The sequence below is a fragment of the Manacus vitellinus genome, unplaced genomic scaffold (genome assembly GCF_001715985.3).
Source record: "Manacus vitellinus isolate BGI_N305 unplaced genomic scaffold, ASM171598v3 scaffold_29_pilon, whole genome shotgun sequence".
Lineage (NCBI taxonomy): Eukaryota > Metazoa > Chordata > Aves > Passeriformes > Pipridae > Manacus > Manacus vitellinus.
Genome location: NW_021940207.1, coordinates 5,138,719 through 5,208,660, shown reverse-complemented (window position 1 = coordinate 5,208,660; position 69,942 = coordinate 5,138,719). Strand labels below are relative to the sequence as shown.

General features: G+C 42.3%; 2 protein-coding genes across 3 annotated transcripts; one reads left to right on the top strand and one right to left on the bottom strand.

The window, feature by feature from the left end:
• Positions 1 to 9,269: 9,269 nt before the first annotated feature.
• On the top strand, positions 9,270 to 20,117 carry UTS2B (urotensin 2B). The gene is made up of 6 exons (XM_008924523.2): positions 9,270 to 9,375; positions 11,055 to 11,272; positions 13,489 to 13,590; positions 16,576 to 16,613; positions 17,802 to 17,895; positions 19,630 to 20,117. Exons 2-6 carry the CDS (start codon positions 11,149 to 11,151, stop codon positions 19,653 to 19,655), a joined length of 384 nt encoding a protein of 127 aa, XP_008922771.1. The 5' UTR covers positions 9,270 to 9,375; positions 11,055 to 11,148; the 3' UTR covers positions 19,656 to 20,117.
• A 2,457-nt stretch (positions 20,118 to 22,574) lies between these two features.
• OSTN (osteocrin) lies at positions 22,575 to 37,334 on the bottom strand. 2 transcript variants are annotated; one of them, XM_018074867.1, is made up of 5 exons: positions 37,282 to 37,334; positions 30,159 to 30,257; positions 27,258 to 27,475; positions 23,636 to 23,732; positions 22,575 to 23,355 (listed from the first exon to the last, which is right to left on the bottom strand). In XM_018074867.1, exons 2-4 carry the CDS (start codon positions 30,255 to 30,257, stop codon positions 23,648 to 23,650), a joined length of 402 nt encoding a protein of 133 aa, XP_017930356.1. In that variant the 5' UTR covers positions 37,282 to 37,334; the 3' UTR covers positions 22,575 to 23,355; positions 23,636 to 23,647. The 2 variants fall into 2 exon arrangements, with proteins under 2 accessions (XP_017930356.1, XP_017930355.1); XM_018074866.1 differs by having other exon boundaries at positions 23,653 to 23,732.
• Positions 37,335 to 69,942: the final 32,608 nt, after the last annotated feature.

Genomic DNA, 69,942 nt, shown 5'->3' with positions numbered 1-69,942 from the left:
AGTATTGCCACATTTGAAATGAGTGGCCTCCAGCTCCTATTCTAATGGCCCATGGCCCCTGTGCCACTGGGGAATAGGGGGATACACGGGCTGATCCCATTTCCTGCTCCCCCTCTCCAGCAGGCTCCAGGAAACTGTACCTTGGGCAACTGCAACAGGAGCTGAGTGTGAGACAGAGTGGGATGTCAGATCTCAGAAAAAGACATCAAAGGCAATAATATTTCAATTTTATTAAAAAGCATAACCATTAAAGAAACTGACTTTAAAAAAAAAATAAATATTTCCGGAGGATTAGCCTTGTGCTACTCCAGAATTTTCCAGTCCTGTTTTCTGAAACTCAGGAACTGTCTGTCCTTAATTCTGTTCCTTTCAAATGGTGCTTCAAAATCAGGTATGCATAGACTGTCTTTAATCTGACTACCTTTATCTTCCTTTCAACCACTCAGCCTTCTCCAGAGAGAGAGTCACTGAACTATAGAATCACAGAATATGCCGAGTTGGAAGGGACACACAAGGATCATCAAGTCCAACTCCTGGCCCTGCACAGGACAATCCCCAAGAGTCACACCATGTGCCCAAGAGTATCATTCAGACGCTTCTTGAACTCTGTCAGGCTTGGTGCTGTGACCATGGCACTGGTGAGCCTGTTCCAGGGCCCAACCACCCTCTGAGTGAAGAACCTTTTTCTAATATCCCACCTAAACCTCCCCTGATGTAACTTCAGGCCATTTCCTTGGGTCCTGTCACTGGTCAACAGAGAGAAGAGATCAGTGCCTGCCCCTCCTCTTCCCCTCACGAGGAAGTTGTAACTACAATGAGGTCTCCCCTGAGTCTCACCCACCGCATGATGTGTTTATCCAGCTGTGTGCTGGACAGTTTGTCCAGAAGGATATGATGAGAGACAGTATCGAAAGCTTTACTAAAATCCAAAAAGATTACATCAACTGGCTTCCCTTGATCAACTAGGTGGGTTACCCTGTCATAAAAGGAAAGCAGGTTTGATAAGCAGGACTTTCCTCTCATGAAGTGTCCCTTCTCACATACACACACCTAGCACACCTCTCCTGTGTGCTGACACACTGAGAGCTGATGAGCCTTCTGCCTAGAAGGCCACAGTACTCACTTACTGGGAGGTGAATGGTGCAGGGATGACCCACACTACACAGATGGGGATTAGTCTCAGGGTCTTGCCCCTCCAAGGGGCAGCTCACACAGATTATCTCCTGTCACAGTCCTAGCTCTGCCCTGTTCCTCCCTCTAATCCCTCTGCTATTCACACAAGGACTTCTTGCAAATAATCCTCGTGGTTACAGCCAGCTCTGTGCTAAGGAAAGGTCTGAAAGTCCATTTCTAGCTTCCTAAATTAGAGTTTTTCTGAATTCAGTGTATTCCTCTGGACATCCTTCACATTTTACTAATCCAGCTTTTTGATCACTGAATAAGATTTATTATTGGACAAAAATAAGGACATAAGAAAAGGCCAAGAAACCAGGAATATACAGGAGAATTGGCACAGAATGTACTGACCTGACACAAGTCACAGCTTTCCAAATTGGGAATATAGTTTTCTCCTGCCTTTCTCTCCTGAATATGTCTCTCTGAAAATGTTCAAATCAGACCAATAGAAGATGAAATCCATGAGCATTCACATTTATACAACAGCTTTAATGCAACAGAGCCACCTTTATGACCCTACATTTATGAACAAAGCTTTAAAGCTGTCCATTCCAGTGATCATGCACTTTACTCCACACACACAGCTCTTTGCTTTAGTCTTCAGTAATGAATTTGTATCATATTAAGTTGCCTGTCTAGAGACAAAACCAGCAACATGAATTAGTTATAATTTGCACTGCATTCAAGAAATGCCATGTTGGACTGATGTGACTTTAGCTGCTGTTATGGGGCACACTGTTTTCCTGGCTGTGTGTAGCTACACTAAAGCAAGATCTGGTACCTGATGCACAGTCACAGCAGAGTAGTTCCTGAGATCAGGTTTTTACTACACAAATTATGGGCTCCTCATACCTTCCTATAGTTCCCTTAGTAATGCAAATGTATTTGTTCTTGCACAATGTGCTGAAGCTCACTCGTAGCTGTTGGATAGTGAGCTCTGCAAGGACCTAAGGAAACTACAGGGAGTCAATGTAAGTGACATTAAGTTCTTGGTGCTGGAAATGAGGGAAACATCTCTAGCTGTCAGAGCATAGAAGGGATGGAACAGGCTTCTGGGGAGGGGTAACACAAGTTCAACTGTCAACACTGTTCCCTAAGGCAGTGTGCTACACACCAAAGTATTTTCTCTGCCTTCTTGACATCAGACTTCCCTCTCGTCTTAGCTTGTTTTTTGAGAGATGTACTCAGATGAAATCTCTGAGACTGGAAGAAGGCATGAATCACATGAGGATTATAGAAGATCCAAAAATGACCACAGCAGGATGTGGATGAGATGGAATCAAACAGAAACCAGGGAACAAGTTATTGGTGTAATGCTAGTACTGCAGCAGCATCACATCTTGTGCTTCCAAAGGCCTCCTCAGTGTGGCTGATCTCAAATCACCCTCCCAACTCTCAATTGTGTCTACAAGCTGCTGCTTCTAGGCAAAAAACATGGAAGGTGTTTGTTCTGCTGGATTGACATCAACTTTTCCTGTGCAAATTGTACAGCTTGACAAATGGTACATGTTGCTGTGGGTAGATGAATCTCAATAAAGCTGGGAAGACCATCCACTTTCTTTTATTTAAGGTAATAAGACAATGACCCTTCAATCTTTTATAAAAGCAGGTATTAATTCTCACAGGAGCTTCTGTTAGAAGGTAAGTCCATATCATTTCCCATGACAAATGCAGAGTTTGAGCTGAAGTGCACAGCACACATCCTTAACTCTTCTCTCATGAAGTAACTTCACTTAGAAGACAATTTTCAGGGCTCTAATCCAACCCCCTATTCAAAGCATGACTGGCTTCAAAATCTGATGAGGGTACTCAATGCCTTGCCCAGGTGAGTTTTGAAAATCTCCAAGGCTAGAAATCACACCACCTCTCATTGTAATTTTTCTCTTTGTATCCAGATGGACTTGTCCTTGCTGCATCCTGTGACCGTGGACCCTTGTCCTTGCACTGTGTGCCTTGTTTGGCTCTGTGCTTTCCAGCAACTATTCTCCATGACAGACCCCATATACCAGGCACACCATGATCTGTGAGGAGTGTGCTCCACCAGACAGCTGTGGGCAGGGGCTCAGAGATGGCACTGCAGCTGGGACTGTGCCACCACACAGGTGTTAAACACCAGGGAACTCCAGGACTGGGCACTTTCCCTACCTGCATCCAGGCATCTGATTCTGCCCCCAAACTGGAGTAAACCCAGATTGTAATGCTGGTGCATGACAGCACACTTTCCCAGCTTTCACAGCACTGAAAACACTCCTGAAAGAATGTGCAAAGTAGAGGCTGGAACTGTTAAAAACAGACAAAAGTAACACAGTCTGGATTGGCCCTCAGAAAAGCCACAGTGAGCTTTGAGGAGCAGGGGCTGCCAGGCAGAGCATTGGGACTAGGAGCTAGGAGTGCTTTCTGCTGCTAAGCACTTTCTCCAGGCAGGGAGAGACAGTTTTGTTCTTGCTTCTTAAATAAACTGGGCACCTCTCCAAGTCTCCTGCTGTCATCTTAGGTCAACAGGATAACAACAACTGTGAAATAAATTAAGCCTCATCAAGATGTTCACTTTCAACAGAACAGTCTTTGTTAAAATTTCCTTAATGATGGCAGAGCTGACTTCCAGCTGATGAGGCTGCTGTCGGAATAGACAGAGAGGATAATGATCGTGTGCATCCATTAATCCCAGGCGGGAGCGTGTACATCCATTAATGGTCAGTGCAAAAGGATGGGAAAAAATGGTTCTAAGTGTCTCTTGTCATCGGGTGCCACAAAAGTCCATGTCCAAAACTCTGGATCAGCAGTGACTGACCTTCCTGGGGATATGGGCTTTTGTTTTTCTCTCCAAAATCAAATTCCTTGTATAAAACCCAGCACAGGACTCCATTCTATCTTCAGGAAGCCTAAAGGATGCAAGCAAATTATTCTCCCTTGTGATAAATAAAAATCAAGGTTTAGGGGCTCAAATAGGAATTGCCCTCACCCTGGGGCAGGGATGCTGCAGGGCCTCCCGGGGAGGGAGGCAGGTGATGTAGGGATGCAGGGGAAAACCAGACAGGGGAAAAAGAATAACACTTCAGACATTAACCTCCCTGCATTTCTAAGGTAAGACACTTCAAGAGAGGTTTGAAGTCCTGTGCCAGAAGGGATGGATGAGAGGAAGCAAACATTACAGCATTGGCAAAGAGCACCAAGAAGCAGGTGTGTAATTTCCATAGGTAGCTGAATGGTGCCTGTGGGAATCCAGGCTTTCTGAAGAACAAGGGGAGCAGAAACCTGCAAGGATTAAAGTATTATAAAGCTCACTAGGGGTAGTGAATGGGGTGATTGCAAAGAATAAGCAAAGAGGAAATTCAGCTTGTGCTTACATGTAACATAACGAGGGGCACTAAAAAATCATAAGCCATGCCTTTACAGAGCAAGGGCTTTTGCTGACTGTCAAGTTGGAGAGTAAACCTCTGCAACCTGAAGTCAGGTATGCATTCCAAAAGTCTCCTTTAGAGAGAAGTAAGACTAAAAGTGGTACATTTGCTGCTTTTTTCTTCCTCATCCTCTCCTTACTCTTATGTCAGAAGAACAGAACCCACCTGAATAATGTTAGTCACTTGGTGCTCCACAGGGAGCTGCCTGCAGGCCCACAAGAATCCTAACAAATGTGGCAGGTAGTGGTGAAGCACCTTGGCCATTCTCAGCTAGTCAGTCACTACCAGCTGGATGAAACCACAACACACTGATTTTGTAAGAGGGAGTTTGATGAGGCCTGAAGTGACTGTAGTTTTTGCCTAGCAGTGACTTTGCTATATTCCACTTGGAAAAATTTCTAGCTCTACCTAAACAAATCACCTCGTATGATTGCACCTGCCCATCCTTTTCTAGATAAAAAAAAAAAAAAAAGGAATAAAAAATTCCTGTGTTATCACATGTTTCACCATTGTTTCCCAAGCTGCAGGGTGGTAAGCAAGCCAAAAGGTGAGGGATGGATATGGCCTACAGCCTCAGCTGGAGCCCTTGTTTCAAGTGATGATTTTGTATATGCAAGTCTGCACTCAAAGTAGTGACATTCACTCAACAGAGCATTCTTTTGCACATGCAGAAGTCTTACGGTTTCTCAGCAGCTCAGGGTGCAAATAAAAATCTAGGTAAAAAGACAGGCTCTCCAAAAGGTAAGATTTGTGATTGTCTGCACAAGTTTCACCAAAACACAACAGATCTGTATATCCTCCAAGCCTCCCTGTAGTGATAGTTTTCCAGAAAAAATGGGCAACATTTCTCAATAAGCCAAAAAAACAGATGGTAACTGAGAACAGGAAGAGTGAGAAAGGGGAACAACAGTGTGAAAGTTGGCACTATTAGCAGATAGAATTGACATCTACAACCTTAAAAGTGCCCCAACCAGCATTTTTAGCAGGCAATTACCCAGCCTTGTCTTTTTGGCCATGTTACTTAAAGTAATACAAGCACAAGCCACATTCATCATCCCAGATGAACTCAAGCCTTGCAGAAAGTGAGTCAGAACAGAGGGGGGTCGAGCTCAGGGTAAATCTGATGGTATAACCAGGTCATTCCAGATCACACCTCTTCAGGCCACTGTCCTGGCATGGGGGTCAGGTTAGTCCTTACACACCCACACCAATATTTACCATTCAGGAGCATCACTGGAAATGTGTTTGAGACCAGCAGGTCATGGCACATTTCAGAGCAGAAAAGGTTTCTATATTGCCTTCCTCTCCTCACCGGGAACCTCAGCCAAGTAACCCCACTCAGTAGGGACAGGATGCTGAATCTGGAGGAGGTGCTTTAGCTCAGGATTAAGAGGCAGAGATGAGAATGGTACCATAACTTCCTCTGCTCCCTACTTTTTATCCACAGGCTGCCTCTTCCCACATCCAACGCCTTTATGTTCCTGAATTACTCTTTCAGTCTCTCTCTCCAGGAAGATATTTTGGAATTGACTTGCTCTCTGAGAAGTTGGATGGTTTCCTGACAGACCTCAATGTGGGTTTGAAAGCCAGACAAGGCAGCCCAGCTGCACTTCTTATCCTCCACTGCCTTAACCTTGAGGAACTGGTTCTCTGTGGTACAATGCCCATTCGATGGAAGCTGGTGATGCTTCCCTTTTTGTGGTCCTTGTTTGCCTGAAGTGAGGTGGCAGCTTGAGCTGCTCTACACTCTGCCTTGGACCTTTCCCTTCTCTTTCTCTAAGCAAAGACACAGTTAAACCACAGCATATAATTTTATGTCAGTAATAGGCCAAGCAGCAGCTGAGTCCCAAAGACAAGCACGTAGAAGGGGGAACAAATCGTATGAGTCAGACTAAAAGCTTCATAAATATTGACTGGTTTTAACAGTCCCCTAAGGAACAGAGAATCTCATTTTATAACAACATCTCCCTCCCTGTTATGCACTCCCTCCTTTCAGGGAGCTGTGAGGGGGACTACTTTCCTGGCTTATGAGCACAATATTTTAATTCCTTTCTGCAGTCAAGTTACCCTGTCAGGGACTTCTCACCCCACATCAGCAGAGTATCTGAGCACCTTCCAGTGGTGCTTTAAATAACAGACTGGAGTGGGCTTTGTTCTCTGAAGTTTGCCCCAGGGTAGAGGTGACTCAGGCAGAGGAGAAATCAGACATTAAATATGTAAGGGATGAAAGCTGAAGAGGACAGGCATTTCAATACCTTCTTCTCTGGTTCCTACCAGGTGAAGCACAATTGGAGGGTCAGAGGAGCAATAGATGCAATAGAAATACAGATAGAAGAGACAAATGGGGAGAAGTCTACAATGGTGATACAAGCAAGGAAGGCAGACATGAAAGAGAGAAAGGACTTGACTACAGAAGATGGAAACAGCTTGTTGCATATGTAAATAGATAGAGGTGATAGAGGCATGTGGTGGGACAGGAGGGTACACGAAGTCACTACCCAGGATAGGGAGCAAGATGACTCCTGCCTTTCTGACATTGTGTAGGAAGATCACCCCTGCTGTGCATGCCACTCCCTTTTCTTGGCAGCTAAAAAGCTCACCGACTTCTTGCTGATTTGATGGCACTTGCAAGCCCTCATTCGGTCTTTCCCTCTACAGGGCATGTCCACTCCCCATTTCCAAATCTCTTTCTAATTCCCCACTCTCATCTTATTATTAGGAACATTCTAGGCAAGAAAACAGTGATGCATGAAATCTCCCCATATGTACCACACAGTATGAAACCCTGTCTCTACCACCTGAGACTAGTTACAACCAAGTCCCATCTTCAGCGCAAAGGTTGAGTAACAGTTCATATGTGCTTTCTCCTAATTTTAAGTAAAGACATTTCCCTGACAGGTCCTCCCTCAGCAGGTTGTTTGCTTTGGGACAAAACAAGCTGTGGTTAAGCAGAGACCATAAGATAATGATAAAGCCTGTGGATGCTGATGAGGCTCACCTGGAATACATGATGCATGTAGGTTTTTTATGTGCCCTCAGGAGGCTCTGAAAAAGAAAAGAATATTCTCTCTCTCTCTCCAAACCCCAAATGCACAGCATACAAAGTGGTCTGGAAACCTGCCACTCCAAGCTGGCTCTGCAAAATAGCCTTTTTATGTTCTGTTTTCAGCAGCTCAACACTGCCTCCTACATCTTACAAGTCACTCAAAACCCACACTGAATTCCACCTGTCTGAGGCTTGCTCTGAAACAGTGGGGTTAAACTCAGGTTAGGTTAATTGGGGACTGCATCTCTTCTAGAGACAGCCCTAGTTTCATTAGAGCTAGTGGCAAAGCTCAGAGTAACTTCAGAGAAACTGGGATTTTATGTAACATACCTGAAAGCCTTCATCGCTCCAAGATCCACCTGGCAGAGGAGTCTGTACACAGAGGGAAGCTGAACATTTCGAGGAAGATGATGTCAGAGGGCCAGGTGTTCCCTAGGGAACAGGGAGCCAAGTGCAATGGTGCTGACAGCAGGACAGGGACCCATCCCAAAAGGGGCAAGCAGGGTGGGATCAGAGACTGCAGCCAGATTCAGTCAAGAGCCCCAGGGGTCAGGGAAGCCCATGGTGATGACCCAGATCCTGGGTCAAGATGGAAGTCGATACACTGGCCAGCATCAGGCCTGATAACAGCAGTCAGGGACAAACACAGCTCACTGAACACCAGGCAGTCCACAGAGATGGGACATATCTGAGGTCAAGCAGGGTCTGGGTCCAGATCAGCAGGGACCATGTGCAGGCAAAGACAGCTGAGCCCCAGACCAGAATTTCTCCAGCACAGCTCAGGGAAAAACAAAGTGGACCAGGGCTGAGCTTAAATGGGCCTCCTGAGCTGATGGGCAGAGACGGTAGTGAGGCCCCAGCTGAGGATGCTCAGGACTATAACACCCTCTGGGCCCTGACAAACTTATTCATCTCTCTCATGCTCAGAGCTGGTGCAGCTGAATTTGGTGGCCTCTGATTGGGCCAAGCTTTCTCCATTCCTGCCATCTGAACTGGTTGGCTTTGTCTGCATAGCTCTATTGAAAGAGAAACTTCTACATGAAGAGGCTAAAACAGACTAGGACCTTGGGAGGTAGAGATGGAGCTCACATGTTCATGTTCTCATTGTCCTTGAACTCTAGACAAAAGTACTCAGTGGAGCATGTAGAAGACATTATCACTGAGTGAAGTAATAGGAAGAATATGGAGACTATGTTGTTTTCCTGTTGAGAATAAAATACATAAGAACAAAACGTAATAGTATTTCCAGAACCTGGACAAATGTGCAGCAGAATTTTCCAGGTAGAAATCTTAGAGAAGCCCAATGCTGCAAATCAACCATCTCATAACTTCAAAAAATGCAAAAATTCCACCAGTGCTTGGCAGCAGCTGCCAGATGTCTATCCACCAACCCATCGGATGAGAGCATCCACTCCTCACAGCATCCAGTAATCTTCCTTCTCATATTTTAATGTAGCATGGCAGTTCCTCACCTTCACCAGAGCCTTCATTTGAAAGGTCTGGCACACTCTATACGTGAGTTGCTTTTGGGGCTGAACATTGCAATGATCCAGAACTGAAGTTTCTCTGCAGCGAAAGAGGAAATCCCAGGAATAACTCATCTTCCTGAAAGAGCCTGCCAATAGCCTATGAGATCTTATAGCCAAGGGTAGGAAAAAACAGTCAGAGATCTGTGGATTCTGCATAAACTGGAAAAACCCACTGTCTGTATCAAGGCAAAGTCGATTTCACAGCACATCTCTAGACAAGCTGGTAAGGACCTGGAAAGCCGCTTATCGCCAAGTTCAAACGGACCTGACCTTCCCTTAAGAATTTAGTTTTGAGTCACAGCTACTATTGTCCACACTGGACTCCTGTGCAAGGTGGTGCTCATTAAGTTATGGCCTCTGCTTTGTGGGGGCTACTTAACTCTGACCACTTTGAAATGGCAGCTTAGGGAGACAGAGGTGACTGGAAAAGTGCTCTTAGTGGGACACAGGCGTCCTTGAGTCCAAATAGAACTTTGTGAAGAAGAGAAGTACTTCAGCTAGCTGATCACTGTCTCACACAAGTCTGAGGGAAAACACAAGTTTGGTTTATTTGTACATATTATAAATGCAGGGAAAATTTTGGAATATTTTCTCAGTAGAGAAGTATTCATTAATACAAACATCACATTCATTTGTCTTGCAAAAAAATCTAAGCCTCTCCCCCTATATTTTTATTGATAATATATCAGATAATAAAATATTACAAGGGTTATTAAAAGGCTAGTCATTCAATACCTATTCAAGGCACAGAGCAAGTTGTAGGGAGAGCAGGGGACCAGAAGCCAAAAGCCCAAACATGGAAATGATACTAAGATGAAGTGCAGGTACCATAAGATGAAGCTATGTTGGGTAATCTGGCATGATGTGGTGTCAAAAAAGCACACACAGTGAGTCACTAGGAGTGTATGTACAAGTCAGAGCTTGGCCTGATCCTCTCCCCCATCCCACCACGGGGGGAGTGAGCCGGCAGCTCTGTTGTGCTTAGTTGCTGGCTGGGGTTAAACCATGGCAAGTACAGATGATTCAGTTCTGCATGAAAAGCAGAAGTGAAGAACAAAATTTAGTACTGTTACTATTACAACATTTTCTTGGTAAGGTGGTTATAGAAAAGTAGTAGCAGTCCCTGATCAATAGTGATGGATAAGCAACAAACGGAAGTCAAACTAAAATGTAGTCATGACCTGAGAAGACTTGGAATACGTACAATGTGCCTCTATACTTTGTTCTAAAATTATAAAATAAGGCTGTGTAGCCAGAACCAGCATCTGACCTTCCACTTCTTTTTTTTTTCCCCAAGAAAAAACTGAAGACACTTGCCCATCCTTGACGTATTCCATATCACTGCCAAATCTGCACTCCCCCACTCAAAATAATCCCAAAATAGGGTGTGATGCCTTTCCCGTTGACAAAGCCATAAGTCACAGTGAGCAAGACACACTCGACATCCTCCAATCAGTTAAATGAAAAGAGCTCTATCCCTCTGTTTCCCACCACTTCAGCACTCATTATATCTCACATTAATTAATATAGGAGCTAGGAAGTGAGATGATAAATTACAAAACCCCATTAGCCTGATTCTGTCCAAACTGGGAAAATACGGCAACTTGTACATTAGACAAATCTTCCTTGCTAACGTGGGAGTCCTCATGTCTGAACTTCATTAAAGCAGCAGCCCTGAAAAAATATTTGTAATGTACGTATGTATGGAATGTATATCAACGTGCGTGAACAGTGCACGCCTGTGGGAACATCAGAATTCATTAGATCAGTCTGATATGAGATATATTGAACAGGTTCCATCTGACATATGTTACTGGGTTGTTCTGTCCACTCCCAAAGGAGTGAATCATATTGACAGGTTGAATTATATCTCAAGAGATATTTTTCTCCCCTCCTCCAAAGGCCATTTGCAATCACGGCACATCCACTGCCTCTTAAAAGTGAGCTCATCTGGCGCTGGGTTTCATTGAAGTCCTCCACTGTGCCTGAAGGAAGAATGCTTCTGGGCAGTGGGAACGTGGAGAAGATGTGGTCTGTCCAGCTGTGTCTTGGAGTGCTAACCATCCTGACCATGACTGTGTGTGTCCCATCCACACATGGAGAACCTTTTTTACTACAAGGTAAGCTGGAATACAGGCTACGTGACACAGGTAGGTAGTTATGCTTTTGCTTTGCTGCTTGCCATGGCCAATGCAACACTCGCTTATCTGGGAAAGGAAACAAAATGAACCTCGGGCTACACTAAACAATCAATTAACATGGGTGCTACCGAGAGACTTGTTCATATCAGCATGAGCTAAAGCTGTTCCTCTAATCTGCAGCTGGTTGCATGACACATTCTGCTAATGAGTGAAAATATCAGATCTGGTAAAATCTGGTAAGGGTAGCTCTTTCTCTCTCATAAGAAAATCTCCAAAGAAAAACATTAAAATATCAGAGAGTAGCAATTCCAGTATGTACCATATGAGATTTGACAGCTCATAAATGTCAGTAGTAGAGTGCTGCTGAACTTTTTTTTTCTTCACAGAACTTCTTTTTATATGTTCTTCTCCCATAATTTAAATTAGTCTTAGCTTGAACTTACACTGCAAGGAAATGTCAATCATTAATGTTCTTTCTTAAAGAGACTTGGCAGTGGAAAAAAGAATGAGCAGCTAAATATAGCCTTGAAAATAACGTTGCTTTTCAAATGTTTTTTCATCTTATATCACCTATTTATTTTTGTAATGACAACCAAAATATTCCCAAGGCCAAGCTATCTAAATATTGCTTGTGTTTATCTTGTACTAGAGTGTTTATAGGGTGGATTTTTTCCTGTAGCAAATCCCCTGAGCAAGTAAAAGTAGGTATTTTAAAATTATAACTGTCTTTCAGACTTAGGAACGAGGTTTATAGCACTCCATGTTAATTGCAAGTTTTACACAGCATGTAGCTTTTCTTGCTCCCTTGGGTTTATTTCTAGAGATCACAATCAGGACCAGAGGCTTCAGCTGCAGCATGAGGCAGGTTTGAATCTGGCCAAATACTTGGAGCATTGCTTTGTCCAGCAGCCCTCTGCTTCTGCAGATTTATGTGACTTTAGCTAACAGAGCTGATTCCCATATACTCTTGAGCATCCTTCAGGCTCACCTGGTGTAATGTTTTGCCTCATGTTTATCAAAAATAATTGCATTCATCCCCTCAGAGCTCTGTAGGGCTGATGGCTATTTGAGACTGTTTTCTCCTTTCTTACCTCCCTGAAGATATTGAGGTGAAGTCCTAAAGATCCTGGAAGGAGAGAAAATAAGTCTTTCTGTATAATTTCTTAGTATTTTCCATGGATTCTGTAGGCATCTTCCAAGGCTTTGTAGGGTCTGGGTGTGGAGCAGGGGTGTTCAGACCAAAGATTTTGTGGAATGGCCACTCTGCCTAGAAAGTCTGGCTCTTATTATCAAAAATGAGTGCAACATTCTAGTCATATAAGACTCTGGAAATCTGTTGAGCAGAGCTGAGAGGGTCTCTTCAGGGCACTGATTAGTCCCATCCTGTGTCTGTTGGTTTCTGCCAAACCCTTGACCTTCACAACCATTCATTTGAGGGCATAGCCACAACCACTAAAGTAAAACCACTGAGAAAGCTCCCTAAAGGGGCCTCCTACAGAGGTCCAAATTGCTTTAGAACAGCAGCTTGGGGAAGCTTTTCCTGGAAAACAGAAAAATTCTGCTTGGTTTTGCTTCAAGCTCCTCCACACTTGGTTCAGGAAGAATCCTGCAGTACTGTTGGCAGTCAGAGAGAGCAGCCCCCAGGCTGAGTGAGCGCAAGAATGGGCTGTGGGGCTTCAGGGCATTTCAGCTGTGGTACCCACACATCAGCCTCCTGAGGAGTGAGTTCCTACCTCTGTCAGCCCTGGGAAGGTGCATGGTGTGAGTGGGGGTAACACCTGCAGTTTTGAGAAGAGAGGATCCTGTGGGTTGTTTGTCTGGCTTTGCAGAGGCATCCGCTACACCCGCCTTCCAGAAGAGGTTGGGACTGTCTAAATGAAGGTGATGTCTCCAGCTCTCTGCAGCCAGCCATGCTGATGAGGCTGCAGAGAAACTGGCCGGCAGCCCGGGGCTGGCAGGGAGGGCTCCCCATCCCACACCCTTTCACTGCGCAGCCCTCACTGCCTGGACATTTTATTCCGTGCTCACACACCTTCCTTTTCCCCCGAGCTCCTTCTACCCTCATGAGTGCTGACAGGAGACATTTTCCTTCCACTTCTTGGCCTTCTTAATGTGATTAAGAGATTAATTGAATCAATTGATTAATTGATTCTTAATTTGATGAGATTGAGAAAGATGTATTTTATGTCCTGCAGAGAACCGAGTGCTTCCAGAGAGAGAAGACACAAATCACGAGGACACACTGCTGAATCTGCTTCTTAATAAGAAATTTGCATGGCGGAGGCCAGAAAATGTTGGTAAGCGAAGGGGATGGGAGATCTCCACTTTTTGAATCTGTGTGTGCATGAATGCAAGGAACCTGATTCTCAGGTTCCTCAGAAATACCAGCTGCTCGGAAAGCAGAAGCACCCGGTATGGTGCCTACATGTGATTAATGTCAGATGTTCTCCGTCATGGGACTCCTGGACCTGCTTTTGCAATGCCAAAAAGCACGTACCCTAGATCCTCAGACACTCAACATTGTGCTGGCAAGGGAGCATGTGTGTGTACATAAGTAATAACAAGAAGAGATTCTGCTGAGTCCCTGTGCACCTGATATCCTCGAGACATTGTGTTCAATGCCTGGGCTACAGGCCAGCTTTGGGAGTCACCTCTCCACCCACACCCCACACAGCCCCATGGGCTTTTGAGAGACAGCTCTGTATCTTGCTGAAACCAGCAGCATCTTGTGAGCACATGGGGCAGTGGGGTGGCACCAAAATTTTGCAGAGATTGTGCAGGTGAGATCCCTTGGGGTCAAGTGTAGGCTGGGACAAGGGCAGTGGGAGCTCCTGCCCAGGCCTAAGCCCCTGTTACTGCTGGAGGCGGTTGAGACAACAGGCTTTTCCCACACAGTGTAGACACCAAAGACAGGCCATGGGGATGTTTTCCTGTTTGTGCTCTGTGAACAGATACCAAATTTAAAGCCACCATGCGGCTAAACTCAAACCTGCTGAAGAGAAACTTGGGCTTTCCCTGACATTGGGCACCAAATGGATTACAGGGGTCAGCTATTCCCACGGCCACTGCACCCAGGGGAGGGTTGGAGCTGTATGTGGTGGTCTCAGAGCAGGAAGCTGCCCTTCCCTATGAAAACAGCTGAGAGCAGGGCCCAGCAAAAATTTTGTTATGAAAATCCATTCATCAAATTCACTCAGTGCTCTTCCCCAGATGCTTGTTAATGCAGCAAGGCAGTGGTTAAACAAACCTGGGACAAATAAATAAACACAAATAAATCAAGTCCTTATACTAACAAAGGCATCTTCTTGCAAAAAGGATGCATTCAAGAAATAACGTTTTTATGATAGGTTTATGGATTATTGCACTTATTACTCCTGGAGGAAAGGCTGCATTTTATGCCAGACAATTGAATATAATGAATCTCTGAGCAGAGCAGAGACAGAGGATTTACAGCAGGCAGTTTCTCAAGGCTTCATCCATAAATTAACTTCCTTCTCCCTGCCTGAGATAATCTGTTCCAAATTTCGACCACTGTTCATTTTCTATTCATAGCAGTCATTGGCCAAACTTAGTTTGCAGAAAGTCAAGACAAAATTTTACCTCTTTCAGAGTTTCAAGTGCCTATTTTGGCACTTGAAACTCTGAAAGAGGTAAAAATGTCTGTAATAATAATGACAACAACACCTCTTAAGTGGCACTTTTGACTTATAGATATGCCAGCATCTGTCTCTCTACCTTACGGATATGTAAAGACATACTTAGGAGGAATCTGACTGAGGTCATTGCTGACAGTGCCAGGAACAGAGCCCACACCTCCTGACTCTCATCCCCATCACACCTCTCAAACTGAGTCCTGATGTAATGGATTTGCTTAGAAACTGTTGCTTTTACTTGCAGTTAAATATCTGTCAGAAAATATTCTGGATTTTTCAACAGAATGGTTTCCTTTTTGAAGGAAAAACTGAAAAAGCAGTCAATACTTTCTTGGAACCCTCCTGCTCAGTTTCAAACATTAAAAAAAAAAAAAAAAAAAAAAAAAAAAAACCACAAAAAACCAAAACAAACAAACAAAAAAAAACAAGTCTGGCAATGTGTCTGTGAGTTGAAGTCTTATCTGAAATCTGAAATCAAGGGGAATTATGTCCTAAATCCCCTTGACAATCCAGACCAATGCCTGGTGCCACATTAGGAACAGACAAAAGAGGCAGTTTCAGGGCTGTTTTTTGGGTTGTTTGTGGGGCCTAGCAGAGATATTCTTTAGCTCTTTCCTGGCTCTTCTGCTTATTTTAGTGCATTTTTCCCAAATGCACTAAATTAGCGCTTAAAACCGGCTGATCATTTTGTGTTCCCCTCCCAGGAGGACTACTGCAGCCAGTCACTCAGCTTTAACTGAGCTCATGTATCTTATTAAAAAATTAAGTGGTTTTGACATCAGTTTGAGTCTGGAATAAGGTACCTCAGTCCTCAAGAGCAGTGAGACTGAAACCCCCTATTCCTGCAGCTTTCCCTATCGTTAGTCCAGGCCATTTCAAATTCAGCTGGAGGGTTTAAATCCTGTTTTCAGGAACCTAATTCTCTCCTCCTTCTGAACAGGATGTCTCAGGGCAGTTCGTTCATCCACCTGCATAGTTTTTTGACAGTAATACAGTACTGATTAGCCTTGAGATCTCTAAGTCTGATCTATGAAGCTGGCCCCCAGGTCCTTGTGCTCCCCCAACAGTTAGAGGTGTGAAATCTGTGCACTCACTGCTATATGACTTTTCCTGTGGCTCCACTCTGTTAGCCCAGATCTTTGCTGACTTATAAAGCAGTAAGTTCTGTTAGGCTAACTTTGTGTGTTCTGACTTCTGCCTTCATGGGTGATGTGAGCATAAACAAGTCCTAAAGGAAGCAATGAAATTTCATATAAAGGCCAGTGGCAGAAAAGCCTGAATTAGATATTTGCTGTTAGCAGGATAAAATTAAAAAGCAGCAAAGAGGTTCACCTGAGCTGGTGTCACACAGTAAGTGACCTAATTGGGCCAATTCCCCTATGGCTTGGTGAACAGCAAAGAAGCCTCCCTCATAATGGAGAATTAGGATAAAGTCCAATAGGATTCAACAGAGAAGACCTACTTTTCTGTCGGTTTCTGCTGTCATTCATTTGGAGATCACTAGTAGGAATTAAATGAGAAGTAGGTCTTTTCTTGTTAACCCCTGGAGAGGACAAATGAGGAAATGGATTTTAATTTGAGCTTCAGTAAGCAATGCAGATACTGACATGACTCTTTCCCTTCTTGCAGACTGGGAGTTGGCAAAGAAATTTGAAGAGCTTGAACAGGTGAGAAAAGCAAATGCATAGACACATAGATGCATACATGTATGAATAGTTAAATGATTGTTTAAGCTGTCTTTATGCCATATTCTTCTGTCTTTGCATCCTGCTGCCCTTCATCCTGATGATATGATGTAAGCATGTATTGCACAAAGAGGAAAGGTGAACCCGGGCTATAAAAGCAGAACCTGGGCTAAACAGCTGCACAAGCTGGAAAAGGTGGAAAGAGAGCAAGGCTATGGATGAGTGCAATAAGAGCTGAGGCAGCTCCTGCCTTTGTCACCAGTGAAAGGCCAGTGAAGGCCAAGCCAGGAAAAAATTAAGCACCAATGGAAATCTCCATGGAAGAAAAGCAAGTGGGAAGAGGAAGTCATGCTTCCTTCCTAGGCATTGTATCAGCTGGCTGCGGTAGATAATGAGTTGAAGTTGGAGGGATAGCCACTGCCCACCTAAACCAGAATTTTTTTTCTGGACTCTTTGCTAGTAAAGGTGGCCCTACCCGAGGTCAGAACCCTGCTGAGCTGATCAAAGTGCACACACACACAGAGCATGCCCTATCTACACACAGTGCCCAGGAATAGGGAAAGGTCTGCAGCAGCCTTGACACAGCTGCCACTCCCCAAACCCCATGAGCAGTGTAAGTGCTTTTTCTCCCTTTCTCAGATCAGCTGTTTGCATGGATCCTGGAGGCTGTGATAGGTTTCACATGGCACTTTTCGCTTCAGACTAAAAAATCACAGTGCATCATGCCAGAGGGGAGGCTGCCAGATTCTATGCTAGCCCCTCGCTTCAATGCTGAGGGATGTTAAACTCTGACTTTCTGGGGGCAACTCTGCCAGAGAAGAAGTCAGGATGGTGGCTGCAGAAGTTCACAGTCCGCTAGAAAATATGGATGAAGAACAAATATGATAGACTACCCACATTATAACCAGGGAAAGTCAGCAAGAACTGTGAGGGAGAGAAGGGAGGGACAACCCAGAGCAATGGAAGAGCGATGCTCTCTGCTGCAGTGGCTGGATGCCTGGAGACCTGCCTCAGCCCTGTCTTGACTCTTAATCCAATATCCTACACAGCCTCCTCTCCACAGGGGTTACAGCCAGTCTATATGTACCTCCTTTGCCCTGAACTTGCCAGCACTCTGTGGAGCTCCTCAAAATGGGGCCTTTGTTTACTGCTGTGTTTCTGTTTAAACAGCTGGAGAAGTTGAAAGATCAGCTCTCAACTGAGGAAGGGTCAGAGGTGGCCTATGCCTTGGAAAGTCTCTCAGCATCCCAGCCCAAAAAACGCGGTAGGTTTTGCATTAGAGCCTTGCAGCCATTCTGTCCACTCTCATCTCTAGGCCTGCCTTTCTGCAGCAAAGGCAGTGACAGTAAACATGCCCCAAATGTGCTGAAAAACATCTGGTTGGCAGCTTATCCAGCAGTCCTGGCCCTCTCTTGTTAATGGCTGGCTGGTTTAGCAGCTGGTGAGAAGGACTGTGTACCCAACCCTGTCTGCTATCGAGGCAGATACAACTGGGTCTGCACACCAGGCCCTCATGGAGGCAGTCAGTGTCACATCCCACTTTTCACAGAGGAACATGGGGTTATGTGAGCAAAGAGTGCCTGCCCTGGAGGGGGTGAGTTCTGTGTGAACACGTCCCCACAGTGCACCCGTTGCTTTGCTCTGGGCACAAAGCTGGTGCTGAAGGCATAATGAGACATGTGGACTGCACGCGTTCCCCTCTGCCAAGGTCAATGCCTCCCGACAGAGAAAAAAGGAGCACTTGTTTCTGCTGCTGAAAACCAGCTAAAAAGATGTGGAAATCAACCAAGAATGCAGGGAACTAAGATCTGGTAGGTCTCCCAGTTGGTCTCCAAGCTCTGTCCAGTCCATAACCAGTGGCTCAGCAGCCTGTTGTACCAGTGCTCCTGCTAGACTGCCCCTGACAAGCACAGGGACAATGCTGTTCATAGTGGCTTTCTGTGGATTCCTCCACAAAGCAGCAGCAGCAGCTGTGAACCAGAAGTCACTGATGACAGATCTGGCCTGAAAACAAAAGAGCTAGTTCTACCCTTAGCCCACATGCCTTGTGCATGTGGAAGCTGACAACCTGCCAGACAGCCAAGAGAAAATTCCTTTGTGCAAGGCTTGCTTAAGTGCTTAGGTGATCCTTAGGCAATATGCAATTTACAAGCAACCCTGGAGGCTGTCATTAATTTGGCTAATGTAATTCATGCCCTCACCAGTCCTGGAAGTTTTAAAGATAGATAAAAGTACTTCCCCTCGCCAGGTTTAAATCAGATTCTGACAGAAATTAAAACAGAGAATCTTTGTCTTCATCTAAACTCCTTCCAGTCTGGGAGGAGCTCGTGTCTCAGCATGAGCACTGCTGATTCAGCAGAAGTTTCCTTCCAAGATCCTGTTTTCTCAAACCAGGTAGAAATCTCTTCTCATACTTTATAATAGGAGACCTGCATGGGATTCATGGATTCATCCTGGTGAAACAGTTATTTTTTCCAACACCAAAATATGCATCCGTCCTTAATCTAGTCTTCTTAGAAGATCCCACAGAGATCAGTGTTGTTTGGAGATGGTTAGTAGCAGAGTGGTAATGACTGGGTTTTAAAAAAAATAAGTAAGGATCAGATGCAGTCTCTCCAAGTCAGTATCCTGCTCCTCCAGTCAGCCACAAGTGAACCCCCCCACACACCTCTGAGGCAGAAAAACTGCTGGCCAGTAGACAAGAAATAAAAAGCTTGTTCCTGACATTGCTGAAGTAGAGCAAAAGGAACCCTTTTAAATCGAGCAGTATGGAAACAACATTTAGATCCCCCCTTTACACCATGAGCAGCTAAAGAAAACACCTTCTAAAACTGTTATATGAAGTCAAAGCTGATAATTGAGGTGTGCCCAGAAACCACACTGCTGCCTTCACACCTCAATTCTCTCAAGACATGTGTCTTTTGAAACCCCCTTCCAGAGTGGGAAGCTGGAAAAAGTCCCTTGGATGCTAACATCCTTCTCTTGCATCCCTTTCCAGCCTGCTTTTGGAAATACTGCATCTGAAGGCTCATCAGGACTGGAGGATGAAGATGAGCCCTTCCCCAAACTGCCTTGCTGGGTATTAATGTGTTAAGAATTTGTTCTGTTCTCTCATCGTGCTGCTAATTTGGATGCAGGATCCATGGAGGATCCATGACCACACCACAGCCAAGTCTAACAGGGACTGTGACAGGAGCTGGTAGCCCACTGCCACTCTCTGCTGCTCCTTCTTTCCAGGTCTACCCTACCATGGTCTTCTACTTGGAAGATGCTTCCCAACTTTCTGTGCTGTCCTGTGTGTGCCATTAAGGCTATTGCCATTGTACACTCTCCCCCTTCTCACCAGGTCCCCTGAGGCACCAAACGCTAACTCAGCTTCCCTGGCCTCGAGCCTCTGCCCACACCTGCAGATGTTGCTCACAGTGGTGTCTGGGTTTTCTGTTGCCTCCTACAAACAGGTCTGTGATGACCTAATGGCTGCTGTTGGGACAGGAAGGCAGGATGGGTGTGATGGGAAGGCTCAGGGCTCAGGCTGCCTGCCTCAGCTTGCTGAGCCAGAGCTGCTCCTCACCATGTCCTGTCACTGTGCACAGGGGAGGGCAAGCACAGAAATCTGGATCCATTGGATATCGTTCCAATAAAGATTTTCTGTTGCACAGAAGCGTGTGGTGTTTGCTTTCTCAGCCCTTGCAGAGGCCCAAGGGGCAGCACATTTCCTTTGATGTAGGCTCTTGTTACCTTAATGGTTCATGTGAAGTTTACAATGGAAATAAGGCTCCCATTAAACACCTAGAGTTTTAATGTGCCTGAGAGACAGACCCTTCCTTTTGATCAGGATCAGGGATGAGAGCTGGGTCTTCCTCACAGATGTGTGGGATATTGTCCTCATAGGACTAGACCAGAACCACTGGTTTCTACCTACTCACCCCAAAGAGATGTTTTCAGCAGAGATTTTTGGCTCATCTGGCTGGTCAGTGCAGGGACTAGCAAAAGGAAGAGATCACAATCCATCAGTGATTCCTACATATATAAATCTTAAGTCACAGTATCCACATTTATTTGCAAAAACAAAGGACCTTGTTCCCGAAGGTGTAAATTCAGAATAAATCATGATGTTAACTTTGAGGTTTTTAACAGTATAAATGAGAGCAGGATCTGATAGCCACTGTGAATATGTGGAATGATTTTGACTAGCACTGAACTTTCTCTCCAGCTCTTTTGAGCCATGTGATTTAACTGTAGCTTGCATACTACACAGTCTTCAAAATGTTACCTCTCCCAAAGCTGTAATTACCATCCTACACTCGTTGCCTTGGGCTCTGGCAAGAAGAACATGCTTACCACAGCAGTACCTTGCATGTACTTCATTAACAGGAGATCTATTCATCCTATTACAGGCCAAAGCCAGCATCTGTGGAATAAAACCAGCTTCATTATATCAGTGAAGTTTAATGACATGCAAAATACAGTTTCCTGTTACCATTAATTATTTGTTATTTCCTTGGTAGTGACTTAGAACATATTTCCCATTTTCTGTTACCTTTGTGCAAGTGAAAAGGTACGTGGGAGCACTTTTACATACCCTCACATCAGCACCGAACCAAGGAAAAAATTATACCCTATGGACAAGAGAAGGGTCTCTCTTTAAGACTTTGGTGCTCCAGCTGAAAGGGAGGTGTATTCCAAGAGCTGTACTGAGTGCCCAAAGGTGGAGCTGAGCTCAGATGATTTCAGCTTGCAGGAAATCCCAGTCCAATGAAAGGCCAGCGCAGTAGGCTCCATCTGTCACCTGCTTGCTGTAGCCATGCCTTCCTGACCCAGTGTGACAACCCATCAGCAAGCCAGGAAAAGGAATACAGTGTCTGTGGGTATTTAAAGATGCTTTTTGAGCCACAGGAGGTCTCAGGGTGCTCTGTGGTAGATGGGGCAGAGGAATGGAAAGACTGTTGCTTTCTCCTAAGTAATCCACACAGTGAGGTGGGAGCAGCACTGAAGCTTCCACTAACACCACCGCAGACACCTCTGTCCTGCTCTGCTTTCACATTACCCTTTAGATGAAGGGCATTTCTGCACACAGCTATCAGGGTTTAAAACTCCCCCTTTTTTGGAAGCCCAGGTTAATACCTGCCAACTGTTTAATACTTTTATGACCCACCAGTGTCTTTGAAAACCTGCTGTGTTAGCACTGGATTCCTCTGCTCTCAATGTTCCAAAATATGTCATGCAGTGACTCTGTCCATGCTGCTTTTGACTGACAGCTGTTTGGGTGGTCAGGTCATCACTTCCATAATCTGACCATGCCCCTACATATGGCTGCCTTGCAAGCACATAATCTGCAGACTGTCTGGATGAGCTCAGTACAAGAAGATAAATGTTCCCTAAACTGCAGGGCAGGCTCAGGATGGGTGGTGGCAGTGCACTGCAGAGGACAGGCTCTGGGCTTGCCTAGGACTGCATTTGCAGACTTCTTTCTGGCATGGACTGAATGGCTGGGGTGACTGGTTGGCCAGGCACCAGGCTGATGGCCAGGTGCCTTGTGCCTCATATAAGATTTAGGAAATTAACTCTTAATTCTCTGCCTTACACAGGGTGTTTGGCAAGAATAACTTTTTTTCTTAATCCTGCATAATCTCTTTCTCAATGGATCTTCTTTTGCAATCCTAAAGATGGTTTATACCCAAGAATAGCAATCTGAGGAATTCAGCTGACATGGACCAAAGTCCGAGAAGGAGAATGTGATGTTTAGAAAACATTAGCTAGGAATCTGAGCATTGAGATATCAGCAAACTGCTCTTCTCAGCTATATTTTATAATCTGGAAAGGAGTGAAAAGCATGAAACAGGATTTAAGATAAACTGTATTACTCTGAAATGAAGTGGAGAGGATATGTTTACATTTTACCAGAGTGAGAAATACTTGAACTTTTAGAGTTACATGTCTGATTACGCCCTGTGCACACATCAAGAGGCTAAAATAAGGCATATGATGCAGATGGTCTAGGAAGTAGATGACTTCATATTTGGACGCTATCCTATGTTATGCATAGGGAGGAGTGAAATGTATTCATCAGCTTAGAGGAGGAAACTAAAAGTCTCGCCACATTTCAGGATCTGCTATACGATGAAAACATGTCTAAATATGGTGTAGAGATAAGAGAAAGACTACTCAAAACATCAGGACAAATACTAAGGCATCGTCACAGTTCTTACTCAGACTAACTCCTAGTAAAGGCAAAAGACATCATTCTCTCAAACAGCAATTCAAATAAATTCTAGCTCTGTCCCATAACTGTTAAATCCTCCTTTCATCTACCAAACAACTCCCCTTTTGAAAGAAACGTGCAAAGTAAACTGTCTGCTTTTCATGGACTGCTGTTGGCATCTCTCGAAATTTTATTTTCAATCCAAAAAATTTATCAGTCCTGACTAGGATAATAAACTTCTGCTAGTTTAACAGATAAATGCCATGCAATAAAATATATACATATTCTCTGTTCCTTCCTATCAGTGACATTGTGCACAGTTGTGAGAGCATTCTGACCTGATGAACTGAATTTGTTATTACTGTAAAGGCAACATTTGTAAAATGCAATGTGAAACAGATTTTGCAGGAGGTCAATTCCTTGAGTGTTGTATCATTAGTCAAGGACAAGACATGCTGTGATGCATCTTCTGTATCTCTGTACTGTTTCCAATACAGCATCAGTCATAAAGAATAGAAGTACCTGTAGGCAAAAAAGCAGTAAACATTACATTTTCCAATGTCAGAAATGCAAGGCTTGGAAAAACAGACTGTAAGGTGGTCTAGAAGAGATGAAAATGTTACAAATACTTGTTTTCTTGTAGAGAGGTACTCAGTGGCAAATTAGGGCATTCCCTGTTATAAGAAGCCATAATTTCCTAAGCCACTCTTTCTGAGCCTACTGGTATGACTTGAGCACCTCCATGTAAGTGAGAACAGGGGGGTTCTCTGAGCCTGCCCACACCTGGAATACTTTGGCTTACTTGCAGGAGCTGCTAACCCTTGGTGTTGCCGAGGCGGTTCACTCCAATCCGGTCAAGAGGAACTCCAAACTGTCTCTTGGGCAGCTCAAGCACTTTCCTGCATGGGGAAAAAAGAGCAAAGAAGGAGGGAAAAGAAATGGGAAAAGACACCTCATGAATAATCAAAATGTTACTACATGTTTGATTCCTCCATTCATCCCACTAACACCTTATTGTTCAGACAGAACTGTGACGCAGAAGCAGCCAAAGCTGTTTTTAAAAATAAGATGCTGCACTTGTCTTACAAAATACTAGGCAGGAGTTGCAGCTGTTTTAGAGACTGTCTGATGCATTATCCCTGCTTTTACTTAGCAGCAAACAAATAACTTCACAAGTTAACTGCTGTTCATAAATGAAAGGCAATACGCTGCTTTTATAAAGGGGAATTGTTTCATACACTGCAGGTGACCCATTAGACTGGATCTTCAAAGTCTCCAGGGCCAGCTGGGGCTAAGATAAGCAAGGAGACAGAAAGTATTGCACAGTTATAGAGGGGACAAGTTAAAAAAGTCCTAGTAGGATTTTCTTATGGGGTCTCTGGCTATGTACTGTTCATCAAAATTGTATATTAGCAATCCTTTGAGGAGGTTGAAAATGGGAAGGTTTTGTTTGGTTTTTCTCTTCCATGTGGTAAGTTTCCTGACAATTTGATGAATGAGGGCATGAGGAAAGTGTGAAAGAATTTCTATGCAGAAATATTTTTCATGGTTCTTTTCATATACAATAAGTTTTCCCATCTTAATTCAGCATTTTTGGAGTATTTTTTCCACGAGCAGAAGTTTTATTTTAATTAACTGTGGAAATGGCAAGATTTCCTGCAGCTGAGAATAATGTCAGCTTTTCCTTTAGAAATACTGCCAGTGAAATGCAGGTCCAAGAGAAGCCCTGGAAGATTAATTCTTTATCAGTCCTTTTTAAGGACTTGTTCTGTAAGTTGCCAGCTGCAAAGTAACTAGCAGGAGAGCATGCTCTGGTGCTCTGAAGTCTAACTCTGTGTCAGCACTGCCATGCTCCCTCATACTGGGGCTTCAAAGCTCTGCACACCCCACCCAGAATTGTGTAGTCCATGCAGGCTCCTTTCCTCATACCTCTTGGGCATGGGCCGAAGCCCAGACCCATCATTCCAGCATCTGCAGCCCCACTGCCTCTTTTCTAGCTGCTTTTCAGATGGGGTCACAAAATGGGAATTGCTGGTGTATGTCGTATGTAGGGAGCACCACACTGGTTATGCTGGAGCAGCTACAGAACATCGCAAATGAAGGGGAGCCATTTGTATGGCCCTCCCTGTCCCTTCCTCAGGCACCAAAGTATCCAGCATTGTTACACTAAGCCTTATGAAAAGCAAAGGGAAGGGAAGCCAAGGGCTGATCCTCAGCCTCTTGCCTCAAGGATAACACTGTTTTCCCCCCAGGTGTAGGCACAAACTTATGGGGGGGCAGGAGGGAGATTTGGGCTGCCAGAGCCATACTGAGCCTGCCTGGATAAAAGGGGAATTAACTCCCCACATTGGAATTGGATTGCGGGGGTGAGGAGAGGGTGGTGTTTCTGCACCATTTGCTGTAACACTGTCATGTTCTGTACTTAGATAAGGAAATTTTGAAGTGATGCCTACGAGAAAGGCAGCGCAGCGGAGCGTCCCCTCTTGTGGCCACCCTGCGTCAGAGCAGCACAGCCACCGCTCCACCCTCCAAACCACGCTGGCCCTCTTTCATCACTTACTAGAGACAAAGTGACGTTTCCTCCTTAAAACAGCCTTGTCTAAGATTCCCAGAGCCTCTTTCTCTCCCTCTGCCTTTGGATCTTTTTACCTCTCCTGAAGATTTCCACCTTCCTGCATGCTTTTCCTATGCTTTTAAAGCATTACGTTGATGTTGATGTGCAAGACCAGGATCTGGGCTCTGGTGTAACCAGGGGGTGCCAGAACAATCTGTTAAGTGGACTTATATTATATTTGATCTGCTCTTTTCCAAAAGTTTCTCTTGTATGCCAGGCACTAAATGCACTGACTCTATTGATTCAGGGGGCTCAATCTATTTATCAGCTTTCACTAATTTCCTGGTCTCTAAAGGTAACTGTCTCAGCTCATATAAAAATGAGCTGTTCTCTTCTGGGTGATGGAGTGCTCAGTCCTCTGTTTTACTCCTCTAAGTGCAGCAGCCTCTGCCTGTTTCCATCAAAAGGCAGAGCCTTACTACTGCTTCATAGCACCCACCTGATCTCTGTTCCATGCTGATGGCAGTACCAGTACAGTGATCAAGGCAGCTCAGATGGTTCTAATAAGTAACTCAACCCCAAACGTAAAAGCTAATCAGCTCCCCAAGGTGATAATCCCAATGCAAAACTGCAAACTGATGCTGGAAAAGGTGGAATTTTGTGCAATGAGCATGAACTCATTATTTAGAGACAAGCTGCTAGAAAGCACGGACAATTTTCACCACAATTTCTCTTTTTTATGTGTGTTTGTTTTGGGTTTTTTCCTCTTGTATTGCACGTAGAATGAAAGAAGGTTTCCATCCAAAAAGCATGAGACAAACTGGGAATACCGTGTACCTTTGCAAAAAAGTACAGCAGCTTCAAAAATGACCTTCTATTTCTTCCCCTGAAAAGGGAAAATATGCTAAAAAGCAAACAAAGAGTGAGCTGATTTTGACCTCTTGAAGAGACATACGGAACAGAATAGTTCTACTCAAGGTTTTAAAAATTTCGTATTTCATCGCTTTTGGCTGCAGTCAAACAGTCCTAGTGGCAGACAGGGTGGATAAATGGAAAAACAGCAAGAAAATATTGCAAAACTTCACTTGAAAAAAATACTTATAATATTGACTGGCTCTCATGAATACTTTCCACTTCCAGATTAAGCTTTAAGCATGTTATTAAATACTTTGTGGCATTAGGGATTCCATCCAAAAGAAGATAGTTACCAGAAGAACAGAACAAGACAGCTAAGCTCTTTCAGATACAGCAAAGAGCCCTTTGAGTTTTGGCCCAAAGTCACTGTCTCTCCCCAGCTGTATTGAGCATCATTGCTTAGCCCTGTTATAAACATGCTTATCTTCACACACATGCCATGAAGGTGTTGATGTATTGATTAAACCCTTACTTATCCAAAGCTGATCGTGGTCTTGAAGCTTATTCTACTATCTGTGCCCATTTTCATGATGTGTTCTTCATGCTGCTATTTAAAACATGCACATCACCATACCTTCTTTCCACCCCAGCCTCAGGAGCACCTAGTCCTGCCCCTCAGGCATATTTTTGTTTTAAATAATCTCACAATCAAAAACATAGTTTTAAACTGAAGTTTAGTTCATATCAGTGGAAAGAAGTGTACTGAAAAATCATGTATTTGTGAATGTTCTCTCGTAGCTGTACAGTATTGTAGGGATAAATGAACTAGTTCACGTGTTATACAGCACAGCTGAAGGATTATGGACAGTGCAACCAGAATGGTTTCTGATCAGAGGTACCTCACAAATGACCAGCAAACCTGTTGGTGGCGAAAGCCAACCCATCAGTACCCAGAGCACCTATTAATAGAGCCTTCTACCAACTTTATCACTGGTAAGAGCATCTAAGAATTTACCTCTGTTTGCTTTTAGCATCCACAGAGGTTGAAGAAATTCTGTCAATTGGAGAGCCAAATCCTGGGAAGCTTCTTTTCTTCTTGGTCTCAGTCACCTCATTCTCCAGAGACACCAAGTCATCAAGAAGGAACAGTTTGTCTGCCAGGTTGGTGGCTGACTTCTCTTCACTGGCAATGGGAGGTGCTCCCATGCCCAGAGCAGCAGAAGGCTCCAAAGGCTGCAAAAGAAAGCAATAAAGTGTGCTGGCTGCTCAGGTTCCAGAAAAAACATCTCAACCAGTGTCACAGCAGCAGTCCTGAAGATACACTGGGACACTGAAATTGGGACCTTCTGTGAAATGTTGCCATTTTCCACTGAAAGGATTTTGCCCTCAAAGTCTGGAAATTAATTCTTTTTATAGAATTGGACTTGCTTTCATTATTGCAAGAAATATCAAAATTTATTGCTTCACAAAGCCTATTTTTGCAGGTCATCCCACTATCCTTATCTCAGCACTGTGATTAGTATCCTTATAGCATGAGCTGAGTGGTTTAATACTTCTAAAAAATGCAATCACCATTACCCAACTCCAACATCTACCCTGATTTTTGTTTTTTAAATGAATGCTAATAAGTAGTAATGAAAACTTATACAGAATTTTCCATCCAAATATGACAAATTAATTAATAGTTATGCAAAACATATCCCAAAATAAACTTGCTCAGCACTGACATTTTAAGAATTTATGCAGTAACAGTACATGGGGAGGAGGAAAGGAAAGAACAGTATGTTGAGTGGATGCAACAGTTTGAACCTTAGTTACAACATTAGGCTTAACACCATTTCAAAACCAAACTCTACTTTGTTATCAGAATAGCTGAGAATATTGGGGTCTATCAAGAGAGAAATTAAACAAACCAAAGTTAAATATTTGCTTTACATATAACAGAAAAATACAGTGCAGCAGCTAGTCTGCAAAAGCAAGCTCAAATCATTCTCTCTTCAGATGAAATGTTTGCCTTCTTGCTCCACTTGATCTTCACAGAATTAGATAAAAAAAAATTATAACTTATGCCTTGAAACAGGTTTTATTCTATTAGAAGCACACCACTATCTTTCTTATTCATATACAGTGGTTTTAGTGCAAATGTAAAGAAGATGTCACATGGGTGATGCAATGTGCCTGTCTACTGTGGTCCACACCATAGTTAAGTGGGGATGTTTCCCACCACTTGATGGGTGGCATAAGCAGTGATGGAGTGTATAAAACTGTGACCTTTATATGAGGAGTACATGTCCACAATGATCACACAATTGATGTAGCACTGTTGATACTTTTGTAAAGGATCTCACATTGTCCTCTGACTCTACTTTTTATGAGCCTCAAGTACACAGAGCAACACTTTCTGTTTTCTTTCAGGGTTATAAAACTTTTATATAAGCTTGTAGCAATATAATGTCTTTAAAAAAGACTCAACTCTCCCTTTTGGTTAGTGGGGATACCTATCTAGAATAACACTTGAAACTAGAAGGTCAAAAATAGCCTCTGCTCTTGACTACTTTGCAGTCCCACTTACTTTGTCTTAAAAAGATATAACAGAATTGTAAGAAGTAAGGAGATAGCTAAAGCAGTCCTCAGAAGTAGAAGAGAGTTTTCCTATGGTGAACCACTGAACCAAATACAACTTCAGAGATAAACAGAGATGAGAGTGGGGTGCAGAGATACAATGGATTTATAAAGTTATGAACATCAATGAGGTGAATAAAGACTGGTAATTTTTTCCTCAAGAAGAAGAGCTCCTCAGTCCACCCAGTGAAGTCACCAGATGGTGGATTTAAAATAAATATAAGGAGTTACTTTTTAAACACAGCCTGTAGATGAAGGGGAATGCTTTGCCAAAGGACGTCATAGATACTGAGATTTTAAACTCTTTCAAAGACAAATTCTGGCCCATCAGCAGCTAAAACATGCCCTGGTCCAGTGCAAGGCTCTAGATCAAGAAGCGTCCAAAGACGTTCTGTTCTTATATTCTTTTCACAAAAATCTACCACTGATATAGACACAATACCAGGTCTCTGTGGCACCAGAACAGCAGCTGCTGCAGTGCTTTTGTATAGTCAGTAGTCAGGACATGCTTATGTGAAGACAGAGAGCAAGGTAGAAGGATCCAGCAGTATTCTTCAGTATGCATCTAATTTTAAACCTATATAAAGACCCTACAGCCAAACAGTGCTACTTTGACTAAACTTTTAGATACTTGATTTTTTTTTTTTTATGGCATTACATAAATATGTTTCCTGCCAAATCTGGCATATGTCAAGTTGACTAAAAATAGAGAATGCAGGAGAAGTATTTTCAGGTGCAACCCCTGCATGTCATCTTGGATGAAACATGAGACAACTCTCCCATTTCATCTGCTGCTTTCCTTCTCAAGCTCAGGCAAGTGACTTGGCTCCTTCCCCCTCCTGGTCTATTCTGTCTCCTTTAATTTGTAACTTTTGTGCAGGTGATCTCCTCTCAGGGATCTCCTTATGGCTTCTGGAAGCTGCAGCCTTCTCATGCTATTATTTGTCTTTAAGAAGAATTACACTTCCCCTTCAGTGTTAGAGGAGTTTACATTCCCCCCTGCCATCACCTCCTTCCCCTCTTCAGGAAGTTCTCTATCCACTGGACAATGTTTTAATACACAGGAGATCCCATGGTGTTTCAGGAGAGGCTGTGAGAATTTGGATGGAACTTCATTCTGTCTGTCCTTCCATAGCCATGCAATTTGCATCTTTCTTCACTGGGCTCCTCCTCTGCCCTTGCAGAGTCAATATTCTCCAACACTATTTAGATACTTTGGTGTCTTCCACACTCTGTGGCCAAAAACACCCAAGGGAGAGCAGTTACATGACAACCACCAGAAATATTCACCTACCTCTGGGGCTGCCTCGGCAAGGAGCACTGAGCTAGAGTGCCACCACAGCAGGGCAATCACAAGGGCCAAATGCACCACCACAAGCTGGAACTGCAGCATCTGCAAAGGAGAACAGTCTGTTAATGACTCCACAGCTATGTTCCCTCAGGAATCTTACTCTAAAGGCCTTAAAGCAGTAAAAACAAAGGGAGACTCTCTTCCTGTGGCTGTTAATTTTTTTTTTAACCAACAGTCACTGCATAAACCCCAGCAACCAGATAGTGTCAGCTGAATGCTCTTCACCTTCCCATGAAGAATCAGCTCCCTCTTCTGCTCCTTTACAGCCCTGCAAATCTTTTGATTCCTTTCTGCACAGTAGGGCAGTCCTTGCAGCAGCAGCTGTGATGAATGCAAACTTGTGTTAAAACCAGGTGAACTAGATGCTCATTTGTAAGCAGAGAGACTTTGGCTGGTAGGTTGACCAGGTTGACCCTGACCTCCCCACATGCTGGAGAGGTGCTTAAAGCTGTGACAGCAATCACATACCTCTCCAGCAGCACTTTGAAAGCAAGGCTGCATTTCACTAGTCCTCTAACATGACCTAAGGGTAGCCACAACTTCCAGGGGAATCCTGGAATAAAACTGTCCAGTTGACACACCTGGGAAAAGCTTGCATGCAAATACATTGCTCAGACTGGTGGTGTTCTGACCATGTGCTACAGCTGCAGAACTGCAGATGCCTACCAAGGAGGGACGAGTTTTGTGAGGGTCAGGATTGTGAAGCTCCTTGCTCCAGGATTGTCTTGGGCCATGGGTTTAGCCTACGTTGTTTAAGCCTTGTTTGGATCTAGCTCTTAAAACCTGATGTGCCTCCAACTGACTCAGGTGGGAATATTTTAGCTGATGCTAATAAGAACTAGGCTGGAGCCTCTAGTGCCAAAAGCATCTGTTAATTTCCTGATTTCTCTGTCTCCAGGTCCTGCCCCAGAGTATAACTCAAATCTGATTCTGCCATTCTTTGCTGAATCTCCACTTGGCAAAAGCAGAAATGGAAAGGGTGTATAAATACATTTATATAATACATAATGGTTGTTTTATCCTTTGTGTAGAAAATTTCTCATTAGATCAGGCAGCAAACACATGGTAAAACACTGGTTTTTACTTTTTCCCCACACTACAAAAGAGTAAAACCTCAAAAGCATTTGGAGTCCATTTTTAAAAAGATATAACACTTGCAGCAAACTCAAAACTCTGTTTCTCACTTAGCTTCTTCAAAACATTTTACACATGCTTCTATTATTTGTTTACCCTATTTTCTATATATATATACTTATTTTTTTTAACGTGGTACATGAGGGATCAGCAGTTAGGAAGAAAGCTGATGATTACTCTGTAGGGGTGAGGCAGACTTAGTTCACTGGAATCAAAGGATAAAGTTGGAGTAGTAAATCAGGCAGTACCACTGTTTCTCAGTCTGATAGCAACAGCCAGTGCTTGACATAAACACAAGGGTCTGACTGAGTGTTTCTAAAGCTGTGACCCTCTACAATGTATATTTTTGTATGTGGGTGTGCATTGAAATTTGAAGTAGCAGTCTACTACCTTCACAGGTAACCACATCCTGATTATTTGGATACAGAGATGTAAAAATAAATGGCAAGGTTAAAAACACATGTTTATTATGATTTAAGATCTATGCTGGTATTCATTCAACCCAAAGACCAAAGAGCTAAAAATAGCAACTGTTACGCTAATCAAAATAAACACTAAGGCACCTGCAACACAAAAGACATTTGATTAACTGGTCAGAACTTGCCGCCAGTGAAATTAGAAGCAGGGGAAATTGTAAGGACTTAAAGCTTGGCTCTAGTTCCCATGGGAAGGAGCAGCTAAGAGTCAGTGTCACTGACTGAAAAGGGAGCAAAAGTTCAGTCCAGCAACACCCTGTTTTACTGATTTTCATGCAGCAATGGGACCAAGGCAGGAGAAGGAAGCAGGGTTGTTGTAGGGGAGCAGTTTAGTTCCAGAAAAATATTTGCAAAACTAATGGTGCAATGAGGATTATGTAAATATAATTAAAATCATACTTTCTTCTGCCAGTTTGGGACTTAGTTTTCCACCTTCAGCCATGTCATAGGGCCTTAGTTGTTAAAAGCAGTTGTTAGTTTTTCTCCTTGAGCTCATCTGTTGTAATTGGGTAAGCAGAGCCCTCCTGCTGAAATGGGGCTTTCCCAGCCCTGCACTGGCTACTGCTTCACCCCCTCCAAATTTTACCTTGATACATTCCAAGAGAGACCTTAAGTGAGGATTTACAGTATTTTTTACTGATTGAGAATAAGCAAAGCTCAGACAAGCCTTTGCAAGACACGCCCCTTACTATATGTACTGAATTTCCATCCTTCCAGAAAATTCTTCACCACTAATTTCACAGAGCTAGGTCAGGGGATTGGGGTATAATGCCATGTCTTTATTATCTCAGGGTCTGTTGTTATCTGACTGAAAATATGGTTTACCCTTCTCTAAATGTAATTGCAAGTCTGAAATTCAGACATATTTATGTGTCTCAGTGATACTTCAGCTTAAAATGTGTCAAAACTAAAATTCCTCATATAATTAGGTATCTTTGTTGCAGATCCAATTAAAATAAAATTAAAGATAAAAGAGAGAACATTATTCTACCTTATCAAAGCAGGATAAACATACAAAACTTTTACTTAGGAATCTGTAGAGAGCCATTTTCCAAGAAAAGATCACAAGAAAGCAAAACACTTTACCAAACAGAAACTGTTAAGTCTCCAACATCCAACCAAAGGACTTAAAAGATGTTTTTCTTTTAAAGAAAAAAACAAAAACCAAAATGACATCCTGAAGATAAGTGGGCTGAACAAACTGCAGACAGAATGCAATTCATCACCAAGCTCCAAGCCCATTGCCTGTCAAAAATGGAAACAGCTATCATTGTTCTTACCCATTTGAACTATCATATTTCACATTACTGTGGAGATTACTCTGCAAGCATAAATTACAAGGGCCTTATTTTTCTTACTGGCCTGTTAGCAAGAGAACCGAGGCAAGACATCATGCCTTGCACTGTAATCTTTCACTTCAGCTGCCACTATATTGATGACAGTGCTCTGCTTGTTGCTGCAGCACCAACACAGGATGTGTCCGAGCTCACCTACAAACCAGGACTTTGCTCCTCCAATGAGCACCTTGTGGCTGAGCAGAGAATCCCTTGAGGTTTGGTCCTGGATGCTCCCAAACTGATCTGTTGCAAAGCCAAGGCATGACTGTCCCATAGGCACTGGGAAGCTCCTGGCAATGCCTTTTAGGCCTCCAGTCCTTCTGTTATATGAACACTGGACTAGTACTGGTAAACCTCTATCAGCTGTTAGTCGTGAATGTAGATTCCATCCAGCTGGGGGAATCACAGCTGCGTCTCCAAGCCAGTTACTGGGGTATTTTGTTGCTGCTCTAGTGCCACAAAATAGAATATTGACTGCTGCTACCTATCTTAATCAAATGTACCACTGAATACTAACATTAGCCTCAGCGTGCATACTGACAGCAATACACCTTGTCCAAAAAAATTAAGATGGATGATTATCTTACCAAAAGAACAACTTAAATGTGGTTTGTGTGAAGCTCTAAGAATAAGTCTACTTGTGCTGGAACAAATTTGCATTACTTTTGGAAGTTGTAGGGCAAATCCTCTGATCGTATATATTATCACAAAGCCAAAAATGTGCCCACATCAGCAGTTCTAATGATTTCAGAAACTGCTAAGGGCCCCTGTGTATCTCAGGTGCAATTTCATAGTCATGTAAATGTCAATGAAAAGGCAGAAAAATCAAAACAAATCCCATCCTCAGGAAAAAAAAAAAAGTGGAGCCCAAAACTAGGTTAGAGTGGTGGTTTTGTTGTCATTCCACAGATGAGATATGGAACACTCCTCACATACCTCTTTCTAAAAGATACTGAAGCAAGACATTGAAGCATGGGACTTGCATGGCAAAATGAAATGTAAGCTGCCAGTGTCAGGCCCTTATGTTATTAATAATGTGTTTCCTGGGGTAGGTGTAGATTTTTAAACAATGCCATATATTTTATTAGCTATATGGCACAGACACTGTTCCAATGTAATTTCCCTTCAATTTCAGTTTCCTGACTGTGTAGATAAATAGATGCAGGTAGGTTTCATCTGATGGAACCAGAGAGAATTTAAAATTCATTAACTTATGCAAGCGGTGCATGACTAGTTATCTTGAGATAAGGCCTAGGTATTTTTGTGTCCCAAATGAAAATTCTGGTCACACAGTATTTCAAGGCCAAGGATGTTCCATTTTCTGAAAATGAAGTTCCTTAAAGGTTTCTCAAGAAGGCACTCAAAATTACTCATTGATTTTCATAGCCTTCATTTTAATAACTGCATTCCCTGTAACATGATTTCTAGTGTTGGGTTCTGACATGTTTTTATATCACCACTATAGTCACCTTTGCCTGTTTGATAGCTGTGCTTTTGCTCGGAGGATGCTCAAGCACACAGCTGTTCCTACCATTTGTATTCTGATAAAACAGATTCAGTCATGGCTTAGTCCCTGCAGGGCTTGACTGGACTCTGCACTGACCCTGCCCACACAAGATGCAATGTTTGTGGGAGCAGCACACGCATCACACGGCTCATGTGGAGAAAGGATGGAGAGGTGCCCCTCTAATTTCCATGTGGAGTTCAAGAAGTGTCTAAATGAATAGAGCCATGTAAGGGTACCTTTGCTTAACAGACACAGGCAGGATTCAGGAAAATTTAATTGACAAAGGTGGGCAAACACTTGTGGAAGACCCGTCAGTCATGGTACTCATGTCTCCCTGTGGATAAAGGGCATGAAACCAAATGGCCATAAAGAAGGGAGGAGGACACTTCTCTTTAGAATGGGCAGAAAGGACACAAGCTGGACATCTTTCTAAGCTGAGTACACTGTGCAGTAAATCAATTTCTAGCAACAGATTTTAGAAATTAAAAACCCAAAATTCACATAAATACCATAAAAGTAGGAGACCATGACACAGGACACAAACAGAAGTGGTAAAGCCCATCTAGAAGCTGAGGGACTATTAAATAAGAAGGATGCTATGCAGAGTAAGAAAATACCTCTTAGTGGGAAAAACCTATTTGCACCTTTCCTCAGTAAGATAATTGAGTGAGCTGCAGTATTCCTGGTATGTACAATGGAAACCAAATTAGGCTATTCTTCATTGCCAACAAAGTTTCAACCCTATGCTATTTATACATGCCAGCTTTTCTTAACATTTCTAACTTGACATTCAGCTTTCTTCCTTCATCTTTAGCACAAGAACCCACAACTATTCATTGTTAGAGTGCCATCTTCAGCATTTAAAGCAAAAATAAGAAAGCTTTCTATCAATAAAAATCAAGAAATAGAAAGTGTTTTCCTATATTAGAAAAATTATCTTCTTTCCTAACAGTATTGAAATGATAAGAAGAAGTTCATCACACCTAATATAAAGAGTGTATTAGCAAAATATGTTATCAATATAATAACAGACTATTTAATGTCTGGTAAAAAAATATCCTTCAAGATAAGCTCTTAAAAGAAAAGTATGGCACTGGAACACTTAATGAGATTAAAACACTCACGCTGATTTACTAGACAAACAAATTCTGATCAAGGGTGCTATCTGAAGAAAAAAGTCTCAGGGAATATGCATTACAAATGAAAATTAGAGAGTAACCTGTTTCTCTGAGTTGACTAAGAAGAAAAGCTGCAATCACTTGCAAACTTTGCCAGGGTGTATCAATAGAGCTCTCACAACTGTTGTATTGTTCAATTTTTTTAATTTGCTGTGTTAGAAGCCAGAAGACACACATTTCTCATTCATTCAACGAGTGAAAACAAAGCCCTCATCTGCTGAAATCAGTGTGGCAGGTATTTATAAATGCTGAAGAACACTTGGTCCAACCAGATGTATTTTGCAGTTTTCCCATAATTTACACCATAGATCTGCTTGGTTTGAGCTAAGAATTTTTGCCTGTTTTTCCTCATGATGTTCAAAGTATTTTGCAAGGCAAGTAAGTTCAGTTGCATTTTGAGTAGAGGTGAGCAGAGACAGATAAATGCAATAGTGGGCTTCCTGAGTGAATCAGTGGGCAGGGGCACAAAACGTCCTCTCAGCTCCTCAGCTTTCAGTGCAATCCCTGTGAGAGGGCAATAATTTCAAACTGAAAAAGCAAGTAAGGAAAGCTAAAGGCTTGTGCTTCAAAAAGTAGTGTATTCTGAACTTTACTGTAGCCTCTGGACATCTAAACCAACTGGTATTTGCATGTATTTACTTGTGCAACTTCAGTGTGGGAGGAAAAAAACCCCACTGTAATAGTTTTGAACTCAGAATGGAGAAATCACAATGACTATCACAGAAGCAGAGTCTGCCTTCATTTACAGTGGTAGAAAGCTGAAATAGTCAGATCACTGGATAATGATAATTACTCTGTTAGTGTAGGAATGTTTTTGCAGTTACACTATTTTTGTTGGAATGCAGCAGAATCTGGATCAACGTTTATCTAGTATGGGATATAATAAAACTCTTTAGCAGATTCATAAATTAAGGACTTTTCCTGAATAATTTATCTCCTGTTTTACAATATATTACATGCAGCAAACTTGTCAACCACATACAATATTTAGAAATGTGAAAGGATTGTTCTGTCATAGCTCTTCATCTTATTTGACAGTAACATATACAAAGGAAAATCCATAACAATAAACAGACAGCAGTTTACTGTAAAGCAAGCAAGAGCATGAAAGTAACTAGTCACTGCTGTAAGATGCACTGACACATTCTGTTTGAGTACTGGCTGATTAACTAAGTTCCCACTGAATATTATTAGTTCTGTTTTATTACAAGAAATACTAGGTGATAGGCACCTTATTATCTTAATCCCAAACTGGAAAAAGTAGCTGTGCTTTTCCCATCAGGCATGGGCATCTTTATACCTTGTGCATGTCTGTTAAGACAAAAAATTTGAAAAAAAATTAAGAGGAAGAAAGCACAGAAGGGAGGAAAGCTTCTGAAACAGAGTAGAAGACATAAAACATCCCAAACACATCTCTGTCCTTACTCCTCTTACCTTGCATTGGATGCAAGCAATTCCAACCTTAATGGTCCTGCGATGTTCTTCCCTCTAACTTATCCCTAACGTTCAGCTTTCTTTCAGAGTTTTTATAGTCTCTGCTGTAGGCTACAAACTCCAATCCCTGCCTTTGCTTTCTCTTACATCACTTCTAAAGATTTTCCACTGATCCTTGCCCTAAACCTTTCCCTGTCCTGTACTCTCACACACATACTTGCCTCACATTTGTTATATTTTTTGCTGTGATCAAGATGATTAGATTATAATTAAAGGTCTAGTGTTTTGTTGTGGAATTTTTTTCCTTTTTTTTTTTTTTATTTCAAGATTCAGATAGCCACGGGAGTAGAAAGATTTTTAGCAGTATCACCATTCCTCTGAACTCTCACTTTTGTAAACTGCAGCACAGAAGCCTGATGTCCTGATTATTACTTTTTCTTTTGCCTTTTTCTTTTTAATTTTATTTCTTGAGGACATCAGAGGGCCTGCATTAACTTCAGGAAGAAATTAGTGTATTTTTAGTAGAGCAATACTATTGTAAAGTAAGCATTAGAAAAGGAGTGTGTTTTGGAAACACAATTACAAGGACTTAAGTCTTTCAGATGCTTCATTTCAGTTATTGAAATGTAAAGCGTGAGCTATGAAGATGCCTATCTTTCCTAGGCTGTACAAGAGGACATATTTCTTTCTCTGTTTGCCTCACTAGAGTAAGTCTGTATTCTTTTTTGCCCCTTTTTAAAATCTGAGTTTTTAATTGATTCACGCAGCATCTGGAGACCCGTTTTGGGGTTTAAAATTCTAACATATGCAGACTCATTAAGAGTTAATTCATAGTACCTTTATTCCCCAAATAGATAGGCATAGTACTTTCAAAATAGCTTTTACTCTGACTTGCCAAAAGCTCTTCCTACAAGCAATGGACAGTAAAGGGAAATTTCAAATGCAGCTTCGCAATACGTGGGAAAAAAATTTCCAACGAGGGAGCAAAAGCTTTGATTTCATCATCTGTCTTGATCACAGTGACTAGAGAAAAATGAGAGTTTAGTCATATTGAGGCAAAGCAAGTACTTCCATTCCATCCCTGGAAGTGTCCAAGGCCAGGCTGGATGGGGTTCTGGGTAACCTGGTCTAATGGAAGTTGTCCCTGCCCATGGCAGGGGGGCTGGAAGGAGATGATCTTCAATGTCCCTTCCAATCCAAAGCCTTCTGTGTTTCACTACAGGCAGATATGGGAATATGGTCCAGAGTAGAGCTGCAGAAATGTTTTTGCCACATGAGCACCCACACCAGTGTCAGGCTGGAGCAAGCAGCTCCAGCAGGTTGAGACTTTTCCACTGCAGGGAGTAACAGAGCAGTGGTTACTTCCAGTGGCAGCTGCAGAAGTCCAAACTGGTTCTGTGGATGCCAGAGCAGAAGCAGGATCAAAAGAGCAGAGCCAAACAACACCAGGCTGCTGAAACACAGCTAAAAACGGTGCTGCAGGAAGAGAACTGGACCATGGTCTGTTTTATAGTGCTACCTGCATTTAGATGGTGGCTTATGGCTGGAAGTCCAAGGACACAACAGTACTCGACTGATGTGTATAAAACAAGTGAGCAGGATCTCAGGGCAAAAGAAAAGAAAAAAAAGAAAAAGAGAACCAGGATCTAACCACCAGGTATTATTAGATTTATGGGGTACCTTAGTTACATATACCCATGAGGTGCTGATGACCAGTTACTGCAGTTCTAGGCACTGTTTCTTCTTGTTTTTTTTCTGTTGTAAAGACACATGGTGGCACTCACCAGCACTTACTCCTCTTGGGAGTTTTTACAGGTCCTAACTTCAGCTCTTTAAGCAGGATCTCTGTAGGACTCCATTCTGTCACCATGTTTGGGGGCTGGTAGGAGACACGGGCTGTGCCACTGTGAGTAAGCTGACAACAGACAACTGAGTGCTGGTAGCTGAGGCATTTCAGTATTTCACAATACAAGGTGAAGTCTGGAGTCTCAGCCATCTAGAACTTAGCACCTCACAAGACTGAGTGGGAGAGTGGGCTGCAGAAAAAGCAGGAGAAGAAATGTAGCCATATTGTCATCTCCCATGGCTCCAAGCGGATGTCTAAGACCTGACATTAAAATTTTCTTTTATGCTGTCTTCTGATCAGCAATGCTATAGCAAAGCTCCAGCCACCTTTGTTCCACCTTTTGGACCTACTGTGAGGCTGAGGTTCTTCCTTTTAGATAAGCATTACCCACTACTACCATTATTTCAAAAATTTATCACTGTATTATTCCTACAAAATCTAAGAGATTTCAGAAGTGGTTGCTGATACACACAACTATCATCAGCTTTGACTGCAGGTACGAAAACTCTGATCTGGGTAATCAGTCATCTTCATGGGCTGCTACTGGGACATATGTTACCAGCAAACAAAACAAAAGAAGAAATACTACTAATAAAAAAGAATAGTGTGTTAGAATATTAACATTTAATTTCCTGCTCTAAATTGACTTAGAGTTAGCAACAACTTACAGATACCTTTTTGACAGCTTCTAGTGAAGACTGCCAAGGAAGCCTCCCAGACAATGAAAAAGGTATATGGTGGTTACTATGCTGGCAGAGCATCCAAGGAACAGATATCCTCAACACTACTGTGGTTTAATTATACTTACAGAATAATTAAGTTAGGGCAGCCAAACATTTGGAAGAAACAATTATTGTCTTAACCATGAATGAATAAACAAACATAATTTGATTTTTCTCAACAATGAAAAAAAAAAAGAAAGAAAATTGGAGAAGGTAAGGACACAAGACATGAAGCTCTATTTGTTACCATCCAGGAGAAGGATAAACTTGCCTCCCTACTACCCTCCTGGTCTCACAGGTAATTTCTGTAAATCTTTCAACACTAGTTTGTACATCAGTTGAGCTGGCTCAGTGTTTTTCTTAAGAAGACAAGTTCTGATTCAGAGAGCAGGAGGTAGGAAGGGTTCACTCGTGTAAGTGTTGAGCAATTTTGTTCTTCATCCCCCTTGTCTGTGGAAACTATATTTGAGGTTGTCAGACCTTGCCTTTAAAGTCTTAGGAATTGCACATGAATACACATGCTTGCTAGTTTTGCACTTTCAATCTTTTCCTTCTCCCACTAAAACATGTAGCAGTTCCATTACATCCCTGTGGTCTAAATCACAGAAGTTTCCTCGATGTGTCACTAATTTGTGCCATGGGAACTCGACCTTCCAGCCTCTTCAAACTGTGTAACCCTTTCCATTGACCACTGATTCTTCACACAATATCACTCATTTGTCACTTATAAATCAACATGAACTGTGCAGGGTCCAGCAGGTGCTATGGCCAAAGCACTAGACCTGTCCTTAGGAATTTTTGATTGAACAGGCATGGAGTAAAGACTTATGACTTGAGACATTCTGATTGCTGGGATATGAACACTAAACAGTGAGTGTGTCATCAGAAATAGTCCATTTCTGGCTTTAGCATGGGAAATAAACACCACATTGAAGTTAGAAAAAGTAGACATTTCTTCCAGTTTTGAAAGGTTTTCCCCAAAATTCTAAGAAATAATCCAAGAGCTTTTTTTTATTTTCAAATAAAAAACTATACTTTTTAAAATAAAGAGCTGATCTCCACAAGTCAGGTGCTCAGCTGATACTGATTCAAATGGCTCTGAGATAAACAACTGAGATATTCCAAATTATGGTGGTTTCAATTTATTTTTGTTTCTTGAGACAATAAACTCTTCAGATAAAATTTGCCCAATTCTGACACCAGTGTAAAAGGAGACTATCATTCCACCATATTAATCAACACCCAGCATTTTATAGCCACATCACTGGTACAGGAAGAACAGCCAACATTACTTTTGTTCCATTTACGTGCATACCTTGTCTAGAGAAGGGGAAACATTTTAAAATAACCACTGCAGATTTTCTGTCAACACAGAAGAGAGAAATTCAGAAACCATGATGATTCCCACCTATTTGCATGTAGATATACAGAGTGAGAGAGCAGATGACTCACTGTAAGACAAACTATGGAAAAGAGACCCTGTATTAACAATTTGCATGCATGTTTGTCAGTAGAAGGTACATTCTACCTTGGAAGGAAAAACTATGTTAAGACAGCTATTTTTAAATCTGCAAGCTATCAAAGTAGGTTTTGCTATGTCACTTCCATTTAAGATGACTCCTTGCAGCTAGGTAGATTCAGAGAAACAAAACCCACAAAGTGAAGGTAGCATATAACACTGAAGACAGTAACATTCTTCAGGAATGTTAAGCTTCCAAATCACAGTTTCTATATATGTACTTTTTAAAAGTCCTTTGTGCTGGAATTATGTGCTTGCGATAGGTGCTGTGCCATGACATATGAATCCATGGAAAGCTCTCACAAAACGAAGCAAAAGTCCCAAAAAGGACAGTCTGTTGAAATGCAAGCTTTTCCCATAGCAGGCATGCTATGATGCAGAAGGATGTGTTTGGAAATAAAAGACAGTTTATCTCTGGTGCCCATGCCACTGGCTCCCAGCCCAAGATGGACGTGAAGAATGAAGAAAGGCTACAGGACCTTTTGTGCTACAGACACAATGGCCCACGAGCTAATGGACAAGAGGTAACAAAAACATATACAGATGTCTCAAAGTACCAAGCAAATGGTAATAATTCTGAGCCAATATCAGCCTGACACTAACTCAACTGGCAACACAGAAATGAAAATGAGTAGACTATGTTTCCATCCCCTCTAGCTATGCTCCTTGGAATCAGTGTTAAATACAAAGATAAACTGGGAACCAGCCCCACATTTCTGTGCTAAGAGGGAAGAAGAGTGGGAGCGGTGCTGATGTTTACACGCTGTCTCCCTTGTCAAAGATGTGCGTGCCGATGTCACCTGTCACTGAAGTAAACTCTCTGTGGCCCATGAACCCTCGTGGCACAGTACACAAAGCACAGAGCAGCAGAGTGGGCACCTTGGCTGCAGAGCACACAATTCAGCTCCAGAGTCAAGTACAGATGTGGCCATGTAGCACAGCACTGAATGTGTAGCAGCAGCTCAAATCCAGACATGCTCTCAAGAAGAAAACAACACATCTGCCCTGAAACTCTGCCCTCACCTCACACTTTTTTTCCACACAACTGTCCACTATTTTCTGTGCAGAGCTGAGAAGTACAGCAGAATTTGGTTTATTTGCATCAGGAGAAAATATACAGAAGAATTAAAGAAAGCAGGTAGTAAGCAAAATGATAACAGTCTGGGGGAAATGAGTGATATTCTTCAGTCAGATCAAGAGGTATGGAAGCTGGGCAGTGCCACACCACTCACAACATCACAGGACGCTGCAGGAAATCTCTCTGCCAGTTTCTTACCTGGTATGCAGGTAAAGGAAGATGAAGTCACAAGAAAGGAGGGGCTGGGAAACTGTTTCTCCCTGGAAAAAAAATCCAGCACCAAATTATGTTAATCAGGAAGGTTCTGTTCCTTCATTCCTGGTAAGGTCATCCCTGGGATGGTGGCTTGCACAGCAGCACCGTTCTGTGCTGGAAGCCAAACAGAACAAGCTGTTAGTGTAAACCTGGGACTTCAGAGAAATTTGTGCTGGCTGATTTGATTTGCTTCCCTGTTTTGCTCTGGTTTAAATGTACTTTTGGATCGGTTCCTTCAAGGGACAGCAGAAGCCAAAGCTGTTATGGAAATGAAGGTCTCTGTTTTTTCTGAGAGTTAAAGATCTCATAACAGTTTGTAAATTCATCCTAATGCTTGAGCCAAATCCTGGTACATTACTTGTCCACTTCAACTCCTCTATCACTTCAACTGGACACACACCTGTCTCTGCAAGACTCTGCACCTTTCTGCAGTGACGCTGCAATTTGCTAAACAGCTGCAGCATCGCAGCTGGATTCATCCAAGATAATCCAGTAATCATCCTGAATTACAGCACGAACATTAATCAGTCAATCATCGCCCTCTAGAGGTGGCCACACTGTGCGTGGAGCTGATTTGGGTTTGCTGCAAGTGAGCCATGACAGCCTGAGTGCTTCTGTTTGCAGCAGGAGGAAGGTGTTTGCTGGTTTGAGTGGATCCATGTACTGTTAAAGGTTCAAAGGACTGACAGTGATTTCCAGCTCCACCACTGTTCCTTTCCTCTCTTACCTGGGAGGTCACCTATCTTGCAGCATTTTGGGTTCATGCATTCTGTAGCCGTGATACTGCAGAGAGGAGTGGAACATGCAGAGTGACAGATAATGGTATGACACAGCTATAATAGAAAGCAGTAGAATAACCCCCAGACTAAACTGTTTTTGTTACAACTTGTTTTTTTCACAAGCAATGTGCATAAACTAAACCAGTTGCACAACTGCATGAATTGATTGTCACCACACAAACTGGATGTGCTGGTATGAGAAAAGCATCAAGCCTTATGTACAACTACACACTCTCTTTTCTTTCCCTTGATGGGAACAGATAAGAAGTTTTAAAGGGAAGAATATGAAGAGTGATGAATAGTAGGTAACCTGCCACATAATCAAGTGATGAATATACTGTTTCTGGTGTGCAAAGACCTTGTTTGAATAGGTATTTATTTAAGGAGAAACTGTTCTGTACAGAGACTTAGCACAAGATCCTGGAGGCAGGAACAGCACATGGCCAGGTTTCCCCAGACACGTCCTTCCTCTTTTTTCCAGCTGGAAATTCTGTCTAGGTTGAATTTAGCAATTTTTCACATTTTCTTCTGGCAGGCTGGCTAGATGTGGTGGCTTGCCTGCATATGGAGGGATTCTCCAGGTATCCATACATATGCATACAGACCATCTGTGCGTGAGCAGCCCCATACCTGAACATATACTTCTGTTGGCAAAATTTAATCAAAATAGAGGAGATGCCCAGGATCCTGGTAACCATTTCGTTTCAGACATTACTCTGGGATTCAGGAGAGCTGTGTTCTGTTACGGAATCACAGCATGGTGGAGCTCTGAAGACTAACTAGTGTAACACCCCTCCTCAAAGCAGGGTCAACTAAAGCAACTTTGTCAGGGCTTTGAATACCTCCAAGGTTGGAGACTCCACAACCTCTCTAGGCAGCCTGTTCACTCTTCAGTCACTGCCATGGCTAAAAAAAAAAAAAAAAAAAAAAAAAAAAAAAAAAAATCAAAAAAAATCTGATGTTTAAATGTAATTCCCTGTATTCAGTTTGTGCTCATTGCCTCTCATACTTCCACTGCACACCACTGAAAAGACTCTGGCTCTGTCTTTCACTCCCCCATCAGGTGTTTATATGCTACTGACCTCTCTTATAAAACACTTTCAAACTTTGGTTATTTGAGGTAGGTGTCATTTCATTTGTCCTTCATAGGTAAATATTATCCTGTCACCATGTGGCTGCTTATATTACAATATTCACTTCCATGTGGGCTTTTATAGCAGTCACTGTCCTGCTGCCCAGGTGTCTCAGATTTGGTTTAATTTATCCTTTCTTTAAGAGCTTACACACACATTATTCTACTACACTACAGGTCTAGAGACTGAGACAGAATACTGAGCACTGTATAATATCCTATGGCCAGGGGCTATAAAGTTCTGTGACATGAAAAATGCCCTTTCATCTTACTAGTTTTTTTTTCCCCCCTCAGTGGCTGCTGTATTCTAACCTAGCCAAAAATCAGTTTTGATCCCACAGGGAACACAGGGCAGTGAACATTATCCAGTCCCTTCTGCGTGGAATTGAACAATTTGTCCTTGATAAGAACTGAGAAACTGACAACTTAGAAAACTCGAGGTCCCAACACTGCCAGCTTGTTCTTGCTGCGAGTTTCCTTGTCTGTCTCCGCATCGTGCCAGCCACATGGCCAGACCCTTCCCCTCTGCAGGCTGAGGTCTGTCTTTTATGAGGATCTCTACTCTGAAGCAAAATGGATTTCTTTGTGGGTTTTTCTATCCCATTTGAAGTTATAGTGTCCAAGCCCTTTGGAAATAAACAGTGATTCATATATTTTCACAACACCTTCAGGGGCAAAGAAGCACAATGATCCCCTGCCAAATTTCAAAGTCTAGCTCTGGAAATGCAGGTTTGTCACAACTTCTCACCATAACTCTTTTCCCTGGTCACATGCAGCAGAAAGCAGGCTTGTGCCATACAGCAGTAAGTCACTATAACTATAGACATTGCTGTTGGCACAATAATGAGCTGCATAAATCATCATTGATTCATGTGAGCAATATAATCCTCTGGGCTGCATTTACTCACAACAAGCTGGGCAATGTCCAAAAGCCACATACTGCCCTCCCTGCAATGTGGCTGCTCTCTGGAGCCTGTTCAGTACCTCTCCCTACCTGTCCCCTTGTCTTCACCTCCACTGTGGGCCTCTACATCTTACATAAGGACCTTAGAAGAAAGGACAAAACCACCTTCTTTGCACTTGCTCGGCCCATTTACCCCAGGTGTGAATCAACGGGGTCGCATGTGGAAAGAGGCTGGCCCTCTACCTCCATAAGTGCAGACATACTGCATTTGTGCTTACTTTACAATTAAACTTGGAACCACGGAGCAAGAACATAATATAGTTTCTTATGTAACCATATATTTATTTTGGTTACGTGCGGCTTCGAGACAAATCTAAAATGGTGCTGGACCGTGCTGCTGCCCTCAAAAGGAGTTTGTCAGCAGAGTAACAATAATGTTCTGCTTCTGAAAATGATGTGCTGGGCTTTATGGTCAGCTTTTAGGTTTGAATGCTTTTCTTCCACTTTGATATTTGAGCCCTCCCCTCAAAGCAAATCCTTCGAGCGTGCACATGGCTCTCCAAGCAATGGTCACGGAAGGACATAGACAAGCGCAAAAAAAAAAGATGCTGACGGCATCTGAAAGTGATTTGCAATCTCTGAGCCGCATGAGCTCAGTCACATTAACACTGTGATTTAAATACTGTGGACGGCTTTTCTGATGTTCTCCTAGAAATTTCTTATTGGAATTATTAGGCATCCAAAATACATTTGAAACCAACCAGCCAGAGGAATGAAACGGAACAGATTACACTGACTAAGCACTCCAAGCCCTATCTCGCAGCCCCAAATCAAGCACATTGCCACCAAGCACACAACTCCAGTGAGCAGTTAGAGAGGATCTGGAACTGGGCTACTGAACTGTATCAGGTCACAGAAGCTGCAATGTTGCATCGTAAGAGGATCCTTCTGGGGTCTGAAGCACCTACACTCTCTTGCTTGTGCCACAGCAAGCCTGATTGTCTTTGGGAAAAAATGGCATTGTGAGGGTTATGGTGCCTTGCACATCAGATGTCCTTAAGGTAAACATAGAAGGAGTGGCTGACTTTTTTTACAAATGCTACAATAAAAATACAACTAATAAAAGTGCATGATAAATAACATGATCAGCATTTTAAACACACACAAAAAAAAGAGGTGGGTTACTAAGGCTACTGCTGGAAAAGGAACAGACCCAGTACACTGCCATATATAACTCATCTCTGCTCGTCCAGTGGGGCAGAAACCATGCCCTGGGTGGTGCCATGCCTTGTCTGTCTGCCCACAGACATTACTGGGCACACAGCAATGCCACTGGCGTAAGTCCTGCTCCTTCAAAATGCTCAGAGGGCTCCAATGCTGTCAGGAGCAGATAATCTCTCCATGAAATGGGTACTAACTTGGTTCTCACTAGATCAAATAAAGAGTCAACAGCCAGAAAGAAACAGCCAGCTACCAGCCATTCCTGTTTCTTCCCATCTGGCTGCTATTCAGCCAGGTTATAAGTGGAATAACTAATGTCAAGTCAATACTTTGATAGCAGAGAGTGCTGTAATTGCACTGAGGTCAGCAGAGCTATCTGTGATTGACACCAGTACAAACAAGAACAAAGCCTGGCTGCATAGACTGAACAGAGAAAAATGTCAGACCCCTTTTCTTCAAGGCATTTATCACACACAGCCATTACACAAAGTACCTCAATCCATCCCTTTTTTCCACCTGATCCTGCAAGTTCCTTGGACCAAAGGCTGTCTTTTATTATCCACTGATTTCCCACCCTCACCTCCTTCTCAAGCAGGTCACTCATCCTCCTGCCACACGATGTAACCAGCAAGCATCACCCCTGGGAGCAGCCACGGTTAATGAACAAAAACCTCCCCCTTCACCGGCTCTCTGCCCAGGCTCTGGAGCCTTCAGGCAGCTGGGCACACCAATCAGAGACTCCCCAGGTTGTTTTCTGGGCACTGTAGCAAACGCCCCATGTCAGAAAGAGCCATTTGAGTCATACAAGCCACATGGTTAGAAAGGAGAAACCTCATCCTGGAGCTGACAGCGACTGACTGCAAGTGCTGCATTTGCTGCTCCTCACATATTCCAGATTTCGGGGTTGTAAAGTGATGTTATTAAAGCACCACAGGAGTGCAAACATCTGTGTGAACTGAGAACATATTCACCATACAGGCAGAGAAGAAGCTGTTTGACTGTGTTGAAATTGTGTTCCTTGGTAGCCTTCTCATTTGTCACATGACTTGATACACTAAAAAAAAAATCCCATATTGTGTTTTTACATTCTGGATCCATGACAATTGCTTTTCCTGCAGCAGACAATGATTTGTAAAGTGACTTTTCTTATTCCCAAACCACCCAAAATTTTGCAAATTGTTTTCCACGAATTAGAAGTGGGTTAGAAATAACCTTGGCTCAGGGACTGGCTCTGTTATGGGGCTTTTGCTTTTGTCAGCTAGCTGACAATTATTGCTAAATTGCTCTATTTTTACAGTAATATTTCCTTTAGAGTAAAACAGCAGTAGAAGCAGTATTATTTCCACTGCATACTCTGAAATAGGACTGGTTCCTGGGAACCAAAACTTATTACCATTTGATCATAGGCATCCCTGTTCATTTTACAGGGAAGTACATCCACAGCCTCCCCAGTCCCAAGCACTGGGCTCACGGTGGGGGTACAGGGAGCAACTCCTTTTCTCCTCTGTGCTAGGAACTGCCATCAGGAATATATATCACACTTCAAAACAGACAGCCTTGCGTGACCAAAACCCTAAAGCCTAACATCATGGAGTGGTTTGGGTTAAAATGGACCTTAAAGATCATGTAACTCTAACCTTCCTGACATGGGCAGAGAGAAGGGAGAACCCATGATGGGTGGGCTCAAATCTCAACTTTTCAGTTATCAGCCAAACATGCAGTGAATTGCACCACAGAGACTTCCTAGTTACAATTATCTTCATAATGAAAAATTATCCTTTCTAAAATAAAATTACCTCCCTAAAAACATTGATTCCAATCAATCACATAGACCAAAGTGACCTTTATCACAACATTAATGATGGTTCAAAATGATAGGACCAGGAGTTCTCATATTCCAGGAACTCATCAGCTGACCATGAAACGGTGAACACCGCTGTTCCTGCAGCTTAGGGCTTGATTTGGACCCACAATGCAGAGTTTCAAATTGCAATACTTGACTAATATACCCAGGTCAGGAGCACTGATATTCAAGCTCACAGGGGCTGAGAAGCATCTTTATGTGAAGCACCAGAACACAGATAGATCCAGAGCTGTCCTGTCCCTGCCCAGTTCTCTTCAGCCACATTCTGTTTGGAAGGGTGCAGGAATCCTGAACAAAAACATCCAAAGGAAGGTCAGCTCAGCCACTATCATGGTCCCTTTGCTCCACCTTTTACCTTTTCACTGCTCATCAACTCCTACACTCAGGGCTGGATTTTGTAGCACACTAGAGGTGGCAGTAACAGAGAAAGGAGGGAGATGCTACCCATCCTGTACCGACAAAGCACTAAATGCTGGGCACTTCCCCATCTGCAAACTGACCTCCTTAGATTGACAACTATGAGATGTCTCGATAAAGGATTAGATCCCATGTTTTCAAAGCTCTTGTTCCAGTAGCAAGGACCAAAATTTGGTGTCTTCTGAGTGCACTGAGGACCCAAGCACTAATATGCCTCAGTCATTTCACTGGGCTCTTCAAACATCAGGAGATCAAATGTGCAAGATTAATGTTTCCAGAGAAACTGAAGAAGTGACTTAATGGCTCACTTAAAAATTTTACAGTATTTATCACTAAAAGAGGAATCCAACAGCTTATTGAGGGGGGAGAAGGAAGAGTGGACAGGAAAAAATAAACGAGGAGAAGCATAAGACTATACTGTATTCCAAGCACACACAGTGGAAAATGCAAGTCAGTGCCAGCAACCTAACAATCCAAATTCTCTTTTTATGCACTGACCTCTTCTGAGAAAAAGAAAGAATTTAAAGGAGCATAAATGATAATTGTACACAATTTGGAAGCAAACCTGAAAGTGCTGTCAGGAAAAATCACCCTTCTCGTTACAGAGTCATTAACACATTCCCTTCCCCTCCACCAGGGCAGAAGAAGTCACACCTACAGAGGGAAGGGAGAATGCTCCTTACCTGCAATATACAGTTGGTCCTCAGCACAGCAAAAGGACAAATGTTAAATCTGAGTGGCAAAGATGGATTTCAGGATTGGCAGGATGGATGCACGTTGCTGGGAAAAGCCACTGTAACACTCAGAGTGTTGGCACCCAGGTAGGCACAGGAGAGCATGTGAGGGCACCCAGGAGCTTTGTGGAGAGCATGTGAGGAGAACAAGCGTTACACGTAGGGTGGAGTTCCCAGCAAACCAGGTGCAGGTCATTTGGTTCTTCCCCGCCCACAGTGAACGACAAGCACTGCTTTGGGTACTGCCCTCCAAAGAGCTGGGAACTAAAAAAACTGTCCTAAATGCTATTTTTAAAAATCAAAATCTTCACCCCTTTTTCATGCTCCGGATGGCTGGGATAGCAACAACAATTCACCAAAATACCAGCAGCTAGATCCACTGATAACATAGTTCTGTGCAGGGTTTATTTTTCCTTGTTCTTCATGCAACTAAGTCTCCACACACAGACTCTGCATAATACTTCTCCTTTCATTCTGTTCAAATACCTCTCCTTGGCCCCAGTGAAATAGAATTGCTGTTAATTTTGCACACGCGCTTTATGCCAACTTTGTTTAGACACTTTTTCTGGCCAGCTTACACACCGGTTGGGTCTAAATTGCACAGACAAACAGTATTGCAAAATCTGTCCCCAAAATTTCCAACAGAGGATATTCTTGTCTACCCCAGCTTCGCATTTGGCCCATCTGCCACAGTCATTGCAGGGCTGAGGTAGTGTCACTATTATCAGCAATGAACTAAACATTCTTTAGTGCAGATGAAAATCCTGAGAAATTCACTAAAATCAACTGAGATATTCCAGATGAGGGAGGTATATGGCTCAACAGAAATAATGAAGCAGAAAGCCTCAACAGATGCAGGAGATGTTGTCCAGATGGGTTAAGCAAGCCTGGTGTCTGCCAGGAGCACATCCCTTAACACCCATGCAAAAACCTTTTGTGCTGCAGCTTTAGCCCAGGACACTTATCTCGCTGTCACTGGCCCAAAACCACTGACTTTGTTGGCTCATGCTGACTTTCAGTGGGGGAAGGTTTGACCACTGATATTACCTGAGAAACTTGTGGGGGGGAAGTTCAAGAGGGGTACCCTGAGTACCCCTGCGAGTGACTCCAGAGCAAACCCCCTTGCTGGCTCAGAGGGCTGACTGCCAGGGGGAGGCTTGGGGCAGGAACACTGGGGCTGATCCTACTGGACAAGGTGAAGGACACACGAGGAACATAAGCACAGGGTGAAGCATAAACAAGCAAAATAGGCAAAAGGTTTCTTGTATCTCACAGTACTATTTTGGTGTTACGGCTTCTCCATCCTCAGTAGCATTTGCTTTGGTGTAACTGAAATGAAAATATGGTTCAGGAGAACTGGAGGACTCTGAGATCAGCTGAAATCAGGAAAACACTACTTTATTCCACCAGCTTAAGCAGCTTTTCCAGTGGAGCAAGTCAGCACAAATATCCTGAAAGTGGAAACAAATGTCTGTACAGAGCTGCACAGATTTTCACAATGGGTTTAAGTCAACTAAACTTTCCAACAGCTGAGAATTTGGACAATAAACCTGGCTAGAGCTGAGCAGACTTACGTTAGGCTGGGATCCTCTCCTACAACAAATTCCTGAACACAGTGCTAGACCCACCTGTGCTGAATGTGACAGGTGAGCTGCTGAGGGGACAGAGGCTGAAATCAAGCAAATAGCTCCAAACGCAAAACAGAGGTTTAGCTGCAGCTGCAAAGGAAAGGATACATGAAGTAGGGCATTTAACAATCATCCCTCTTTGGACAAGTGCACCTGGACTAGAGAGGTTAGTGGTGGGCTCTCACATTTCCTCAGGGAACAAACACCTGCACTTAATGTACACGCTTTGCTCACATTTATCTATGAGAACATTAATCCAGCACGAAAACCAGAAAAGCCCAGCTGTGTGCTGGTGAAACCAGGCCCTTTGGCTACTTCAGGGAGTTTACTAGGTGTGTATAAATAAACATGGGAGACTCCAATACTGCAGCAGTGTAACAAAGTGCTAGAATCCCTTCTGAAATATTTATGAGGTGAAAATTAGCAAGCAACTTCTGCAAAATCAACTGATTTTTTCAATTTATGAGGCTTCCCATCTCGCAATGTCTATTATTTTACATGAAGATATAAATTTAAAAACTGCCTTTCTGAGCTATGCTGAGATGGGAAGGCTGCTGAGATTCTGGGCTGACATCCCAGGAACCGCAGTAGATTGCCTGGTATTCACAGTCCAGTTTTCTAATAAAGCAGTGCACATTTCCAAAATGTCACTGCACAAGTGGCCACTGGTGGAGTTATTTTAAGGCAGTGGTTCAGGAAGGTGCTTAGACTTTTTGTGCCTGTTCCTGAATTGACAGACGTGCATTCCTTGAACTTTCTTAAGACCCTGCTGTGAAGAGATACTTTAATGGGAAAGACAGCTCCAGGATCACTTACTGGAAGAGATTGTTATCACTTGATTTTTTGTCTTTGTAGTGGTGTCAATTAGAAAAGAAAATTTAAAAAAAAAAAACCAAACCTGAAATTCGAGGAGTTAGTCCTGGTTGAAAGCAGACCGAAGCCTGAATTGAGCCATATCAAGCAGCTTTGGCCTTACAGCAGTGGTATTTTCCACAGATAATCCACATGAGAATTAAGGGAAACTAGAGGGAAACAACCATTTTCTATCTGTGAAATCTCCTCAGAGAGAGTGTTGAGGCAGTTTCATTACAAGTGCAGCCAGCCAGGTTTGGGGGTGTCATGGATAGTGTTTGTACTTCCAGGCAGTGACCTGAAAGGCATGCCCAAAGAATCTCTTCTGGTCTTTACTCTGAGGCTCTGAAAGGCACATACTTTCATTCCACCATCCCTGACATCCTCTCTCCGGGAATCTGACTCATTTCCTCAGTTTTTGCCTTTATCTCTGTTCCCTGAACATTTTTAAAGTTAGACTTAATGCTCATGGAAATTGCTACTGGGGAGGATTGATTTCCTTTTCCCTACTAGAACTATGCAAGATCCTTCACCCATTGCTAATAAGTCTTTGACAGAGATGCTCATGAATGTCTTCTGACCTTTATGTTCCCTAACTACAAGGTAGAAAATCCAAGGAACCTTGAGATATCTATTGTTGTCCCTCAAGACATGTTGGACATAATTTTATTTCTTTTTTTGACCATTACTCAGTATTTCATCATTCCTTCCTAACTACTCAACTTCTGTAAGAACATTTTGTGATGGTCTTTGTCATAGGACTAAGGGTGTTGTAAACAAATCCAATCAGCTAGGCCTCCTTTAAATATTGTTTTCCAGCACAGAAAAGGCAAATCATTGTCATTTATGGAAGAAAGTGCTTCAAAATTTGTTCTGATGCCTTTCTCATCTGTGTAAGTGTAAACCATAACTGCCTTCTACTGTGGAAAACAAAAAATAACCAGAAACAGTGAAATCATAGCTTGTTACATATTCTTATTGAAATGACTACAGGAGAATGAAGATCTGTGTCCTACTCACACTCAAATGCTACACGTACAGAGTCACAATTGTTATAGAAAGGACACAGCAGCAGAGGAGCAGAACTCCTTCAGGATCTCCCTGACACTTCCTGCTCGTGCCTTGCCACCAGACACATTTCTTCTTGGATAATTTAAATTTTACCTTTTTTGTCCCACATAGAATGAGCTTCCTGTTCCCTTATCCCTATTTCTACTGCATTTCAATGAAATTTGGCTTTCTTCTATTCCCCCAAGAAATTTAGCAGAGGAATCGGGAGAGCAGGCAGCAAAATTAACACACTGGAAGGCATCAAACTGGAATTGCATCAGGGACCATGTAAAAGGAGATATTAGGACTAATTCCATCCCTTTTCTACTAACTGAAATCTTCTACTTCTGTTATTATTTATTTTCTTTTATGCCGGGGAAAAACTATCATGTGAAGGAACAATGCCTTCAAAATTCTCTCTTACTGGCAAGATAGGATTAAAAAGTACCCGTGAAAGCTGCTAAGAGCTGACAGATGCCCTCTTCAGAACTTCTGAGCATCCCATGTTTAACAAAGTCATCCACTACCTTTACAGCTGGAAAGGTTAATCTGACTCAGCAAAGGAGTCATCATTCTGGAACAGATTTAACAATGGATCAGAAGTTTGGGAGTCCCCAGTTTCATCACTGGGGCAGAGGGTGCTTCACCTCATGGCAAGGTGCTGGGTGTGTGGCCATACAGCCCCTTCTCCTCCATTCAGGTATTTCTGCCTGACAACCCTACACAGACAAGCCAAGTGCCACAGAAGCCACTACGACACTTTAATGAAGAACTATCCGGAAAAAGGAGTTTCTGATCTGTGGGAAGTTCCAACATTCTGAAATTTGTTTTTCTTCCACATACAAATGAGAAGCCAAAATTCCATGGTCTGTGTGGAATGGATCTCCCGGAGAGGAACAGGGGGAAAGAATGGATAAGATTAGGAAACTTTATTTTGAAAGGAAAAAAAAGAAAAAAAAAGTCCTATTGATACTGTTTTGGTGAACTTTGCCACATAATAATGTCAGTGGGGGGGACTAAACCAGACTCCCGAGAAGGCTCTCAAAGTTTTCAGCTCACAGGGAATCTGGGAGAGATGCATGAAAAAGAAGCAAACAACTAATGATCAGTCAAGGTTGATAGTCAGAAGCCCACTGATAAAGAGGTTATTTTCAATTTGGTCATACATTTCAAACAATTCACATATATTCAATATTTACAAACAGCTTGAGAACTCCTCAAAGGGTCCAGCAAAGGTTTTAGGTATGGTTTTCAATTTCAGAATATGTATTCCCACTGAAAATATTTACTCAAGCATGTACAGTTAAAGGTTCATTTAATTGCTTTCCTAGGCTAGTTCCTATTAATTCTTAACTCAAGAACATTATGTTTACATTTTATACAACACGCTACTGATTTCTAAGCAGGTTTCACTCTCAGTGTCAGTCAGCTTTGGGTCTGCTATTTAATTCTTTAGCCGAAATCTGTTGATCCTTGGTATCTCAAGCCAGCCCTTTAAAGTTACCTAAATAAACTTATCTTTCAATGAAACAGAACATCTGCAGTTTCTTTAATTATTGCTGTCGAGAATCTGCAGCATTCCCTTTCACAATGCTCATGGGCACAGCAATATGCATGTTCCTGACAGTCCTGACTCGCACTTTCCTCTTTTCTATCATATGAAGTGGGTAGAGCTGCTCAAAGAAAACTCTTAACATTTTTAAGTTGAGAAAAGTAAGATTTATGCAATGATCTAGAAAAGACAGACAGCAGTTAGAAGACAGTTTGCTATCAATAATTAGGTATCTCAAGGTATGAAGAAAGGATTATGGAAAATTTCAGATGAAGGTGACAAGATGGCCAGAAAATGGGTAGATGACATTGAATGTCAGTAAAAGTGAAGTGATGCACACAGGAAGAAACAATCTTAAATACTACTTTGCCTGCATAGCAAAGGGCTTTAAGTTGACGGTTTCTGTTCCAAAATGAGGACCAAGAGGGGGTTTGGCAGAGGCTGGCTTTCAAAATGATTGCTTCTAATGTAACAGCTTGGGATTTTCAATTGAAAATGACAGGAAATAGGCTCAAAAAACAGAAAGGACCTCTTTTCAGCCACTGTGTATTTTAACAGTGGAACTCCTCACCAAATTATATTCTAGATGCCAAAAGCTTACACAGATTCAAAAACAAAGTCACCAAAGGAAAATCCCTCAAGGACTATTAAGCACAAAATATTGTGTCTGCTTCTAAAATCCCTTAGCCACAAATTGTTGGAGACTGGGAGAATATTTGAAGGAAGTGTCAAATATGTTTGCAGTACTGGCCACTGTCAGAGAGAGCATCCTGAGCTAGACAGACGTTTGGTCTGACCTGGTATGACTGTTCTTGCACTTTTATATCTCATTTTCCTGTTTCTTCGTTCTCAGAAAAACAAAACAAAAAAAAACCAAAACCAAAAAAAAAAAAATCACTGAAATGATCATTTACATCCACCCCCCCCATATTTTTTTCAATAGAGTTGACATAGAATATTTCAGCTCAAAGACTTTAAGCTTAGTAAATTCATAAGCAACTAAAATAGGGAAGTGCTAAATGTTTACAACTTAAATAAGAAGCAGAACTATCATCCCTGCCTTTAATTCAAAAAAATTATTTGAAGTTGAAGTAGAAAGTACATATCAGTAATTTAGGGTAATATACAATACGGTGATTATGTAACTACCCGTGAAGTGAGCTTTGTGTACTCAAGAAATTCAGAGCTAATCTTAAAGTTTAAAGAAACTCAAATATGCTGAGATATGAAAATACATACATATTATGCATCCAGACATAATGTGGTAACATTTGCAATGTTTCCCAGAGTCTAAAAGACTCTAGTGGTTTTAGAGATATTCTTTACAGTTAAAATAAAGAATCTAGTAAACCTGATTATATTCATCAGTTTGGTTGGAATTGCTTGTGTGCACATATACATGAAATATCTTTGTTTGAGAGGCTGACATCAATTAAATTCAACTGCTTCCTCTGTGGACTTAAATCAAGGCTGGATACTAAATTAATATATTACTATATATAGTCTGTTTATAAATCATTCTTCTTTAGCAGTTGTACCTTTTCCATGTAGTTTAGAATAGAAGCTGCCCTTGTTCTCTAGCACAACCTCTACCATGAAAACATCAGAAGACAGTGTTACATTAGCAGGCACCACCCTTGTCTAATGGTGTATAAATATCCTGGTGCCAGTCCTATGCTTGGCATACAGAGAAAGGTTAAATACATTAAACATCTGCAGCCCAACTGAACACCAGTGAAATGTTAGAGGGCATATGATAACCATAGACTAGTATAGAAGAAATGGAAACACTAATGATGGGAGAGCACTGTTTAGGATAATTTATAGTCACAGAACAATGCTTTAAAAGTAAGTGCAGGGAAAATGATGCTGGAAATATTTCCTAACAGGGAAAACCTAACAGGCTGTGGAATAATCACCCAAGGGACATGAAGGAAGTCCTTTTGTCTGAGTCATTTCTTTCTGGACTGGGCAAAGTATTAAGCACAGTACGGGGAAAAAATGTACTGGCAGTACCTGGACTACTGCTCAGAAGCCTAAGATGTTTCTGTTCTCTACAGTAGCAGTTTTATTGAAAACAAAAACAAACTCACAAAAATGTTTTAATTGTTCATGAAGAGGTGAGTGACTTCTGTAGTCTCTCCCTTCTCTTTCTCAAATTTAATTTATTTACATGTATTTATGACTCCTTCTTAAGTTGCAGTTCCAGAAGAGACTTTTCCCCTGGTGTGTTCCCAGGGCTGCAGTCACTCATTGCCTTTGTCCATCCGATGCTGTGTGCCAAGAACAGATGCAGCTTTATCAGAAACTTGTCCTGATCAGGTCATGCCAAGCATGACTAGTTTAATGGACAGATTATAGAATGAAAGGAGAGTGAAAAGGGAGGAATAACAAGTGCCAGGAGAAAATTAGATTCTCCCCACATTTCTGCATTTATTGACCTTTACTTCTTCGATATACCATTAGTTACCCAGATTTACAGCTCGAGATGGCAGGCAAGCTGTCAGGTGCACTGCTTAGGTTATCAATGATGTTATGACCTCTACTGGAAACTGATTTCATTAAACAAAAGTATGTGGCTTGACATTTGATACAGCAAATATCTAACTGACATTTTTAATTGGTCTTTGTACAGTTCCTTTGTAATTATTGAGGTCTTTTTAATAACTTGTTAGGGACTTAAAAATTAAAACATCTCTGGGAAATTACATATGGGGTACCAACATCTGGTATATAGCCTCTATCCCCAATGAAAAGTCAGTGTATGTGAGTGTAGTTTGGCATCAGTGTACATAAATCTATAAACCAATCTGCAGAGAAGCAATATTTTATACTGAAGTTTCTTGAAGGCTCACTTGGATGTTTTTCTTTCAGCACTCTGTACATCAAGTATTCTGTCATAAATTGGACTTAAGTTGCGATTTATTCATTAATAAAATACCACCTCTTGGACTTGATCCAGAGAGAAAGTAAAGAACCTAACTACTGCTGGCCAGCAGAAGCAGTTCAACATTCAGGACACCAGTCTGAAATGATTCAATAGTCTACAATAGTGCAAGCAAGATTTCATAACCTTTAGACCACATTTCCGAAGGCAAAATCTATACAATGCTTAAAGCATCTGGAGGTCTGTATTTTTATTGCAAGGCCTGAACCCAGGCTGTCACTGTGCCTTCACTTTTCTCGTTCCTGTTACGGTTTAACCCAGTCAGCAACTAAATACCACACAGTCACTCTCTTACTCTCTGCCCCCAGGGAGAAGGGAAAGAGAGTTGGAAGTGTAAAAGTGAAAAAATTGGTGAGCTAAAATCAGTTTAATAATTGAAATTAAATAATAATAAATTTTAATGTAAAAGAAAATAACAAAATGAGATAAATAAGTCCCAGGAAAGAAAAGTGATGCAGATGAAAAACAACTGCTTACCATCAACTGGCTGATGCCCAGCCAGTCCTTGAGCAGCTGCCCCCAACCCACTTTCTCCACTGTTTATTGCTGAGCATGATGTCGTATGGTGTGGAATATCCCTCAGGTCACCCTCAGGTCAGCTGTCCTGGCTGTGTCCCCTCATACCTTTTTGTGCACTCCCAGCCTTCTCACTGCTGGGATGGGATGAAACGCAGAAAAGGCCTTGGTTCCATGTAAGTGCTGTTCAGCAATAACTGAAACAACCCTGAATTTTCAACATTTTCCAGCACAGATCCAAAACATAACCCCATACCAGCTACAGAGAAGAAAATTAACTCTACCTTAGCCAAAACCAGCTCAATTACATTAGTTGAAGCAATGTAATTCTGATGATACACAAGATCCCCACCATTGGATCTGGGTAAGAATTTGATCATAGTTAAACTGTGGCATATTGGACTCATCCACATATTCATCTTGATAAAATACTTTCAGGCTACAGCATGTCTCCTAAGAAACTCCTCTTACCATTTGGTAATGCTTTACAGAGGCAAGCACTTGGAGGAAAACAATTGCTGTGCCTGTTCATAACATAAATCCAGCATGCAAACACGTGCAAACAGGGAACAATACTGTGAGAATCAATACAGGAACTTTGACTGAGGTAAATCTGATCTGAATGAGATCAGACTGGCCTGGTTTATCTCCCTTCTGTCAAATAGACTCAAAGACTTTGGTAGGTGTAAAATCCAGCTTGGTCCCTGATTCCACCAGAAGAGGGACTCATCCCAAGAGAAAATGGGTATTGGGAGGCTGCCCCTCTTTGCACTGACTTAGTGGCTCAGTGCAGCTACAGCTGTAGAGGAACCTTATCCATCAGTGCTGCAAAGGGATTGTCTTCACCAGCCATGCTTGCCCCTGGAAGGGATTCCTGGTTGGTGTCATCTACACTCTAGCAAGAAGGGTGCAAGTGTCATTTGTGGTCTTCGAAGAGTTAAATGTAAGACCAGCCACTAGCTCTGCACTCAGGTCTGTTTAATTCTGCATCTGTGTAACGTGGCATATCATCTGTTTTAGCACCATGAGAAGAGTTGAGTCTAAGCTCTAGGACTCTTGCTGTTGATGACAGTTCCATGCAGCTCATTTTCCTCACGCCACAAGACCTGGCTGGCTTTGGCACATCCTGTCTAAATGCTGCTGAGTGATGAGGAAATATTTGCCTTGAGCTGGAGCACTAAACACCTACTCTGTGGTTAGGAGGGATGTAGCTTTCTCCACGGTGGGGGGGTGATTATACTGAACCGTTACCTCTATTTTCCACCTTCGCTGCAGTAATTGCTTTCCCTTGTGCCCCTCACTGGACAAACAAGCTAAGGAAATATTCTGGGAACACTGAGGACTTTTGAGTGCTGTGTAACGTGAGCACACTGGCTTTTCAAAATGGGGTTGGCTCTGCAGACCTGTGAGCAGGGAAAGTCTGCTATTCCACCCCGAGGCAAGAAATGAATTGCTCTGACTGTGTCCTCTCTTTGCCATGTATTCAGCCCGAGCCCATGGCCACCATGTGGGGTCAGTATCCAAATCTGGTCTTTATGCCCTAGTATTTCACACCCATGCTCCTGTACCTCACAGGAATATTACTTGCAGAGCAGAATAGGTTCCTCTGCCTCTACTAAAGGACAAGGACTTGAATGGGCAGCATAAGTATTACTTCTTGTGCAGAAAGCTGGAGATGACAAGCCAATACTACTTACACGATAGATGTAGAAGAGCAACGAGAAGCTAAGCTCACTCACTGTGGTCTCAAAACAGATCCCAGCCCTACCATGTCAAGAAGCTGCATAAACAGAGCAGAAAGACCCTGCCCTGTCCCACAGCTTTACAGTTGAAGGACTTGGGCATAGTCAAGTTAACTTAACTGTACATTAAGCTGACTGCATCATTTATTGTTTGTGCGCTCTTAGTTTACAACAGGAAAACCTGATTCAGTTTAACCTTCCTCAGTCACAGACTAAACTGAGCTGTGTCACATTCCCACAGCCCCAGGCTTGGAGTGCTCTGGGCAGACAGCATGTAGGAACATGTGAAATTCTGGAAGGAAAATGCACATCTGGGTACCTATGCATGCAGACAGACACTAATACATACAGGATGTGAGTGCTACATTAGACATTGCCCATGTGGCAGAAAGCAAGCAGAAAGCCAGAGAAGTGTCAGGAAGTGGTGTGCTAACTGCCACCTTGTTCAGGAGTAGCAAAGGCATGACTTAGGCTCCTTGATTACCAGAGTCTGAGCCTCACCCGTTCCAGGACTAGTTCCAGGCTGAAAAGCAGCTGTGATGACTTGCCTTTTCTGCCTGGCAAAGGGACAGCATATCTTTGAAGGAGACAAGGCCTCTGAAGAAAGGAAGAAGATGTTGAATTCCCTTTTTTTAGGGATGGAAGCAGCCGGTCTGCATGACTCATCTGGATCCAGAAGACACAGCATGGCATTTGAGTAAAGCGTTCTGTGAACTACAGCACCTACTCGACAGAAGAATTGAGCTGCACTTACCTTTTTACAATAACGTATGTGCCTTCCAATGGACAGGTCTCTTGCCATAATACAGATGGAAAAGACCTGATTTAAGGTTCCTGCTGAACACCATGCAACTTTGAGTTTGCTCAGATATCAGCCAGTGTGAGTCAGCATAGGTCTACTGAAGCCTGATTCATCAACACAGGATCTCTTACCTTCAGAGAAGAAAGCTGATACTTAGTACATAATGATGCCAACAGCAGAAAAAGACATCTTTTTATGTTTAGAACAGAGTTAAATAAACTATTTTAAAGAGAGTTACTATATGTCTTAGTTGGCACAAATCCTTCAAATATGGTGCTCCCCTGGTGATGAGCTCCAAAATGTTTAACTGATGTTATAGGAAGAAACGCTGCACTCTTTGTATACAATGGGATTGATATAAAAGTAAAGCCTGAGAGAATTAGTTCAAGAATGAAGGAATGCTTAAAGCAACTAAAGCAAAAAAGTAAATTGGAATCTTCTGTGTCAGGCAAATATTCCTATCATTGAAAAGGCTCACAGGATTTTTTTGTAGTTTAATAATTCTGATAACTTTCTCAAAAGTTTTCTACAATGATTTAAAATATTCACTACCTTTCTCAGGGAAAACAAACTTATTTTCACATTAACCAGCTTTAAGACTTCAGAAATTTAACCCAGCTCTTAGTGTATTTAATTTTCATACACCACCCAAAGAAAGGACACACATAAACCCATCAAATTATGCCTACAGAAACCTCACAACTGTGTCTGCTTGGATGTCAGTAAAAAACTGTTCATACGTTACTTAAGGTGGAAAGAAACTTCTGAAGACTTAATAGACTCCTAGAGCATAAGACCCCAAGCTGATCACAGATATTTATATTTTGCTGAGCCATCATCAGTTAACTTACATTAAGCTTAAAGCAGAGGCATCCATTTGAATACATAAACATAAATAGAGGTAATCCAGCACTGTTCTTGCTAAAGAACCAAATAAATTATAAGAAATCTACTTTGTGCAGCTACAATACCAATCTCCCATCAGAGTCAGTAAGTGTGTGACTTAGGTGACTTGCAGATTTGCCTTTTTGTAACCAGATGGCAAGAAAGAGCTCATTTTCCATCAACGTGCAGCAGAAGACCAAAGTTTTAGTTCCTGGTTTTCAGTGTTCCTTCCTTCCCCATGAGGAGCCTCACCCAAGAGAAGATTTGTCATGGACTCCATGACTTCAGATGGCCCATGGATGGAAAAGCCTTCATCTTGATTAGCATTAGCTGTCTAGTAGAAATTGCAAAGATATTAGGAAGCAGAGAAAGAGGAAACTTCTGAGTCTCAAGGCTGGGCAGAGGTACCCAGGTTAATACAGATCTTTGAAGTAGGAATATCTCCTTAGTCAAACAGCCACAGAATGCTTCTTCAGTGGAGATGGAGGAGAGGAATGTAACATCTCCTGCTACTCACACACACATAGAGAAAAACACCTTCAATCACTAAAACATCATTAGAACTAGAGGTAAGAAGCTCCAAAGATAGGTAACATCAGGATTTCTAGGCAGAGTTCAGGTTTGCTTAAAATAATTCTTTTTGTCTGGATATCACTGAACTTTCAAGAAATCTGCCAGAACTATGAAGGGAAAATATAACTTTCAGTACCAGAGGAGTATCATTCTCTGTGTTGTCTTCCAGAAGCTGAAGGGCTGTGATGTTATTAGAACATTGCTGTTGCAAAACCACAGAGTAATACGCTGACATTTTGAGCTGCATTTAAACCTAATATATATTTTTAAAACTACATTTATGTTCTGTCATAAACTGACACTGGACAAAACAAGTCATTATTGCCTCTGTGACTGCACTTGAACTACAAATGGAAAATACTATGTGGAGTGTTGCAAAAAGCCCTTTTTCTATGTCAGGGTCTATCCAAGGGTTTGCAGCAGTGCCAATGTCTCTAGTTTCTGACCACCTCCCTCTTAATTAGACTACAAAGCAAGTTACCAGTGGGGCTCCTGGAAGCTTCAGCCTCTTTCCTTTCCCCAGTTACAGGAACTAGTGAATTCTCTAGTTACAGAGAAAGGATACACAACATCAGGGGACTGCAGTGTCAGGAAAAACCCAGCCCTTGTTCAGATGCCTTGTCAGAAACAGAAGCTCCTACCGCATTTCATAAGGACGATCAGACTCTCTCTTGGCCTTGTATAGAAGTTCTCCTGCCCTGGGAGTACTTCAATCCTGTTTCCTTTGCTCTGTCTCATCTGCCCCACCTGCAGCTGACAGGGCAGTCTGGTGGTGTGGTACCCAATGGGAGCTTCACATGGTCAGAATTGGAAGAAAGAATGGGAAAAAAAATGTTAGGAATCAGATTGTGCAGAACTGAGAAGACTTTGTATTTCTGGTACTGAACAGCCACAGAGACACATCTTTTTTCTTTGCTGCTTATTTCAGGGTGCCCTTAACCTGCTTCCTCACATGTGGATTTCAAGGTGCATCTTCTTAGAGATCTCACTTATTTATACTGCATTGAAAACATGACAACTAAGCCAAAAATCACATTCACTCTCTTAAGTTCTCTGTAGATACATACAAAAAAATTGGTTGATGCCCAAAGCAGCCTGCACTGTTCCATGCCCTCACTTTGGGGAAACTGCACAGTTCAGGCTGGTAAGAGTCCTCCCTCACTTTGTGTAGAGTCAAACAGGTACATCATCTCCTGCATCAGAAACTGCCTTTGGGTTGTGCAACTTGAGATCTTGACTAACCAGTAGGATTCTGGGACAATACAGCAATTGAGTACAACAATAAATACTAGATCCTCAAGCTGCTGGAACAATTATGTATAAAATTAAACAAACAAAAAAAAAGCTTATGATCTCGTAAGGCTTCCTATACCTTACTGCTTAGTCATTCATCCTGAAGTGAAAAAGTAGATATTCCTAACTGAGACATAAAAATAATATAAAGTGCATGATCACTTTCATCATATGCAGAAAGGAACAAACCCACAAGCTTAGAAGAGGGCTGAAAGCCAGATCTGAGTACTATTTCTAAAGAAATTGGAGGTAATCTCAGGATCACTGTCATTCCTATTAATATTTTCTGACGTTCATATATCAGTACTCCAAACAGTTTTAATCAGGGAACAGGGTTGCACTGAACAATGTGTACACACACCTATCAAAGCAAGATAGTCCCTGGACATCAACGTTATCCTCTTGACAAAGTATTTATTGCAGCTAAGTGCTTCCTCACTTCACCTGCCAAGGAAGACAAATAATATACTGTCCGTCACAAAGTCAAAAAGATGACAAGAAAAAAAGCTTTAAATCCTATCTATCTATCTAATCTAATCTATCTATCTATCTATCTATCTATCTATCTATCTTATAGCATAAGCCTGGAAAAGGAAGAAACTTCATAATGGACAAAAGAATCATACAGCAGATACAGGACCTAATAGAAGAACAGATTTGTCACATGAATAAATGTGGTGTGTTCCAAAAAAATACCAGTTTAATACTTAGAAAAGAGCAATATCCTCTTCATGGCTCACTGGTACTCTCTGAGGAATTTTGGAAAACATTCTAGTAAGACATGCTTTAGCTGATAATATCATTGGTTTGCTGGGATTTGATTTGATGTTTTCATTCTTTTTTCTTTTTGGGTTCTTGTTATTTTGATTTGTGAGAATGAACACTTGTCTCAAAAGCAGGATCTTGGTTACTGAGGAATCTGTTTATTTCAGGCCCTTTTTCCTAACTTGGTATCAGTTGGAACCACTCACTGCTCTTAGTATTTTAGGGGTCTAATTTTAGGCCCTGGTTTTTCAGCTGTTGGCCAGAGGCCCCACTCAGTCTCTACACAGAACAAGTACATTGGAAGATTTGCTTTTATCTCTGGTGAGGATCCAAAGCTTCTGAAGACATATGGATTTCTTTCCAATGAGTTCAACAGCTCCAGGTCTGGCCTCCTGCTTATGATACCAGTTAATCTGAGCATCTGTGAAGGATGTGAGATCACAGACATGTGATCCTGGATCCATCTCACTTATGGGCACTTGTGAAGAGCTGCCCCTGGTCAGCTGTGATAAATCTGGTGTCCATGGCTGCATAAGCAGGTGGAATTTCTTCATGGAAAGAGTTGTTGAACATTGGAATGGACTGCCCAGGGAGGTCACCATTCCTGGAGGTGTTCAAGAAACAACTGGATGTGGCACTTAGGGCCATGGTCTAGTTGACATGCTGGTGCTTGGTCAAAGGTTGGACTTAATGATCTCAGAAGCCTTCTTCAACCTAAATGATTCTGTAAAGGCAATTCCATTGCCATTGGGACCCAGGATCCAGACACCTACACAATACAAAGAGTCAACACAGCACAAAGAAAAGGAATGAGCCTGATCCTAATCTTCTCCTGACAGACTTGGCATGAAGTCCTTGACAGTTCTCTGCATCCTGATTTAGCTCATACCACCACTGGTACAAGTGCAGCGAGAAATAAATCTCCTAGGGATGAGCTTTGCAGTAAAGGGTCTGCTTTTTGACAAGAACAAAACTTTCGCATAATGAGCAGACATCATTTTAGATATCAATGCCAGGTCTTAATCTAAGGAAAAACATAACAAGGCTGACTTCTCATCCCCAAAAAACCACCATATCTCCCGAAGGCACTGATATTCTGCTGGAATTCTCTACTGCTTCACCTCCACACTGTGTCTCAAGCTACACAGCAGCACAGGTCAGGCCCCTCAGACATGGCTGGTCTTTCTCCTCTCATCTCCTCTCCTTGTGACATCCTTTCATCTCATGTCACAAGATGAAAACAGATCTCTGGGAGCAAGTCATGAGTCTCTCAGGGCTTTCCCCATGCACTAACAGCACTCACTGGAGAGGGCTGGCCTTGGTTCATGTTTGTCACACAAAAGCTGAGAGATGTTGACAAGCATAATAATCTCCTCACTCAGGGGCATGAAAATGCTGAATGAGGGATTGCAGTAGGCCAGGAAGAAAAGACATGTTTGGAATGCAAGTGTGTTCTAACTAATTTAACTGCTGCTATTTTCCCTTTTTATTGCAAACATCATATTTCTGAGACATCCTTTGTCAGGTTGCTTATATGCCACAACTACCTTTTCCCCCCAGACAAGAGGCATGTGGACCTCTGATAACCAGCAAGTGCTGGGAAGCAAAATACTGAAGGACCGCCCTGTAACCAGAGGAAAAGAGATGGTAGAGAGGATTATTTGCAGAGAATTCAGCTTGGGTTTTCAAACCAATGTTTATAGGTTTGGAAAGAGGCAAGAACAAAAACTTTAAAATGGTTATTAAGGGTTTTATGGAAACTGGATGAATGGATGGTTTCAGTGGGAAGCCAAATAAATATAAAAAAAGATAATTGAAGCCTGGCAGGCGACCTCAGGATCTTGAAATAATAAAGCTAAAAAAAAAATAAAGGAAAATAAAACTTTTGAAGTGTGACACAGAGCTTCTGGAGTCCAAAAAAAAAAACCCCTTCTATCTTGGTAGTAGAGATGCTGTGCTTGAATCAAGGGACAACAATTGCTAACATACTGCCCTACTATTAATTAACACAAACTATGCTGTATTGCACTCTAACCACAATAATACAGTCAGATAAAGCATCCACTAAGTACAAAGATGGCATTTGAGAGAGAAGCTGAAACCAGCCAAAAATAACACTAAGTTATATCCACCGAGCGGCTTCTCTCACTTTGCTTTATCTAGCAAGCCATGCATATGGATTTAAGTCCTTAGATGGTCACAACGGTGCCTGCATTAACCACAGCAATATCCCTGCAGTGATGACCTCGTCTTATTTGGAGCTGTGGCTGCAGAGCTTCTGTATCTGGACACCTCTCAAAACCAACCTACAATCTGTGGAGGAAATGGAAAGCTCCTTGCTCTCATCCCTTTTCTAGAAAATCAGACACTTTTTCAAAGTAGTGACTGCAGATTCTTTGTACCTGAATATCTACAGTATAAATGATGCCAAGGTCTTTTTGTAGACACAACGGTCAGGAAAAAGCAGAGGCAGCCAGACTCTTGACAGAGATGATAATCCTTACAATACAAAAAGGTTTTATGCCAGCAAAATGACACCCCTAGTGGAGTTTCTAAAGACTTTTACAAAAATTGTAGTAGATGCAAAGTTAGTTTTATTATTCCAATTAAATTAATAATTAGGTGAGACATCCTCATCCTATTATGCACTAATAAATATGGGAAACTGAGGCAGAGAACAGTGAAGAAATCCAGGCAAACAGTGGGAACATCAGGAATCACCACAGAAATTCTGACTCACGTGCTTGTGCTCATTTTGCCAATGCTCCTTTCACATAAGCCAAGTCCTGGTTCTGTCCTCATTGAAGCCAACGCTAAAACATCCATATATGTGAACAGAGCAAAGATTTGAGACTTCAGTCTGTCATCTGCACTTTATAGGTTTGTGCCTTTATAGATGGGGCAGATATTTCATTCTGCTCTGTGGTTCAGCCAGCTGGATGGTGCTATATATATTTAGGGCACAATGAGAAAAATGAATAGTAATTAAAAATAAAAAAAGTCAACCCCTTCTTCCATATGGAAGATTTTAGTATTTTTAATAGTAAAATTTCTCTTCCTCACTTATGGCACTTCCACAGAGAGATCAGTTGCTTGTAACCATTAGCAGCAGCAAAAGCTGAACTGGTTCTCCCAGAGGTCTGATACAGCAGCCTGGCAGCTCTCCATAGCCACAGGAGTCAATGGCTTGTGCCCATCTGTACCACCCAGGAGAGACAGTGCTGGGGTTCCCAGTGTGCATCTTTGCTGCCTGTTCCACACCCTGCTCTGAGATTGAACCAGATATCATGTGCCAGTGCCATGTAACACATAAAGCACTGGTCTGAGAGCCACACTTCACTGGAGCAGGGAGCATGGCCTCTCTGCAGGAAGGGTTATGGCTATTCACTCTCTTCCCTGCCTTTTGACATCTGAGGATTGCTCCCAGTGAATGAGACTGCAGATTTGCCATCTCCCCTTCAGGGAGCAGAGAGACAGGAAACTTGGACTCAGGCTGTATTCCCCAAGACTCAGCTTTACTTTGGCTTTTGTCAGCAATTACATGCTTTAAGGCTTTCTTAAACTACCAGCAGGTGACTAGTCTTGTTACTATCCTTGGGAAAAAGAATTAAAAAAAAGTAACAAGAAAGTTTTAAAGCTCATACAAGCACAAGATGAAAGAACTGGAGATCTGGTCCAATCTACCACATAGCCTGAAATAGAGAAAAGAAAGAGAAATCACAGATTTCATAAAACTCACCTCTACTCCAGTTCCCTCACTCTGTCAGTGCAGAAACACTGATGGACCAGTCAGGGATTGGTTGCAAAAGTCTCTACCCCTTCCCGATGAAAACTCACCTACTTTATTGCAGCATATACATCAGTGAAAACCACCACCACCTGGCCATGGGACATGGAGAATAAAGAGTTCATTATGAGCAAACCACGATAAGAGTGTAAAGCAATGTCCATTGTAATAATCCTGCTTTGTGACGCTTAATTCTGAAATTTTCCTTTTTTAGGGTAGAAATTTTCTATACCTTGTCCCTTCTCAAAGATGGTTTCTGTCTCCTTTTATTTGAAAGGACCCCTTTGAAAATTTTCCTTAGTCAGTTTTGGGAGGTTGAGAAAGGCATGAGGCTTCACCAAGTGATAAGAAAGCAATTGTTACCAAACTGGGAAAAAAAATGTAATAAATTTTACATTTTAAGAAAATTGAACTATCTTAGCTGATACTTCTTAACTGAATCCACATCAGCCAGCATCTCTAACAGTTACATTAGTTCAAAAGAATTAGCTGTGTCTGCTCTACTCTCAAGTGCCTTGCCTGGGAAGCCAAAGAGATAATTGCTGAACTAGACATACTATTCCTGAACAATAGAGGGGGGCTGGCAGGCTGCTGCCAGGGAAGCCCAGCTTCTGAATACTTTGTCTGAAATCATCATTAGAAAGTCTGTAACCAAACAAAAGAGGGGAATGATCCTGTTGAATGTGCTGTCTCCTGGTTTTACAGGTGAGGCTCCAGTCAGAATATTGCCAAGGTTTGCTCCAAAAGTTAGGTTGCATACAAACATAACTCTCCCCATTACCTTACTGCTCCTATATACATTTGAGGAAACCACAAGCAACTTCACTTGCATCAAAGTGATTTTTTCACCATGTGATGAGTATAGTACAAGTTTTAGTCACGCCTGCAAAGGAACCAAGGCCTTGCAGGTCAGCAGGGTAAAGCTGGCACAAAGCCACCTTAAAGGTTCTTCCACAAGAAGTGCCTTATCAGCCCACCAATTCCCAGATTCTCAGAATGAGATGTAGGTGGGAATATCCTCCCTCTGCCCCAGGGTAGATGGTTTCAGTCATTCAACAGCTCAGGCTTCAACAAAACTGGATGCATATGTGCAAACATGCTCACACAACACTAACCTCCAAATACTCCCAAACCCAGATGACATCAAGATTTTCTTTAATTATTATATTTTTAAACCCTTGATTTTCTTGTGGTGGGGGCCTCAGAACCATTGGAGACCTTGGGGGGTGGAGGGGTGCCAAAGACAATTGTGGCCTGGAAATATTTGCCAGCTGGACTATGAAATTTATTTTTCATTCTCAATTCTTTTTTTTTCCCTGTTCTCCTTGCAGGACCTGTTTTTCTGGGGTCTGCGAATTCCCAGACTTAGAAACTGCAAACCTGGACTGGTGCATCAGTTCCTGCAGCTGAGAGGGATAATGCAACAGAGAGTAGCAACTTGAGATATCAGGAAGCCTGCCTTTAACAGACTGCACTCACGAGCCACAATTCCCATTGAACTTTGAAGGCCCAGTTTTGCTCCTGTTTGCACCCTTTCAGCTCTAACAGCTACTTCTGATTTATATGAGGAATACAGTTTGGAATCTGGTTTTCATTTCCTATTCTAAAGAAAGAAAAAGAAAAAAAAAGAAAAAACACAGTTTGAGTCTAGTTATCTTGCAGGCTGAAATTCTGTTCTGCACATTTTCCTTTCAATGCCACAGCCTCCTCTGCGCCTTCTGCCCACTTTCAATTTTCAGACGAACTGCTGAGATGCTGAAATTCAAACTACATGAACACACATCATATATAACAATCA

What these genes read in the sequence shown, in the direction of transcription:
- UTS2B (XM_008924523.2), top strand. Translation starts at nt 11,149, where the DNA reads ATGCTTCTGGGCAGTGGGAACGTGGAGAAGATGTGGTCTGTCCAGCTG. An exon ending in GCGGAGGCCAGAAAATGTTG is followed by an intron (nt 13,591 to 16,575) that starts GTAAGCGAAGGG and finishes CCCTTCTTGCAG; the next exon opens with ACTGGGAGTTGGCAAAGAAA. An exon ending in AATTTGAAGAGCTTGAACAG is followed by an intron (nt 16,614 to 17,801) that starts GTGAGAAAAGCA and finishes CTGTTTAAACAG; the next exon opens with CTGGAGAAGTTGAAAGATCA.
- OSTN (XM_018074866.1), bottom strand. Translation starts at nt 30,257, where the DNA reads ATGCTGCAGTTCCAGCTTGTGGTGGTGCATTTGGCCCTTGTGATTGCC. An exon ending in GATGCTAAAAGCAAACAGAG is followed by an intron (nt 23,733 to 27,257) that starts GTAAATTCTTAG and finishes TTCCCCATGCAG; the next exon opens with GAAAGTGCTTGAGCTGCCCA. An exon ending in CCGCCTCGGCAACACCAAGG is followed by an intron (nt 23,356 to 23,652) that starts GTTAGCAGCTCC and finishes TTTTGCCTACAG; the next exon opens with GTACTTCTATTCTTTATGAC.